This window comes from Cibotium barometz, chromosome 49 (genome assembly GCF_041138505.1).
Source record: "Cibotium barometz isolate CiBa-2024 chromosome 49, ASM4113850v1, whole genome shotgun sequence".
Taxonomy (NCBI): domain Eukaryota; kingdom Viridiplantae; phylum Streptophyta; class Polypodiopsida; order Cyatheales; family Cibotiaceae; genus Cibotium; species Cibotium barometz.
Window position 1 is genome coordinate 1,857,962 of NC_141094.1, and position 72,089 is coordinate 1,930,050.

At 38.8% G+C, this 72,089-nt stretch overlaps 1 protein-coding gene across 3 annotated transcripts; it reads left to right on the plus strand.

The window, feature by feature from the left end:
• The first annotated feature begins 16,134 nt into the window (after positions 1-16,134).
• Positions 16,135-37,721, plus strand: LOC147610193 (polyadenylate-binding protein RBP47B'-like). 3 transcript variants are annotated; one of them, XM_086786017.1, is made up of 7 exons: positions 16,135-16,303; positions 16,390-16,661; positions 34,527-35,004; positions 36,059-36,141; positions 36,244-36,374; positions 37,118-37,214; positions 37,298-37,721. In XM_086786017.1, the coding sequence occupies exons 2-7, from the start codon at positions 16,413-16,415 to the stop codon at positions 37,469-37,471; spliced, it is 1,212 nt and encodes a 403-aa protein (XP_086642143.1). In that variant the 5' UTR covers positions 16,135-16,303; positions 16,390-16,412; the 3' UTR covers positions 37,472-37,721. The 3 variants fall into 3 exon arrangements, with proteins under 3 accessions (XP_086642143.1, XP_086642142.1, XP_086642141.1); XM_086786016.1 differs by having other exon boundaries at positions 16,203-16,299; XM_086786015.1 differs by having other exon boundaries at positions 16,222-16,320.
• The last annotated feature ends 34,368 nt before the right edge of the window (positions 37,722-72,089 follow it).

Here is a 72,089-nt window from a genome sequence, read left to right on the forward strand (position 1 = left end):
TCCAATCACCATAGTTGAGAACCCCCCATCTCCCTAACCCTATCATTCCCCCTCAACCCAAACCTACCAAGTCAGTGATTGTTGGGGATGATATGGTGGTCCCCGCATCAAGGCTTAGAAATAATTCATGTCATTGAAGCCATAGGTGAGGAACCACCTAGAGCAACATGGATTGCACTCCCCACAGTCACACCACAGGAGGTGCATCCGACACATAGGACATCTTTCAAGGCCTGGCTCCTATTCAGAACCTAGGGAACATCGAGGAGACAAGGCAGGAATAACCAGCGCCAGCTCAAGCTATAGGTTGAAGAGAGAAGATGAAAGTGGGCAAACACAAAGTGCCCAGAATATCCAAGGAAGAGCACGAAGCTCACACAGCAAGGAAGAGGGCAAGGAAAGAATGCAAGTGATTAGAAGTAGCAATACACCAAGAAGAGGAAAAAGTAGCCCGCCAAGAAGATATGTGGTGCAAGCAAAAAGAAGAAGCTCGCCAAATGGAGGAAGAGTATAAGTGAAAGGAGGAGAAGGACGCCATGGAAGCCCAGCACACCAAAGAACAATGAAGTTTCAGAATGATCATGTCCCATGGGCCAATTAGCCAAGGCCACCCCCACCACCAATCATTCCACCAAGGTGGAGAAGGCGAAGGCAACCTAGGGTAAAAGCTCTCCAAGAGATATGAAAATATAAAAAAAGCACAGATTTATTGATCCTAAAGGCATCTTTCAATCAAAAGAGTAGTAAAAGAGGTCATATGGACAAGGTAGGCTTGGACGACCATAAAGTCCAAGAAAATGTTGTAATGGCTCTTCAAGAGGCCTCTGAAGAGATTTTGGTAGGGCTATTTGAGGACTCCATCTTGTGCCACATCCATGCCAAAGGATGTACAATTAGCTAAGCGGCTCCGTGCTGATAGGTCTTTGAATCCTAGTACCACCTAGTATATCTTGTCGAATACTATCTTGTACTTTTCATTTTCTCCCCAAAAATAACTCAAGAAAGCAAAAAGTTTATATGGAAAGAATGAATGTCTGTATTACAAATGCAAAAAGTAGCTTTGATGCTAGCAAAAAGAAAAGAATAATAGAATATTCAAACCAACAAAAGAAAAGTATACAAATAAAATGGCACAAAAAATTTCACATGGTAAAAGTAAAAAGTTAACATGGGGAAGTGAGAACCCGCCCTGCTTGAGCTATAAATAGCTATGTTGCATTAATTTGAACATGGAATTAAAAATATTCGATTAAAATAGATTAATCATAGAAATTCTTTAAAAAATTAACTGAATAATTTACAAAAATGTCATAATTTTGGAGGAATTTGTTTCAGAATTATATTTTGGTCGAAACAATTACTTTTTGGCTCAAAAATTTTTAGATCAAAATTTTAAAATTTTATAGAGAAACCATATGTGCCATGCTTTGATCGAGAGTTTTTCATTTTATATATATATATATATATATATATATATATATATATATAATTTATTATTTTTATTTCTTATCTCATTTGACGAAGCTTTCTTTTTCATTAGAAATATGGTTATCTTTATTTATATTGATTTGAAAATAATAATTTATATTATCTATAAAAAAATAGTTATTATGCTTACATTTGATAAAACACACTTTCTTTATTTATAAGATATGATAGAATTATTTAAGTAACTCTTTCATTTGTTGAAGTGTTAGCTTTTTCATGTTGATGAGACAAATAATATTGTTTACATTTGATGAAGTAAAAAACGTTTTTATTTATGAGCTATAAATATTTTTTATTATTTAAATAATAGAATTTAATTGATAAAGTAGAAACTTAATTAAGAAAATTATTTTTGGCTTGTAAATCTTAAATTTTGATGCTCACAGAGAATCATTGTTTGAGTAGTGTAAAGTAAGATTTAATCAAATTCTTAAAAAAATAAATTTTAAATATGATGTATTATTTTGTTACAAAGGTAAATAACTATCTAAAACTAATTTTTTAATACTCTATTCTTAGATTTTACATAATTTTTAAAAAAAATATTTATATAATAAATATAAATATTTATTTATATTTTTATTACTTTTTAAAATGTGAAAATTCAATTTATCTCCTCCACATAAAAGCAAAAGCACAAATGGGAAAGGACCAGAGTGGAAATATGTGGAGGAGATACATAAATTTGTAACAAGTAAAAAAATGCAATGTAGATCTTCTTTACTTAAGAAGCAACTAGAATCAAAGAGCATCTTACTGGCTTAGGGAGCAATGTAGATAAATGTCCTAATCCACCTCATGAGGTACATGAAATATTTTTTAAGTATATGCAACAAGCAAGTTCTTCCAGAAATAGTAAATGAAAACTTTATATGATCTCTAATATGAATAATAATGGAATGGTTGTTGAAGAAACCGTAAGCGGTCATGTATCGCATGCATTAGAGAAAAATATGTAATCGCAATGTGATGTGGGGAGATGAATCATATTAGAATGGTTATTGTGAAGAAACTATAAGTGGTCATGTATCATATGCATCATCAGAGGAAAATATGCAGTCGCAATGTGATGTGCAACAAAACCTGGCATGTCAAAGTAAATTGAAAGAAGGTTTTGAGCAGCATTTGAAATGGACTCAAGCCTTTGTAGCTTATGGTATTCCATTCAATGTCATTTATAATCCTTTTCTTCAAGATACATCGATATCAACAGCAAAAGGTGGTTTTACTTTGCTATATTATAAAAAGATACACACAGAATACTTAGATAAAATAAAAAATTCAATGGAGCAAACTGTGAAAAGAGAAGTTTTAGATTATGTGTCCACATATGGATGTACCATTGCAATAGATGGATGGACAAATAATCAAGCAAAGCCTTTGATAAATGTCATGTGCATTCATCCTAGAGGAACTATTTTTTAAGAAGTAATTGACACATCATTGAGAGGAAAAAATATTGATTATACTGAGAAGGTTTATGAATGCTGTTAGTCATAATCTCTACGGGGATGCCCATTTTTTTATTTCGAGATATTTTATTTTTGATGCACCTTTTATTTATATCGTCTACAAGGATTAATTTATTTAATTATTTCGAGATATTTTATTTTTGATGCACCTTTTATTTATATCGTCTACAAGGATTAATTTATTTAATTATATGTGTGTGCTATTATGATATAATCATGATTAATGTGTTTAATTAGTTGTGCATACTGACTAATATAATTTTGGATGTAGGCGATGATTGAGTGGCAGATTATGTTAATTATGGGTGGAACATGTATTGGACCACTATGAGATATTTTGGAAGACATGTGAACACCTTTTATGGTTTCATGTTTAGGTATTAATAATTTTGTAATGCTAAGGCCTCAAACCTTTGTACATACCAATTAGTATTTTATACTTTTAGGAGACCCAAGACTTTATATTTGTAGCTTGCAATATTTTTGTAGAGCTTTTATGCTGAAAAACTCAAAAGCACTCGTGCTTTGTTTTTGGAGTTATCTTTTTGGAAAGCAAGATTTTTCTAATACATATAAATACAGGTGAGTGGTACAAGGGCCACTCTCATCCACCAGGGGAGATTAAACACAATCTTGTGTCGACAATGGTCTCTTCTCTTTTTTTCAATTTAAGGTTTATGATTTTAATTTGTGCAAGTCTTTATTATTATCTAATTTTTGTGCTTGAGAATTAGAGTTTCTTCTAAGTGTCATAAAGGTCCTAACAGTGGTATTAGAGCTTTGGGGACCACTCAAGGAGAAGAATCTTTGAAGAAAAATTAAAAAGCAAAGTTTACGCAATTATTTGAAGCAAAGAAGACCAAATATTTGATTTTTTGGCAAATACTAAAGCTTCAAATAAAGAAGGAATCCTTGCACGGGAAGGCCGAAGAATTGGGACATTATCAGATATATTGTGAAGTGGAAGGGTACAAGTACTTTGGAGAAAGAAATAAGCTCACATAAAAATCCAAAGGATAAAAAAGGCAAGGGTGTAAAAACCTTTGGGCAAAGGATTGAATGGTTTATGTGATTTTTGTGAACCATTGGATGGGGCCTTAGATCAAGGGCTACGGATTTATGTCACCTTCCTCCGAACACCACTCCTGTGCAAGCAAAAACCACCCCTTTTAAGAAAACCACCTTTTGATTCCTTTACCGTCTCCAAAATCCAACCGTGTGGATGGAATGAGCATGGGATTAAAGGTTCATCTCTTATTCTCGGATTTTCTCAAGCTTTTATATCCCAGAAATCCATATTTTTGGGTGAAGAAAGAGTCCCACTAAGCTTTTATAAAAAATAAAAAAATAATAAACTTCCTTTGTTTTCCAGTTATACTGTGTGCGCGCTATGCCGATTGTTCTTCTCCCTTTTTTCTTTTGAACAAAAACCGCAGCCTTTCTCTCCTCACCGATCGTTTTAATTTCTCTCTCCTCCTTTTTTCTTTATAGTCGTCACCCACTTCTCTCTCTCTCACCCGTTGCGTTTCTCATTGACTCTTTATCTTCGCCTAACTGTGTACCACCTTTACCACAAAAGTTTTAAGGCTTTGCATTAAAGCTTTACACTATAAAGATTATATTACAAAGCTTATACACCTTATACTAAAGATTCTCAAGTGCTTACAAGCTTAAAACCCTTTGCTTTTCCACCTTTCAAAAGCTTAAAAGCTTTATCTCAAAGCTTCACACTTTAAACAAAGACTTATAAAAGCTTTAAAACTCTCATACTTACAAGCTTTAAAAAGCCTCAAAACTTCCGCTCTCACCCTCCAAACCTTACAACGATGAGACATCCAAAGGGCAAAATTTCAAATATATTCAACATCAAGGGCATCGAAGTAAGATAAGAATTTTGAACAGTTTTTTTTAAAAGATTTTGTCAAAGAGGATTAAATCAAGGAGATTTTCAAAAGTAACTTTGGAAGCAAAATCAAAGATTTCAAAGGCACTTAGAATTCTCATACATCGGGCTTCTTTGACCGACAACTCAAAGTTTTACACCACTTATACAGACTTTGTGACACTTGAAGTTGGGATTCTTGCTCCACAAAAATTGGGACAACATACGACTTCAACAAATTTGAAGCAAGGACCATAAGTACTTTTCACATGTTTATTTGCTTATCTTAATTGCTACTCTTCACATATTGTTTATTTGCTTATCTTAATTACTACAAATTTTTACAATTTTATTTTTCTTTCTCAATTCCTTATCATGTCAAACCTGCAACCCCCTTCTATTTCCGAGCAACTTCTATCTATTCAAGCTCAAATGAAGAATAAGCTAAGAGGTTAGAATTGGAAGAACTAATCTCTAACAAAAAACAATCTCGAAGTGTTGAATCTGATTTTGACATTAGACGTACCATCAAATAAACTTTCCGTAAAGCAAGCTCAAATGAAGAATAAGCTAAGAGGTTAGAATTGGAAGAACTAATCTCTAACAAAAAACAATCTCGAAGTGTTGAATCTGATTTTGACATTAGACGTACCATCAAATAAACTTTCCGTAAAGTGTTGAATCTGATTTTGACATTAGACGTACCATCAAATAAACTTTCCGTAAAGCAAGCGCAACAAAAGGGAAAGAAAATCAATAGCAAGGCTTTCACATTTCAAAATTTTGATGGTAAAAAGAATGCAAAAATGGTGTTATCGTGGATAAGTCAACTTGATGATTGTTTTTATGGGGAATAATTTTCCGAGAAAGATAAGGCTAAGTGTGTTGCAAATCAATTTGTTGAAACTACGTCATTATGGTGGAATGTAGTCAAGCAAGGACATGAAAGACCAAAAACTTGGAAAGAATTAAAAAAGCACATTAAAATTAATTTCTTGCCACCTCAATATAAAGCAAGAGCATGTCAACAATGGGATATGCTTCATTAGCTTGACAAAGAGATCGTACAGTTATATGTGGACAAATTTTGGCAAGTTCTTATCGAACTCCCAAGCCATTGAAGTAGTGAAATCAAACGATAAAAAACACAAATTCATTATTCTAACCTCATTCTCTTTCCATGACAATCTCTTTACAATTACGAGCAAAAGAATGGAGTACTAAACGATAACAAACCACCTCAAGACTCTCATATTAATAAATTTTTTAAAAAAAATTCCTTTACATAAGTGTTTGACAGATACACACCAATGATACCAAGATGTTGTTTCCAAGATAATAACAATCATGGTGCTCACAAACAACAACAATAAGAAGAGTGATGACGTAAAGAAGAAACAAGATCTTGTACCTCAAGTTGTGACATGCTACAATTGTCAAAAAGGACATGCTACAGCCAATTTCCTAGAGAAGAAGAAGCAGTCTGTTGTTAATATAGAGGATTTGTGAAAATGTTTGCTTATAAAGAACATTATTTGATTGAATTATTGAAAAAGGCTAAAGTTTTTTAGACTGACATGCATGACAAATCTTTTAGTACACTTACCCATGCACTTGTATTAACATTACTTGATTTCCTTAGACCATTCTTTGTAGTAGTAAAACTGATGCTAGTGGACGTGCTATTGGTGTTGTGCTTATGCAAAATAAACATCTGATTGCTTTTGAAAGTATAAAATTGAAACCATATGAACTTACGCATAGTACTTATGATAAAGAATTGATCATTGTTGTTCATGCATTGAAAAATTCGAAACAATATCTTATGGGTTCTGAGTTTATCAACAATGATGAGTAGAAGCTAGAGCCCCCAGTACACGAGCCATATCGACCGCGGCCAATGCTAGTGTGACTCTCTTTCCTTCATGATGCTCGCACCCACACACACACTCTCTCTCTCTCTCTCACACGCACACACACACACACTTTCTTAATTCTCTCTTCCTCTCTTTTAATTCTGTCTCTCTCTATCTCTCTCTCTCTCTCTATTCTCTAGAGAGGGAGAGAGAGAGAATAGAGAGAGAGAGAGAGTAGAGAGAGAGAATAGAGAGATGATGCTCGCACCCTCTCTCTCTCTCTCTCTCTCTCTCTCTCTCTCTCTCACTCTCTCTCTCTCTATTCTCTAGAGAGAGAGAGAGAGAGAGCTCTCTGGCTCCCGGTCTCGGGTCTTTTTAAAAGAACTTTAGGAGACACTTCTCTTGCTATTGTAAAAATGAGATTTATGCAAACAAATGCCCGAACCAAAATATGTAATTGCTATGGGAGTTTGCACCATTACAAGAGGCATGTTTAGTACAGATTCCTATAGTACTGTTCGTGAGGTAGACAAATTAAGTCCCGAGGTAATTGTGCACTGTTGGATCTGCCCGATCTAACAGCCCTTTCTCGTCTACATGGCCCAAGGCCACTTGGCAAGCACTTTTTGCTCACTTTTTGTGCGCCTAGTTGATTACGTATAATATACACCCTTGATCTTGACTTACGTCGGCGGATGGTGTATACGTATCCTTGGAAGCCAAGTTATTCTGGTCTCGGGAAGAAAAAAATGAGGATAAGGGAAACTGGGATTCGATATGGGTATAACAAACATCTGAAGCATAACTGCATACTCACACATGCAGATTCCAAGCTCCTCGACCAGGTAGGGAACAGGACCTTTCTACATGTCTGGTAGAAAGGCCACGGGTCGACCATGAACCCCCATTTACTTTATTCTCTCTCTCTCTCTCTCTCTCTCTCTCTCTCTCTCTCTCTCTCTCTCTCTCTCTCTCACTAAACCACCACTCTCTCTATACCACCACTCTCTCTTTTAAAAAAGGAGATGAGAGAGAGAGAGAGAGAGAGAGAGAGAGAGAGAGAGAGAGAGAGAGAGAGAGAGAGAGAGACGGTGGCCTTAAGTGAGAGGAGGGCCGTCTTACTAAGGGCGAAGGTGAGGGGGCCACCCTCTCTCTCTCAGGATAGAGAGGGTGAGTAAAGAGAAGGATAGAGAGAGTGAGATAAGGAGGGCAAAGAGAGTTAGTAAAGAGTAGAAGGATAGAGAGAGTGGGATAGGGAGGATAGAGAGTGAGCAAAGAGATGGATAGAGACAGAGAGAAGGATATAAAGAGCGAGAGAGAGAGAGAATAAAGATAAGAGGTAAGACAAGGATTGAGAGAGAGAGAGAGAGAGAGAGAGAGAGAGAGAGAGAGAGAGAGAGAGGGATGGTAGATACAGAGAGTGAGCAAGAGATAGATACAGAGAAAGAAGAGCAACAAAAAGACTTGAATGTCATTTAGAGAGAGGAGAGGAGAGGAAGGGATGACGATATCAGATAGAGAGAGAGAAAGGAAGGAGCAAGGTTAGTGGTGGAGGGGGCTAGGCTAGGTAGGCTGGGCTGGGCTGGGCAATGGTGAGCGGAGATGGTGGTGGCAATAGTTAGAGAGAGATTGTTCAAGTAGAGAGAGAGGGCAGCCAAGAAAAGCTCCCTCCACTAAGCTCCCTTGGTGACCATCCCCCCTCGCTTGCTCCACAAGCTTTCTTTTGCAAAAATAAAATATCTGAAAAATCTCATTCTCGTGACATTTTCTATTGCTCTCTCTCTACAATGAAGGTCGTCATCCTCATCTTCAATCCTCCTTAGCCATGTGATTTCTCAACATGGTATTAGAGCCTACTGGGCTAGCTAGTAAGGCATGAGATAGATTTGCATTAGTAGGTTTGCTTCATCTTGCAAATTAGTGCATTTTCACTAATCTTATCCACTAGTCCCTTTCTCCCTCCTAGATAACTAGAGCTTGGAGTTACTAGTGCTCCTTACACACTCGATCATTTGCCACAAAACTTTGTGGGCATCTAGGGCACATCAAGGTGCTGCTAACCCTCAGAGGAATTGATTCAATTTGCATTGTCCTGCTCAGAAACTGTGCCACCACGTTGACAACAAAATTGGTTCATTCATTGCGTGCAAAATAAATTAGCCTAATTCCTTTGAGAGGTGTTTGGAGCATAGTATGAACATTTTGCACATCAAATATTAGCTTGACACAGTACATGCTGCAATAATAGAAAATACATGTTTCATACATGTGTGGAAACTTGACCCACTGCCTGATTTTGACCCTTTCGACCATCTTTATAAACTAAAGCCATTTCTATAGCTTTGGATAGAGTTTGACACTTGTCACGCACTAATGGTCAAATTTATCATTTAACCCCAATAAAATTTGTGGAATTTTCATAAGCACCTCTTGATACTTGTTAGCATACTCTTGAACTGTAAGATTATTTTGAGAGATAAACAACTAAGTGTCAAGGGCTTTTCTGTACTCATCTGGTGGCATAAAATTCTAAATAAACATATCCTTAAATTCCTCCCAAGTATTCGGGATTGCCTTGTCCTTTTGATTTTTCCTCTACCAATGAGATGAGCCACATCTTGTAAATTATATGCAACGTACTGGATTCTAATGTGCTCTTCTATGATATCACATAAAGTAAAGCATTGTTCCCACTTAGAAAGCCACTAATCTACTGCATTAGCAGTGCGAGAAGGTAAAGTGCTAGTGTACTTTGGTAGTTTCAAATCCTTTAATGCCAGTTTTAGCTTTAATCCCTTTTCCGAAATACCCTCACGATTACCCAAGGGATGGGTATCTGAAGTCGGCAGACTGAGGTACTATAGGTGTTATCATAATATGGATATCATTCATAAATAAATTCATTTGTTCCTGCAAATCATGAATTTATTAGTGATTCTAGTGATTGTGGGGCAAATTGATCGGATTCCATTTTTTACCAATAATATGCAAGAAGCACCAAACGAAAAAAAATAAAAGAAGAAGGGATAAGTGAGCCCCCCTGGTCGTATGGTTGTTAAAGCAGATGAAGACAGAAGCTATGTAGAGCGACTACTTCATAGATCGTGCCAAGTGCTTCAAGAAATGGACCACCAGAAGGAGAAATTTTTGCGAGATACACCGTGCACAAACTCCCTCTAAAAACCTTAGGGCTTTGCTTTTTTATATATATAAGCTTTTTTTGGCAACTTCGTTTCTTTCTCTTTTTTTTTCTCTGTTTTTTACGGTGGCCAATGGCAATGTGACGGCTTGCATTGTGCGCTATAGTAGTGCCGCCATGGCGAAGAAGGCTTGGTAAAGCACCTAACAAAAGTGCTTGTAGCTTAGCTTAGCCACAACACCTGTAGGCAACAACGATGACAGCAGCAGACACATCAATGACAATAACGATAACAATAGGCAACGATAAAAACATACGGCTACAAACAAGAATCTCCATAACCTTGCAAGCTCAAGCTTGCTCAAGCCTTCCCCCATATCCAAGAATGAATCCTTGAGCTCTGATAGAAAACGTTAGGCTTCCATGCAAGAAACTCGTGAGAGAGAATAAGAAGAACTCGAGAGTGGCAAAAATAAACCTAGCTTGGCATTCCTTGTTTAACCACCCAACCATTATATATACCAATGACCCTTGGGCATCTAGTGTGTACCTTACTAGCCACACACCATACTCACGCGCCCCCCTGTGTCCCCATTGGTACCCCCATGCTACACATCACTGGGTCTTTGGCCTACAATCGTCACCCACGAATGTTACCCGTTCACACTTATTATTATAAGCGATGATGTGCAATAGTATGCCGCCATTGATTTTCCCATGCAACGCTCACATGTCTCACACATTACTAGCTTGTAAATTTCGCATATCAGTGTGTACGTCCCATGTGTTGCCACATGTAATGGTCGTACCATTTGCCATGTATCTATCTAATGATTGAAGAAGAGTCTATTCTTTCCTTTATACGAAACAAATTATATAATGTCCTTATCTTTTGTATCATCCTCGATATTCATTTTTCCACTATTGCCATTCATACCATCCTTAATATTCCAATAGTTGTATTTTGTATCATCCTTGATATTCATTCTGCCACCATTTCCATTCGTATTGTCCTTTATATTCTAATGATTGTATTATTCTACAAAATATGGAAGAAAAGGTATTGCAGAACCACATGAAAAACCAAAAAATTAATTATTGTCATTTTTGTTACCAACCATGCTCGGCATAAGCTTAAAGGATAAAAGTTGCTTAAAGGATAAAAGTTGCTTATCCCATAACTAGGTGATGCCTCCAACTCACATTTCACCAACTCAACTAGCAATCTAGGAATCAATATCTCCATTGGCAATCTTACCATCATTACCCCACCATTTTCTTATGTACTTGTACTGTGTTAGTGCATCATCTTAATGCATGATACCATCTTCTACATAGAATCTTATGCTAATCTTGAAAAAGCCTTGACAATGTACTATGTTATGTGTATGTGTAGGCTTTGCTCCTAATGAAAGAGACATGAATGCTCCCTACCCTCCATCCTATTGTCGAGACCATTGTTTTACTGCCCTTCAGTCTCCACCACCTCATTAGGCCATGAAGCTAAACAAATCTGGTGCTAGAAATCCCTTGCTCTCTACCACCTCATTTAGCATTCTCCAAAATAGAACTTATGTAGATGCATTCTCTTCCTTCCTCTCTACCACCTCATTTAGCATTCTCCAAAATAGAACTTATGTAGATGCATTCTCTTCCTTCCTCTCTACCACCTCATTTAGCATTCTCCAAAATAGAACTATGTAGATGCATTCTCTTCCTTCCTCTCTACCACCTCATTTAGCATTCTCCAGAATAGAACTTGTGTACCTATATTCTCCTCCTTTATCTCACATGTTGCTAATGTCATGAGCTCCTACACACACTGCATCTCCAAATAGTATTAGTGTTTTCTTAACATTAACATTGACACCACTGGTAGTAGTAATCTCTTATGCCCCTAACCTAGGATCGTACATATGTGCAGCCATAGTGGTCTAGCCTTGAACTCTTCGCACGTGATCAAAGGAAATCCATGCCCTCTTCAAATCTTTGCCAATTCGCCACATCTAGTTATCTACTCTAGAAGTAAGCTCGGTTGATAACATTGTTCGCGTTCCTCACCTGCTTGCCCTAGAAAATAGCTACTACCATGAAAGAACTCATAGACCTATGCATTGCTTTCTTTAACTCTTTTATACTTGACTTTGGTCCATGTGCATGCCCACCTTGCTTTGACGTCAAACCTGTAAGGTAAATTTTTATTAGTAAATTGCAACTCTAAAGAAAATATATAATCCCCTTAGATACTTTAAGAAAACAATGTGGGCTTAGCAAAGACTATGATAAGTTTTGAACATCTATCCAAACTTGAGAAAACTTCCCAAACTTTTAAGACCTTATAGCCCTTTTGATCAGTGAGAGGAGATAAATGTTGGGAGTAAATCAGCTTTTGAAAATACGCAGGAGCAAGCCTTCTAGGGCATCCCCCACATATAACAACCATCCAACTATACTAGTCTCACTGCTCACCAATGGTTCTATAACACTCTCAAACTAGAAACCACTCTATCAACACTACTATATGATCATGGCTATGCTACTTAGAGCTTCTTTGAACTCTATCATTGGATTTTTTCCCAACAAAAGGCTATCAAGTGAGTCTCAAAGCTTAATCTTGCCTCAAACACTTGATCACGACCAGAACAAGCGTACAAACACTTGATCACTACAGAACAAGCATACAACCAACCAAAAGGGTCAACCTCTGTATATGAGCCTTGGTGTCCCATACCACCAAGACCACAATGACCTTCATGAACACTTGACGTCCCATACCATAAAATGAGCATGAAGCTCATTGTGACACATAAGTAGATTCTTTTCCTCTCCTTAAGAAATAGCTACAAAATCTCCAGCATATGGATGACTATACACCCAAGCCTATGGGTGTTTGCAACTAGACAAACTATGTAACATCGTATATGATGCACAGTTTGTTCGAAAGTTCAACATGGCTATAATTTTAAGAACTAGCTCAAGTTCCACAGCCTCAAATACTCAATCTAGAGTATTTGTGAGGACAATACAATGAGGTCTCAATGGCCCACTACATAAGCTAGTAATCGAGCCAATCTATGAAGATCTTTAAGACTAGCCACACAAGATAGCTTTAGATCAAGACCTCTCCAAGGCACTCCATCCTATCAGACAAAAGGAGCAATGACATACTCCAAAGGTAGGTAGAGCAGCTGCTTCGTACTCTATTATAAGTCACGTCGAACATAACATCATCAACACCTAGGTTCTTCTATGTTCGGTAAACTCCATACTCAAAGATCACTATGGACCTCACTCTAAGATTACTATGAATCTTATAATCAATTGATCTCTATGTACCTCATTCTAACATTAACTATGAATCTTATAATCAATTGATCTCTATGTACCTCATTCTAACATTATCCAAAACACGAAAGAGGATCTTCAAGGAATGAAACTCAAAGATAACTATGGAACTCACTCTAAGATTACAATGAATCTTAGAATCAGTTGATCTCTATTCTATGGACCTTATTCTAAGATTATCCAAACCTTAGAAAGAACATGAAAGAGGATCTTCAAGAAATGAAACTAATTGCTTTCCTCTCTTGTAAAACTTGGAGCAGTCCAATGAAACAAAATCGGACTAATACATCTTGTCGCTATGGACAAGATTGACCCCAGTCTGACCCAGTCAATTAAACAACACTACGTGTTGGTCAATCACAATCTTTATTGGTGATATTGTAGGTCTCTATCTTCTCATCATTCATTCATAGTGAATGATAATCACTCACAATCCTATGCGAGTTGGGCTAGAGTTTAGGTCAAAGTCCTTGCCGAGAGAACCCATCTCACTGGTGACCTTAACTAAGGTACCACAATAGGCACTTTCAATGGCCAACTTGAAAAAGAACGTAAAAGTTTAAAATTCAAAAAATAAGAATTAGAAACCTACGCACTATAAGTCGAACATGACCAATCCACTCTCAAGGAACCATTGTGTGCGCAACTAGGGAGATTTTCATCCCCTGTTGGAGGGAGTACATCTCTAACAAAAAAAAAAGAGAGATAAAAACATAAAAAGACAAGGAACAACCCAGCCTAGTAGCTCCTTGTTCGCTTTCGGAGTATACTTGCCCACCGCCAAGCCACAATAACTTTGTACTACGGTACTCGGCCATGTATCCACGTTACAATGTCATCCATCTCCATGCACACAACATGAGATGACCTTCCAAAGCGCAGCACAAGCACTTTGTCGCATATTACCTTGTCTACCTCTTCCTTTCGTGTCAAGTGGGGTAGTAGATAGCTCATCATATAACCTCTATGAAAGAGGCCCAAATTTTTTTGGAGAGGCTCTTGAAGGTGCCAAAAATCCTGATGGCTAGGACGGTAGATGGAGCTCCTCACGAGCGCCCAGCTCAGCCACCTTTTGCCTATGCAGCATCGCTACTGCCGCCTTTAGTTCAGCCACCTATCGCTTATGCAGCACCGTTGCGACTAGTTGCCGCCAAGTGCTGCCGCTTACTGAAGGTGTCAACTGCTAATTTGGTTACTGCTCAGCTCTAGTCCGCGCCGCGTCCACCTATTGAAGCTGTTGGTTTGTTGCTCAGCCTAAAGCGTCGCTTAATCATCTATTGACGGCTTCCTCATTGCGACGGCCATGTCTGATGATGTATTATCGATGACTCCGGCATGTTAGCGTGCCGCTCTGATATTGTGCACATACATTGCCCATACTATGGTTGACTGTCTTGTAAGCTCTATTGGCCATTGATGATTTGCTACTTGGCCTGCTGCTTGTCGACTAGCTCTTCCAAGGCAGTAGTAGTAGTAGTGGCGGTGGTAGTAGAAGTGGTAGGTGGTGCAAGTTTCCTTTCTCAACCCCCTTCCCCTCCTGTCAAGGCTTATACTCTCACATAGCACCTCCTTTTTTCTCCACTTTATCCTCTTCCACACAAAGGCAGGCAGATAGGTAGAGCACAATGAGAGATAAAAAGAACAATTGACAAACAAAGATAAGATGAGACTTATCTCTTCTGGAGCTCGATCATGCATGAGAAAGAGAAAGGGAGATGCACACATGTGGAGAGAGAGAGAGAGAGAGAGAGAGAGAGAGAGAGAAGACTATGTTGGCTCTAATATCAATGTTAGGTCGCCATAGCCGAGAAGGCCTTGGAGCTCTAGTCACCACCAAGCCATAGATAAGAGTGTGGATAACTCCACACTCTTGGGCACTTATAGGGGCTTGCCTGCCCATAAGCCTGCTCGACCACTCAATTGCTCCGACTTGGGCACCCTAACCCCTAGACCCCAGTTGTACCCGTTGTCTGCACTTCGGCATTTGGGCTCCACATCTGATCAAGCTCCCCATGCACCGTTATAGGCTACGTGACAAGTAGCCTCTAATTATCTCCTTTGGTCTCACGTTGTTTTACAAAGCAATGGAAGTAGGGTTTACAAAGGCATCTTGAGTACCTTACACACTGCCCTTGCCCTTGTAAAGTCCATGCCAATTTTGGTTCTCGAAATTATCTACGAAGTCGCGGGGTAATACCTCCCCTTATGGAGGAGCATCATCAAAAAGTAGCCCCAAGAGTTACACTAAGCTTGTTTTGTTTGCAGACATAATTGTCTGTATAAACATATGCTCAGTTGAACAAGTAACATATTTCTAGGCAAACTGTATTCTTAAGGTTGCCTTGCTTGTACATAGCATAAATCTAGTGGCCTCTAGTTATCTCCTTTGGTCTTGCATTATACTTACAAAGTTGTAGGGTTTATGGAGGTTCTTCATGTAATAACTAACCATACCCTCAAAGGTGTGTATGCAAACATTCCTTAAAGCATGATAACATTACAAGCCCACCACTAGAAGGGCTTGTGAATACCCCACTCTTTTAAGTGTTTTGCCAACTGACACACAAGATATGTGGACATTAGGTACACCATCTAAAAGTGCAGATGGTGCAAACTTCCACCCCGCTTGTGTGAGAGAAGGAACAAAGCATATAAGCATATCTTCCTCATGAGCATGCATACAAGCACGACCAACTATCCGAGACCACGAGAAGGCCTCCATGGGCATAGGAGAAGGAGGTGTGGAAGGAACAAACAATGTGGAGCCATGCGTCCTTCAGGTCGCATGCAATGAAGTTTAATGTAACGAACCATGTATGGCCACACAAGAGACATTGCCAAACTGTCACATGTACACTTCAAAATGTAATTAACAGCCTTTATCAAAACGAATTTAAAAAAAGCACACAACAGGATATTCTATATTAATTATTAGTTTCCTTGAGGAAAAAAAGGAAAAACAACCAGTTCGCACGCCGGCCTAGGCTGTTCAAACTGCTGGGGCAACGGGCGCCGCCCAGAACGAGGGTTGAAGTCGCGCGGATAACAATATATAGGGTTCTCTCTCTGCATGCGCGTTTGCTTTGCCGATAAAACCAGCGTTCGCAACCCTAACCCGTAGGTGAGGTGATTCTGCAGGTAATGTGTTCTGGTGAATTGAATCTGGCCGATTGCAGGTGAGCTCACACGACGTGTGTTTGATTTCAGACAAGACAGGCTCCCCACACGCTATGATGCAGGCAGCGGGAGTCGGAGCCGGGCCGCCCATGGCTCAGGCGATCGAGCAGCAGCAGCAGTGGGCCCCGATGCAGCAGCAGTTCACCCCCCAGCCGGAGCAGCAGCAGCAGTACGTGCCGCCCACCTCCACACGCCCGCACGTGCCGCAGACCCTTGAAGACGTCAAAACACTGTGGGTGGGTGACTTGCAGTTCTGGATGGAGGAGAGCTACCTCTACAACTGCTTCGCGCACACCGGAGAAGTAAGTCTACCCCACCCTAACTGTGCACAGGGATGCTTACAGTCGGAATTTGCTTGATGTTGTTACAGTCTTTGCCCACTCTGCATGCAGTACAAGGTCTTGTACGCCCTTTTTCTTCTTCTTGTTTTCGCTTGAGATGCCTGCCCTTTGTTGCCTAATTATTGCATAAATTCTACATGAAGGCTTTTTATGTTAGTCACACTTCCGCCTTAACAAGATACAGGGCCTAAGTAGCGCTACCACATAGCCATCCTTGTCTCTGTCACCTGCACGAGCACTGCATTTATAAAGCTGTAACATGACCACAAATACCCTCATGAAAAGAAGTGGTAGGTCACTTGTAACCTTTTAAGTCCAAGGCAAAGGTTGGGGCTATTTCTTCACCACCAATGTACCAAAATGCTTAAGAGATTGAAGATTACATGCAATGATGAGAGAACATCAAGACAAAGTATGATTTATGCATTTGATCAATGAAATATCCATGAATGATGTAGAGTTTATGCATTGAGTAAATCTTGATGTAGTTAAGCAAGATTCAGGAGGCTTTTTCTGGAAATGCTTGAAAAGAGAGCAGTAATAAGAAAGAACCTGTGAAATTCTCCAAGAAACTCTAAAGCCATGCTCATTTTTGCCTCTAAAAGACATGTGGAAGTAGAAAATAGCATGGGAGATGAGAAAGAAAGTGTGAGAATTTACACCATATGCAACATTGCAATTAATAGAATATTGAGAGGCTTCTCTATGCATTGTATGAATGAAAATCCCTTTATTAACAATAAACGCAGCGCTAGGAAGAAAATGTGAGCTTATTGCTTACTTCCCTGACATCGTATGCATCTTAAGCTACGAGGGCATTTGGCCCGTACAATTGTGTATAAGACATTTATAACCATGTTACAACTGTCTATAGAATCTAGATATATCATGAATCATGGTAAGAAATGAATCACGAATCATGAATTGAGTCTACTAAGTACTATCTATAGAATCTAGATGAATTATGAATCTAGTCTACTTGGTTGCCCGATTGCTCGAGTAGGTAGAGATTGCAATGGCAACTGTTGCAACTGGGCAGCAGTTGACAACTTGTTCTTCTATGTATGGAAGAGGGCCCAATTGCACTAGGTTCACTTAGAAGGACGCGAACTGCAATCTCGTGAGAGGACTTGAACGGCGAGGCATTTCTGTCATTATATGGCAGAAACTTTGTAAGTACACACTACAATTATCAATACTCAATACTCGGATAAGTTGTGAGTTGTTACTTATCATGATTCATAGAATATGCTAAGTTATAACTTGCACTAAATAGTCTTGAATGTAACTCACCAAGTGAGAGGTATTGATCCCATATTTCTTCCACCAAGAAACGGGTTGAAACCTGGTCTCCCTGGTCTTTCGCATGAGAGTAGTCTTCCTACCAAATGCATGGCTTCTGTCTTTATACACCAGTTGCTCACCCTCCAAATATCTTTGGAGTTCCACATCACCTCTTGTCCATTGTTGAATGTACTCTTTGATAGAAATGCACAGCGGAAGAAGGGAAAGTGGAAACATAGGAGAGAGAGATGGAGAGGAAGCACATGTATAGACATGCTCTCAATATCATCAACCCAACTTTGTTGCAATGAACACACTACTTTTCTTGGCAATCACCGATAGTATGCCCAATTTAGCCACATCCTGCACTTTTTAGCTCCCGACTGTCTTTCTTTCTCTTGGACATTGCAACCATTTGCTCACTCAGACTGCCTATATGCTTCTTCAACATAGTTTGCTTCTCCTCTTCTATACTGCCAGTTGTTTTTGTATCAATTTCCTCCCTTTTCTTGTTGTTCATGTCTTTGCGTCTTCTTCTTCTTCTTTCTTGATCGCTTTTGAAGCTAGAGATGCTCTCACTCCTCCTATGTCTTTTGCTTTTCTTGGTTGTGTTTTCCATTTCTAAGACTCTTGTTGACTCTCAACAAGATCTTCTAACCAGTAGTTACGAAACACGTTTCGTATGGTATGAAACTTACGAAAAATTTCAAAGGCATTGTATACTTGTCCAAGCATCCACATGAAATCGGGCGTTTTTATCTTCTTGCGCTTCATCGGATTCTCAACACTACCAACTTGCACATCCACAAATCGTCGCCAAATCAGCCCCTCCCGCTCTTCTTGAATCGCGTGCCTACTATTTCTCAAGTTGGTTGACTTGATTTTGGCTGATTTTGTTTGATTTTGCCCAAAAACCAGATTGTGGAATTAGGGATTTTTCTTGCTCGGGTGAAAATCTTGCCCTATTTATATATACCTAGATAAATCCAGGAACATGCCCAAATTCACCTTTTAGGAATGTGCATGTTATATACTCATGGTAGTCAACCCACAAGACTATATAACTATCAACTCCATTATGCATAGCATGGACTAGATACTGCGACATCCCCACTAACATCATCAGTGCCCAATAGTGGGTGTAGAACTCTGTATCAAGATATGCTCTCACACACACACTCCGCGCGCGCGCGCACACACACACACACACACACACACACGAGCATATATTCACACACAGGCCTTCGTACTGAGTTTCTATCAAACCTCCAAAGTTTGCCCTATGTTTGTCACATTGCCTCACACCAAGGATGCCATGTGGAACAACGTCACTCCTATGGCAAAATATGGCAGTTCTAGCACTTCAAAGTGGAAATGTTATTTTTGTGAGGTTTGTTCAGGTGGTAGCATAACCTGCGTTAAGGCCCATTTCTCAAGTTTAAAGGGAGAAGACATTGGTCCTTGCCAGTTAGTGCCTGCAGAAATCAAAGTTGCCCAGCAAGGATGGAGAAAACAACATTTGGGTATAGTATTGCAATGTTGATGCTAGTGAGGATATAGGTGATGCATCCAATTGGGCTCAGAGTCAGATGCACACAGCCATGCAGGATTTGTGGATGTTGGTGGTTTTGCTCCGATAGCAAAAAGAAGCTCTTAGCCTATAGGACCTAGAGGCTCACTCAAGAGAGCAAGCATTCAAGTAAGCAAACAAAAGCAAGTAATAAGTGAGGCAACTAGGAAATTGACAAGACTCTTTCATCTAATGCTCTTTGTCTTTTAACATTATGCACACCCTGCGATGGAGAAAGGTCATGAAGACAATCAGCCGCACCGGATGTGAGTAGGAGGGACCCTCTATGCTAGCTTGCGCAACATGAGTTCAAAAAATAGGAACATGTAGTTAAGGTGGAGATGGAGCCACTTAAATCCACTTGGACCAAGTATGGTTGCACACGGATGGACAGATGTACACAAGAGGAATGTGTACAATATTTTGGGGTCCTCTTGCAAGGGAACTATCTTTTTGCGTGCCATTGATGCATCTATGCCTAGGACAATGGTCACTAGAGAGCTTATATGGAGACAACTACGAGTTGCTTTTGCACACACTATGATTGGAGAAAGCTGATGGCATGAGGCTGAGGCTTTGGTGAAAGGCCTTCAACCAATCTATAGTGCTCTTTGCATCACCGTCTTGTACGAGTTCATGGACCAGATTGGAGACTCTTTAACTGATACACACTCGTCAGATGAGAGGTATGCAGCATGCTCTCCCTTGAGACGTATTGTCTTAGCTATTAACATGTCTCCTTGTTGTGAATGATTGTGCATTATATTTGATGGCTGCTTTTCAAGGTCCAAGACATTCAATAAGTTTGGAAGAACCGGTGGGGATTGGTTCCGTAGATCCATCCGCACGGTTGCCCACATATTGCACCCTCTGGCGGAGAGAGAAGCTGTACGACAATCAAGAGTTGGAAGAGGGATGGCAACAGTGTTAGACATCATCTCCTTGCTGTTGGCTCCCTGTTTGGTGTCCTATTTTAGCCTTTAGGGCTGACCATGTTAGCTAGAGGACTGGTCACCCCTCACATATTTTTCCCATATCTTATCCCCATTTTATGGAGTCTTGGATATTTATCCTAGTCGTGGAGACCTAGTCGACTGCCTCTACATGGACATATATATAGTCGGGTCTACCCTCCCTCATATTCATTGCTTAGCATTGTTTGCTGCAGTCCCTCACATACGAGGCTTTCTCCCCTCTTGCTCGGGACATGTATTCTTGGTTGATGATATTGAGAGCAGGTCTATAGCTGTTTTTGCTCTCCATCTCTCTCTCATGTGTTTCCACTTTCCCTTCTTCCGCTGTGCATTCTATCATGGTATCAGAGCGCCGATGAAGAACAATGTTGGATGCTCCTGTAATATGCGGAAACTTCGGAGAAGGATCGGTACTTCAAAACTCAGGAAACAGCACTCTTTTCGAAATGGAATTAACGCACAAACTGAGAGACGATGTGCAGAAAATAGAGAGAGAAGGGGAAGATGGAGAAGGACACAGTATTGGGTCCCAATTACCCTCTGTAGGGCCCCCACCACGGATGGTGTATTTGCTTTATTAGAATGATGTAAATCTGAAACAAATACAAAGTACTTGACCTTTTCTTGGCTGGAAAACCTGCCCTTGACCTTCAGTCCTTCACCCCTTTGCTTTAGCAATGTTCTTGTCTGTCCTGGCCCTTGGTTGCTTGGAGCTCTTGGTGAATTATGAGATGAATAATGGGATTATGGGCTGGGGTATTTATACCCCTCCCTTCATGCAGTCGGCTGGTTTCAGGAAGCACCCACGACTGAGTTTCATCATTAAATTGTGTTCACACTTTAATAAAGTGTTTTCACACTTGTTTAGACCCTGTCCAGCCTGCGCATGACTCTGGGCAGCACCTTGGCTGCTGGACATGCTGCGCAGAGGTGTGGGACTGCCCCCCACACCTGGCCGCCTGCTGTTCTAGGGTTTTACCCTCTGTCGGCTGCCTGTCCAGAGGCTCTGGAGCTGGCCGACTGACCCTCCAGCCCTTGCCTTGGCTGGTGGGCAATATCTTGGGCCCTCCTGGCCCCTTGGGGGTGGTTCTATACCTCCCCCATGCCCATACTAAGTATGCCAATGCAAAACCTTGCCCTGGGGTAGCCCTATGGGCTGGCCCCATCTCTACATGCAAACTACAGGCCTACAGAGGCCTGGCATCCAGTTGCAAACCAGATACTCAGCACATCTGACATCATTCCAGAGGGAGACTCACAGCGCGGACTGGCACTGCTTCATGTGCAGGACAATGCACACCTGACCTCGGACGACTGAGATGGATCCCTGGCTGACTCGTCCCGGACTGGGCTCACATGGGACCAGTTCACCATCCCAGGTCCTGCACCTTCTGTACAGAAATGTCTACGTGGCATCCAAGTGCGGGATGCACGTGACAGCTCCCTCGTGCGTTTTTTTTTCTCAGGGTTGCTGTTGGTCGCCCGCTTCTTCCAAGCGTTTTCTCCATTGCAGCTATTGGTCATCCTTTACAGGTTTTCACCCCTAAGATTCACTTTTCACTTGTCAGCTGCTCTGTTTTCAGGGCAGCAGCACCTTGGAGTGCTGCGTTTTTCTACAGGTGGTTGTCTACAGCAGTTTTGCATCAGTTTTCAGATTCATTTCCCCTGTAGTGCAAGCGGCCTGTTCTGTGCAGGACAGCAGCCACATATGTGCTGCATTTTCTTCTCCTACAGGTTTCTGATGCTGTTTGCTGATCCGAGGCTTGGTGGTACCCATCTCTTCCGCGTTTTCAAAATTTGCCCTATCTACTGCCCGTGTTACCTCTGCGTTTTCAGATTTGCAGCCCTAGTTGCTACGTTTTTCTGAATTGATCTTGTTGGTAGCTCTACCTTCACCTAGGCTCCTTTCGTTGGACCCGAAGGTACCTTCTCTTCAACGTTTTCCTCATATGAGGTGTGGAACCTGGTTGGCCTAGGCCCTGAATTTTCAGGTTTGTAGCCCCTTGTTTGGCTGTGTTTTCTTCTCCAGTGGACACAGATCACTTGCAGAGGGGGTCTTGTGTGGATTGTGGCTTTGGAGATAGTTTGGTATTTGAGGATGACACTGAATTTCTGATTTCAATCAGGGTTTTGTTGATTTTGGAGCATCTATTGTATATACCTGTGTTTTGTGGCCTTCACAGTCACCTGGTTTCATGTTCTTGGCCTTCACAGTCACCCGGTTTCTTCATGTTCCTTGCCTTCTGTTGGCGGTGGAGTGCTGTTTTTTGCTGGACAGCAGTGTTTTGGCTGCGTTTTGCTTCCCAAAGGAGTTTTCTACACGCAGAGGGCGCCCATCTCCAGCTACTTCACTTGAGGATCAGTTTTGGGAGTTGTTTTGTATATGTGGAGACTTTCTTCTATGATAGGAGTTTACAGATTTTGGAGGAGAGTAGTGATCTTTTCACAGTTCCTGAGCAGAGTTTATTTTGTCGGGCCTGTGTTCTTTGCAGTGTTTGCAGAGAAAGGAGGGTGTTTTGCTTGTGAGGTGTGATCCTTTCACATGGATCACTTGTTTGTTGCTGATTCTTGGGATCTGATTCTACTTACGGAGCAGTCTTTTGCTCTTAGTGATGCTTTTGAGGACTTTGTTACCATTGCACTGTATATTCCCGCTTCCCTTCCTCATTGTGAGGAGTCTACCTCTACCTCTCCTTGTGATGCTTCTTAGGATGCCCCTCCCCCTACCAGTTTGATGCGGTGTGCACGTTTGTTGTTTTGGAGGATGGTTTTTTGGACCCAGTGGGATGCTTTGGATCTGTGGTTGCTAACGGTGCCTAGGACACAGTGGTACTTCCAGAGTTTTTTAGATGTGGATCAAAATCAAGTTGTCCTTGTACCAGTCCAACGACTTCTTTTTGCAGAGAGGGATGTGGAGTCCTTTCATCTGGCGATGCCCACCTCAGTGGAGCGTGCTTATGTACAGCATTGGGCAACTCATGGTACGGAGTTTGAGAAGATGGATCCTATCTTTTCTACAGTCTTTACATCTTGCGATGCCGACCTTTCCAAAAGATGCTTCTTTTCAGCATTTGGCAACTCTTGTTACAGAATTTGAGCAGATAGACTCAAATTCTTCCAAGATTGATTATCTAGAGGATGTGATCTTGGTTGGTTTTAAGGTTTTTCATACCTCCTCTAGGTTGGAAACACGACATTCGACTTCGGGGAGTGTTCTTACACTTGGGTTTGGAACCATTATTTGGAGCAGCACGTCGCAACCTACTTGGTTGTTTTCTTCCAGAGGAGTTGTGTACCTGGCAGCTTGTTCTGTTGCTTTTGTAGTTAAGTTGCTGGGGAGATTGCTTGTAGAGCTTTCCTAGTACGGACATGTTTTCTTGACATTTTACTCAAGATTGTTGTACAAGCCTAGGACTCCAGTGGTAAATGCTCTCGCAAGCCCATTAATTTGTCATCTCCTATTCCATCAACAGAGGAGTAGGAAGACCAACCTCGAGAGGGAGAGGATTCCCAAGATGCTTTGCTATCGATGAGGTAGGCCACACAAATCTAGAATGTCCAATATTACTGCGTGGTCGAGTAGGGCTAGTGTCATGTGCACAGAGTGTATCTACCGTGTGCAATACACACACAAGACTAGCTTTGAGGCTTGGGGTAGCCTTGAGCTAGGCAGGCTGATGGCGAGCTGGGCTAGGGATGGATTGACGGGTGGACGCCCAAGTGGGGATGCCCTGATGGGTGGGCACCCAAGTGTGGATGCCTGGTGACCGGCCAAGAGCCTATAAAAGGGTGGCCAAGGTCAGTCAGTTAGTCAGAGTCTTGCGAGTTTTTGCGAGAGCTCTGCAATCAGGATCTTGGATCTAGTGAAGACATGCACATGCTTCATGCAGCCGAGACCGATAGCAGTCTTGAGGCCCGCGAGGGTAGCTCTGTGGCGGTATGGGATGTTGTGGTGGTAGTCAGCTCCGCTCGTGGTTCAGTGGGGACAACCAAGACTTGTGGGTTTTGCCCATGGCTGTCATGGTTGGGTGGTGAGTCAGCTTGCACCCCCTTCACGTTGTTTGGCTTTGTTTTGCAGGTTTCGAGCCGTGTTTTAGGATTGCTCTACGAGGAGACCCTTGGGGATTTGACAGAAATCAAGTTGAAAAGTCAAGATGATAGTAGCCGAAGAAACCTTGGAGAATAGAGCAGACTAACATGGCAAAGAGAAGGCCGGAGCCAACAAGAACCTAACCAAGAAGATAGATAGAAAAACAACTCAGGATTGACACTTGGTGGTAGAGGTGACGCCAGGTTGGGGTCATCTAGGATTTGGTAGGCTGCGGCAATTAGATGTGAGGCTTGGGAGTGGTTTGAGGTACTAAACCAACGGTTGGGTGGTGAGTTGCTAGCCACAATTCATTGCAGTCATGTGATACATATGACACTGCTGTTAGACATCATCATAGTACCCAATTAAGATTACTGTTAGGCAAGTTTTTGAAGTCTAAATGCTCTACCCCCAGCCATTCCTTAGTTTTGAGAAAAGATTTGTTGATTACTATCTTTACCTCTCCTAATCTAGATAAAATAGGATTGAGCTCTATTTTACAATCCCCTGAGGTTATGGACGCTCTTCCCCCTTGTGTTAGAAAAGTTTGGAATCATCCTTTAGCAGCTTTCAAATATGTAAAAACCTTAGGTCAAAAAGCTTTCAATTATAGTGATATTGGGAGAAACTTGAAAGAGCACAATAAATCAGCCATTCTTAGAACTGAATGCCCTTGTAGGAAGGCTATCTTCTCTTCGTTTGTGGAGGAATCTTTAGGACATGTGGTCACTGTAGATTGCTCCATTCTTCCTTCTCATTCGCTCAAAGAGCTCTTTTCTAAAGGCACTAAATTTAGACTTTCTTCTTGAGTTGACTCTTGTCTTCTTAAGGCCATAGAAAAGGGCATATCTAGTTTTGTAGTCAAGCTAGAAGAATCTTTAGGAGTTCAAGGTATTTTTTCTCATTGGAAAGCTACGATTTTGAGAAAGGCCTCGGAGAAACTCACGAAATTTTGTTCAAAGAGTACTCCCTCTGTTAGCAATTCTTTATCTTCTAGTGATTTAGTTGCTGTCAAGAAATTTCATCGAGATTTTGTTATTTCCTACATAGACAAGTGTCAAATCCCCATAGGATCTCCTCGTAGAATGCTCTTGGTTCGAGACTCGAAACCTGCAAACAAACAAATAAACAAGAAGGGGGTGCAAGCCTGACTCATCTCCCAACCACGACAGCCGTGGGCAAGCCCACAGTCTTGGCTGTCCCCACCGAGCCACGAGTTGAGCTAACTAGGTTGACGTACCGACCAATCTCTACCTCGCGACGTCCCATACCGCCACGAAGCTACCCTCGTGGGCCTCGAGATTGCTGCCGGCCTCGGTTGCGTAAAGCAGGTGCACGTCTGCACTAGATCCAGGCTCCTGACCATAGAGCTCTCACAAGTCACACGAGACTCTATATCACTAATGACTAACCTTGGCCACCCTTTTATAGGCTCTTGGCCGGTCATCGCCCGTCCATACTTGGGCGCCCGCCCGTCCATACTTGGGTGCCCGCCCGTTAGTCTTTCCCTAACTCAGCTCGCCAATCAGCGTGCCTTGCTCCAAGCTTCCCCAAACCTCGAAGCTAGTCTTGTGTGCGTGTGCACACGATAAATACACACTGTGCACATGACAATAAGTGTTCTAACAATTTTGTTTTTGCTTGTAAAAAGTTTTACTTAGAATGTTTGTTAAGTGAAGTGAATTCTTCCTCTCAGACTTATTCTAGCTGTTCACTTTCTTCTCAAGACGTTATCTTGAAACACCAAGATTTTTGTAAATCGTTTGGTTTCAAGTGCAACCCTACTTTGCCTTTTTTTAAAATATAGTTTGGAAGTTTCATAAGAATCCTATAAAGCCCATGTTCATAGCTGCTTCTTGCAATACATCTCTGACGGATGTTTCTAAATGGCTTAGACTTTATGTATTTGAACCCTACTTCTCTAGGTGGAGGAATTTATCCCAAAGAGTTTTGTGAACTTAACTGCATTGCAAATAATGACCATTGTTCTTTTTTGGACCTTAAGATTTCTCAATCTTGTGTTGGTTTAGATGTAGATATATATGATAAACGTTTACAATCCGAGTATTCCAACTTAAATATCATAAGAATGCCTCACTTCACTTCTAACATTTCTAAAATAACTAAATATGGTGTTGTCTCTTCTCAGTTATTCAAATTCTCTCGTATTTGTTCAAACAAGTTTGCTTTTATTACTCAAGTTTGCCAACTCATCAATTTGCTTGTGCAAAAGGATTATTGCTTTAAAAAGGTTTTAAACAAAGTTCGTTGCTTTTTGAATCGAAGTAGATATATCTTTGAGTTTCTGCTTTTGGAATGTTTAAGATTATAAGTAATAAGTTTCACAAAAATGGGGAGCTTAAAAGTCCATTTTTTGTTTAGATCAATTTAGCTCTTAATTGTTATTTATCATTGCTTCTAGTCTTTGCTTAATCATGGCTTTAATAGAGAAGTGATTTTTTTTTGCTAGTCTAGTTATTATAAGTGCTAGCCTTCATCATGGTTGAGTTTGCCTTTCAAGTGATAGAAACTCAACTCGTTGGTCTTTGTATAAAAATTGTGCCCTCTTGGTTAGGACAAATTTTTTTATATGTAAACCTGCGCCTACTGTGGGGCGCTGATGACGTGAGTAGGGATGTTGTAGTACCTAGTCCATGCTATGCATGATGAAGTTGATGATCTTATACTTCATGATTGGACAATCTTTGAGGTAAAGTTCGCACTTTTTGGATTCTTATCTTTACTTGTTTTGTTTTAGTGAATTAGTCATTTAAAGTTTTTTTTACTAATTAGTTATTAAAAATTTATTTGGCTTGTTTGTTAGAAATTCTTTTGTTGCAATTCAATAAAGAATTTGATTGTGTGTATGTGGGCGTGTGGGATTTAGTTATGTATTTGTCTATTTTTGCAAATTATTATTACTATTATTATTATTATTTTTTCTAGAGTCTCTATTAAGCTTTTTATTTTTTTTAAAATATAAAATTTTGTTTGTTTTTGGTGATTCTCTTCTTTCTTTTAAAATTATTCGTAAGTTTAGATTCATCTGGTCTTATGACGGTATATATATATATATATATATATATATATATATATATATATATATATATATATATATAAACTCGCCTCATTTAAGGGCGGGAATCAAATGATCATAAGGGGCTGGCCGCTTTGTGAGGAGAAGGCTATTTCATACAAGGGGGGAACAACCACACAAGTGGTTTGTAATGCCAAATGGGGTCACCACCTCTATCAGTGAGGAAAGAGCCAGGCCTCCAAAGCCTCAAGAAAGCTTCCTGCCGCTTTCGCATGCAGTCAGAACCTCCCTACTGTTGGCTTCCTTTGTGGTGTCCTATTTTAGCCTTTAGGGTTGACCATGTTAGCTAGAGGGGCTGGTCACCCCTCACATATTGGGCATATATATAGCCGGGCCTTCCCTCCCTCACATTCATGCCTTAGTGCCTCTGCATATTGGCTTGCTATAGTCCCTCACATACGAGGTCATCTTCCCCTCCTGCTCGGGACTTGCACCAGCACGTGTTTCTTGTTTGGTGATATTGAGAGTGTTTCTCTCTCAATTGGCCACACACTAGTTTCCCTCCCATGAAAGGAGGAGGCTTTGTTTACAGCTTTGGTACTTACTTCGTGGGGGTCCCATGGGCCGTTTTTCGGCCTCCCGAGGACGATAATATATTCTTCTTCTTCTTCTTCTTCTTCTTCTTCTTCTTGTGTTTTGACTTTCCCATCTTCCGCTGCGCATTCCTTCAACTGGGTCTACGAAACCCCTGTTAGGGTTTCTTAGGTATGTGGGTCTAACCCTAGCCCTCTTATGGTTCTATGTTAGATAATCCTTGATTACATCATGTGTGGACCTTACACCTTTTGAGTCTTAAGGGTCATAGCAAGACGAACTGTGCTTGAGAGATTTTGGGACTGATGTGCATAAACAATGTGCATGCAAGGATTGTTTCAAACCGTCCACAAATGCTCAGCCTGCTCCAATTGCCAAACATTCTTTGAAAGCATGAGTAGAAGTTTCCAAAAATGGGCTAGATTGTGGGGTTCTGATTAGCCATCCCAACTGGCTTCCACTATGAGAGTGGCATTAGCCAAAAGATTTTCAAACGAGATGGAGGACAATGATATGAGAATAGTCTGCCGCAAGGAGAGGCAACAAAGTCACGAGTCCAATTGGTGAAAACTTCACCTTCCAATTTCTTGTTAAACTGCTTCAAGAGATGGGTCCCTCAAGAACCTGGGGATCTGTAGCTTTCTTTCAGACAATGTCTAGAGAATGCGGTGGAGAGAGACTCCTGAAAGAGACCGTCATTGTCGGGAATAGTGACTATTATGTTGACACGCAGAACGCGTGGGTTGGTGGCTATTGGATGGGGAATGATGCTCGTCTGGTCCTCCATGAGGGAGCTGGTTGCTCTGCTCCAATGGGAGTGGATGCTCCACCTTGTGCTTGGAGTTGACAACCTCCTGCTGCAAATGTCTGGCACGTATAGATGACATATCCTGAGTGGTGGGAGGTACGTGTGGTTGTGGTCCCACGCGCAAAGCTTGGGAGCGGTGTCAATGGAGACCAGCTGATAGCATTATTGAGGCAGGTTCCAAGCAAGTAAGAGCCTTCAAGTGGTGGAACAATTTCCCCAAACCCGACCTTTTGTGCAATCCTGTTTTCTAAGGGGCTCTAGCCTAAACAAGCAGTCAACACACACACTAGAGCAAAGAGATTTTTTGTTGGTTTCCTAGGCTCTTACCCCGGCGGCTTGAGGTCTGTGAGGGCAATTCCCCATTCTATTCATGCAAGCTCATATTCCCAACAAAGCTATCAGAACTTGGTTTACTCTTTTGCTCCCCAGTCACTTAGTGTTGAGAAATGCAATGTGTGAGGGTGCAACATGAATAGAGCAAGGGGAGGAGCATGCGGATTAAAAAGAGGAATAGACTTTTGACTAAGGGTACATTGGCGCTAGTGGGGATGTCGTAGTATCTAGTCTATACTATACATAATGGAGTTGGTAGTTATATATAATCTAGTCTATACTATACATAATGGAGTTGGTAGTTATATATAATATAGTCTTGGGTTGACTACCATGGGTATATATAACATGCACGTTCCTAAAAGGTGAATTTGGGCATGTTCTTGGATTCATCTAGGTATATACATTGGCAAAGGTTGATTTGTATGGTTATGGTCATTTGTAAAATGACAACCACCAAATACTCAAGTACAAAATGTTAATCAAAAGATCTCTTCCTGATCTGAGCCCACTGTTGTTGAAAGGAACACAACGTTGCTGCTGTACATTAGAACCAGCTTTCAACTCCTGAGAATCGCCTTGTTGATGAAGAATTTCATTGATGGTCTTCAATGAGCCCAAAGGCCTTTTATATTACTGGTGGAGGGTGGCCGGGTGCTCCATGCCTTTGCCCTGCCCACAATCATATTTACGAAGATGGAATATTCAATAATGGACCTTTTTACAATATGCTCAAGTTATGACTCGTATCTTGTAGCTGGCATATGGGCTGCACTCATGCAGGCACCCAGGGCGTGCCCCCCATGACTTGAAGGTGTCTCACATAGAGCACAAGATATGAAGTTGTCTTTTAAATTAAAAAGGACTGGACCAGCTGGTTCAGCTCTTGTTCCTAATGACCAGTTCCTTCCGTGTGCATGAGTTTTTGTTTATCCAGGTCCTGCGGAATTCCTAGAGGCAATCATGCGATGAGATAGAAGACTCTCATGATATCAATTGTGTCTCAAAGCTCTCTGCCAACAGTTCTGGCTCTGATCCAATGTATGGAACTGTCAGAATATGCAGCGGAGATGATGACCAAATCTGGGAACACAAGAGCAAAAACGCAGGCAGAAAAACAGCACAAGAGAGAGACAGATGTAGGCGTGTAACTCTGCTCTATATACACAAGAAGATCCCGAGATATGATACAAATGAGGTATGGGGGCTGAGGACCAATATATACCTCCCTGGAAGGGCAGTCGGCCAGCATAAAGAAAGCCCACGACTGAGAAAAATGTCCACGACTGCTGAAAATAGCAGTCGGCCAGCTACAGATGCCTACGCCTAGTCATAACAAGTCGGCCAGCACTCTGACAGCCCACGACTGATGTAGATCCAGTCGGCCAGCTTCAGAGTGCTCCTGGCATCATCTGGCAGGCCTCCCAAGCCTCAGAAAAATGGGAAAAAATGGGAGAAAAAATACGGAGAGTGGGGAAAAATGGGAAAACACCTCATAAGGGCGGGCACACCCACAACAAAGGCCCTGGTGTATAAAACTGGACAGGAGATGACTTCTAACACCCCCTCTCAGCTCCAGGTTGTGTGACCAACCACTGGGAGCTGGGGTGCCGCCTGAGCAAATCCTGAGAGCGACTTCGTGAAGAGGTCCACCGTACTGTCCTCCGTCGAACAGAACTCTAGCAAGATGTCATCAGCAACGATCTGTTCACGAACAAAGTGCCTCTGGATGACCATGGGTTCCTCCAGTGGAAGCCCAAACCTGCCATGTAACCTCCTCCTGCTCCGTAAAACTGCTCCTGGGCCATAAGTAGATCCCCTCGTGTCCGAATCTCCTCCCCAAACCGAGTCACTCCAACCGCGGAGTCGGACTCCATCCAACAATCCCCCTCCTGTGTACAAGAGTCCATGATCCTTCGCATGCCGCAGAAACCACAGGAAACGCAATCCTGCCTCACAAAGAGACATCTGCAACCAAGAGCTCAACTGCCTCATCAGGAAGCTCCCGTCCAATCCGGTGTCCATCAACCAGATCAATGAACCATACAGCTTCTGAGTCTCAGAGACATCACACTGCTCACAAGGATCAACACCTGTTACGGTGCACAAGAAAGTCCTGGAAACCTGATGAAACCTGTCAACCACCCCCTCTGAATCCGGAACCACAAAGCCTGGAGAAATCACCTCCTTCTGCAAGTAATCACCTGCTACTTGCCTGGCTTTCCGAAAGGTCCCCGTGGAAAGAACATCCTCAACTACTGGAAGTTCTATGTCCCGAACACGACGAGACATCAGAGCATAAGTGACCTGTTCAGCTTCCTCTGACTCACGAACACAAGAACTACCAACCTCAGTACTGGAAAGTTCCTGCCAACTGCTGCCATCTACTGGAAAGCTATCCACCATCTGGTCCCGGAAAGCCCGCACCTGCAGCGTATCCACACCTGAGTAGCTATCACCACATTGCCACTCATCACAATCTTGAGGACCTGGAAGAGAGAGTGCTGAAAGCCTGTAGACTCCATTCTCCACTCCACCTTCCCAAACCACTTGGCCTGTTGCTTTGTCCCGGAGAGCAACAAAATGCTCATCAAACTCCACCCGTACGCCAGTCTTGCAAACCTGATGCACTGACAACAGATGAAAACCAAGTGCCGGAACATACAACACCTGGGAGGAATGCTTCCCCCCTCTGCCATCGGGAACTATCTCCATCCTGCCCTCACTGTGAACTGGGATAGTGGACGTATCCCCAGTAAGAATCTGACCAGAACACCTGCAGAGATCCTGTAAACCGGAACGGGAAGGAGTCATGTGCCTGGAAGCACCACTATCGAGAATCCACTCCCGAGTATCCGTTGCGGAGAGTCCTCCAATCTCCTCCTTGCCTGAAGAAAATGAAGCATCGGTGTCCATCACCTCTAGGTGCACAAAAGCCGGAGTCTTCATGATTGCTGCTGAGGAGTCTTCACCCTTCTCGGTCTTCCGCTTGGGACACTGCCTCCAGTAGTGGCCTTTCTCGCCACAATCATTACAAGTCCTCTCTGCCTTCAGTTTCTCGCGGTCAACGTCGGACTTCTTCTCAGAAGACTTCTCCGATGAAGCCTTCCCTTTGCCCGAGTTACGGCCTTTCGACCGTTGGCCAGTTAAGGCCGAACCTCCACCCTGAGGAGGGTTCGTGAATCGTTCCTCCTGGTCCAAGACCATGGGCACAAGCTCCTCCCACGTGATGGTGCTGAGCCTGCCCCACTGGTAATCAAAGACGAGTAAAATGCTGAGTACGAAGAGGGCAAATGTGACAGCAACGTGATGGCCATGTCCTCTGATGATATCTCCTTCCCAGCCTGAAGAACCTCCTGCTGAAGAGCCTGCAGCTTGTTAATATGCTCCCGCATCGTCGACGACTTTGCAGGGCTCATAACCCGCATCTGTACTTCCAAAGAAATCCTCTTCATGGGCGATACCCTGTTGTACAGAGAAGCCAAATGCTGCCATATACCTCTGGCCAGCGTCATGTGCTTTACATGATTGATTACCTGTGGTGTGCAGTTGAGGAAAATAAACGAACGGACCTTGGCGTTGACGCGATCCCACATCTGCATCTGGGCCTCCCGGTCCTTTCGGGTTGACGGTAACTCCCCTTCCTCTACTTCCGGCCGTGGAACACCAACAACGACGAAATCAGCGAGGTCGTAAGACTCCAGAACGGATTCCATCATCACCTTCCATATGCCGTAGTTGCTCCCGTCCAACTGACGGTCCACCGGAAACGTGGGGAGTGTCGGGATCTTCACATGTCTCTCGGCCATCTCAAACAGATCTGCCATAGCGGGGATGTACTCTGAAAAGGGTGGGTGGGTGGGAACAAAGAAGAACTGATACCTGCAAGTGGCTGTCCAGCAAATCAGCCCGCCTTCCTCTTGCTTCTCCTCTTCCCGAACAGTCCAAAACAGTCCACCAATCAGCCACAAAACAGCCCCCTCTTGCTCACACAAATCCCAAGACCTATCTAGAGCCTAGGGCTCTGATACCATGTCAGAATATGTAGCGGAGATGATGACCAAATCTGGGAACACAAGAGCAAAAACGTAGGCAGAAAAACAGCACAAGAGAGAGACAGATGTAGGCGTGTAACTCTGCTCTATATACACAAGAAGATCCCGAGATATGATACAAATGAGGTATGGGGGCTGAGGACCAATATATACCTCCGTGGAAGGGCAGTCGGCCAGCATAAAGAAAGCCCACGACTGAGAAAAATGTCCACGACTGCTGAAAATAGCAGTCGGCCAGCTACAGATGCCTACGCCTAGTCAGAACAAGTCGGCCAGCACTCTGACAGCCCACGACTGATGTAGATCCAGTCGGCCAGCTTCAGAGTGCTCCTGGCATCATCTGGCAGCCCTCCCAAGCCTCAGAAAAATGGGAAAAAATGGGAGAAAAAATACGGAGAGTGGGGAAAAATGGGAAAACACCTCATAAGGGCGGGCACACCCACAACAAAGGCCCTGGTGTATAAAACTGGACAGGAGATGACTTCTAACAAGAACATGGCCGACAAGACGGCCTGAGGCTAGCTTCAAACCGAGGAACACGAGGAATCCGGCATCTATCTCACTGACCAACCGTAGAGTCCTTGAGGCTCACCCTTGAGGTCTAGAGGTGTCTAGAGACATAGATCACATGTGGAGTAAGCCTTGGCTGCCCATACCACCAGGTCACACCCCTCAGGTTTTGTTTGCACAGAATGGTCCTTGCTTGGCCAGGAGTATTAAGACTGGAATGTAGGTGCTCCTTTAAATCAGGAGCTGTTATTAGCCTACCTCTTTTCACATCTAGACCTCCCTTGAAGGTGCTGTGTCCCAGGCCAAGGTAAACCTAACCCGAAGAACTTGTCTCTGGCCTTGGGACATAACATAGTTGGACAAAGTAATAGACCATTCAAATAACAATTTAATAGTATGAATGCCTTTTAAGTTTAGGGTAGTGGAATGTGAATACCTATGGGATGTGAGCACAAAATAACTTAAGTGTCTTTGGGGTAGTGGAGTGTGAGTACCTCTGAAGGAAGTAATGGAATGTGAGCACAAAAAAACTCTCCCCTGAATTTATCATTTTGTTGGTTGTTGTGTGCAGGTAGTGTCTGTCAAGGTCATCCGAAACAAACTGACTTCAGCTTCCGAGGGCTATGGATTTGTTGAGTTTTATTCACATGCTGCTGCTGAGAGGGCACTGCAGATGTACAATGGCACACTTATGCCACAGACAGAGCAGAGTTTTAGGTTGAACTGGGCTGCTTTTGGTATGGGAGAGAGGCGAACAGAGGGTTCAGACCTTTCTATCTTTGTCGGAGATCTTGCCCCCGACGTTACTGACTATTTGCTGCAAGAGACATTCAGGACGCGTTATCCCTCCGTGAAGGGTGCAAAGGTTGTGGTGGATATTCTTACTGGCCGGTCGAAAGGCTATGGTTTCGTGCGATTTGGGGAGGAGAGTGAAAGGACACATGCAATGACAGAAATGAATGGCATCTACTGCTCCAGCCGGCCAATGAGGATAAGTGTGGCAACATCTAAGAAGTCTTTGGGTGCAGCTCAACAGTACAATACTAAAGGTATGGTGACTTTATTTGGAACCTACTCAAATAAGAATTTTTGAATCTTATTTGTTCTAGCAAGTTTTGGGGGTCTATATGATATGTTGAGTCATTGAGAGTTTCTTAGTACTTATGGTTGAAATATGTAATCTTGGGTTTGTCTCTAGTTAAGATGAGACAAAAAGGTCTTTAACAGGTTTTTAGTCTTTGCTTACTGTCAATCATGTTTTGATTTTGTCTGTACTGAACCTTTTGTCAGTACATTAGGCTCGTTTGTGTCGTTGAGTTGCTGGGTGCCCTGGCTTTCAACTTGATCCGAATTTATTGTATTCAAATCTTCAATTCAGTCCTTCATATGCCTTCAGTTTTCCATGTCCTCTTTATCAGAGCAGCTTTTGTTGCTGTAAAAGCCATATCTGAAGCTTATGAATGTGGAAAAAAGCAGGAAGTCAAGAACACTTAGAGGCCCTGGAACAGAAACATACAACAGGGAAGCATTCTGCTATGTAGTGGGTGGCCTCTTACATGTAGGTCAGTTACTCCATGGTTTGTTATTACCGTTGCACTCGGTTGGTGCCTTGATGTTTTGGTATGTACCATGCATAAGCTGTTTTTCCTACTGAGATAAAGCTCGTGTGGTTCGGTTATTGATATTTTTTTATCAATAAAAAACAATTTTTTTCGTGTATTTCCTTTTACAATTGGTAGTTGGCATGGGAGGGGTTGTAACTTCCTTTTCAAAAGGTGTTGGAAGAAGGCAATTGAAGTAAACCAAGCTAGATCACATTACTCCATTTGGGTTACATATCTATTTTGAACGTTACCAGTGAAAGTGCTGGAGTCACAAGGAGAGGATATATCAGCTCGAAAGTCGTGCAAGCATGCTAATGTGTGTGCGCATAGGGTGTGTGCACGTATGTGTGTACATCTGGGTGTCCTCATGAGCTTGTCTTTTGTCCTCAGTAGCTTTGGTATCAGTCTTGCTTCGAGTGATCATCAACAAAATGCTCATTCTTTTGTGTTTCCCTTCACAAGCTTCTTATTCCTGTTCTTGCTTGAACATCCTTTCCAGCTTCTGTTCCATATCAAAATATGGCCTATGGCTCTGTGCCTGCACAAGGATTTTCTTCAGATAATGATGCAACCAACACGACTGTATGTTGTTTTTTTTCTCCTATTAATAATTTGGATTTTCTTTTTTTAAAGTTGCAGTAGATGCATCTTGATGGGTGAATGGGCTTGCAATATTTTTTTCAGGTGTTTGTTGGTGGCTTGGACCCAAATGTTAAGGATCAAGATCTTAGGCAAGTTTTCGGGCAATATGGAGACCTGATTTCTGTAAAGATCCCCGCCGGGAAAGGGTGTGGATTTGTTCAGTTTGCTCACAGGTAATGCATGCGAGCTTTATTTTTTGCAACCTCTTACAGTTTGTAAGACATGTGGTTTTTTCCACCTTTATGCAGTATTCAGTACTAAATGTAAGGCTGGCTACGCATAGCCTAGGCTCCTTTCCCTGCCTGCCCATAGTGTAAGTGCTGTAAGGCTGGCTACACATAGCCTAGGCTCCTTTCCCTGCCTGCCCATAGTGTAAGTGCAAGCAGTGGCACAATAGACGCCCAGGTGGGGGCTTTCCCTTTACATACAGCTGGACTCCAGGACCCACATCAACCAGAACATATTCAACAAATTTGGTAGATATACAGGAGCTGCCCGACATTTTCACAGATGTGACAGTATGTGCAGAATAATAATTGCAGGTTAGGGCCCATATCCGTAGGTAAGCAGGCTGTCCAACTTCCTCACAGATGGGGGCACTATGTGGACATGTACTCTTATAGGCAGGTCAGTGTGTTAAGTGGGGAACCCCATGTAACGAAACACCACCTCCTGATTGCTGCGTCGTTGAAGAGGGGTGATGGGAGTGATATGCAGCACATCTCCAGATTTATAAATATCTATAAATTGTGAAAACATTAATTTCTTAAAACCCTTTTTTGTGAGAGATTGAAATGTGAACCCCAAAGACCTCAAAACACAAAACCTTGAAACATTTCTTGTGACTATGCTTAGAGACCAGCAGAAAAGAGACACTGTCAGCTTGGGAGATAATGCTGTGCGTGTTAACTTGCAGGGCTTCTGCAGAGGATGCCATACAAAAGCTTCACGGGGCCGTTATTGGGCAGCAATCCGTTCGCTTGTCATGGGGAAGAAGCCCCGTGAACAAGCAGGTGAATTTCCACAGATGGCCTTAAGTTCAGTTAGTCCTACTTAATTTAATCCGTTTTTTTCTTAAACAGTCTTCTATGTGCAGATTCAACCTGTGGGCTGGAGTCAGGTGCAGCCTGATCCAAACCAATGGAACCTGGGGTATAACTCGTATGGACAAGGCTATGATGGCTATGGATATCCCCCTGCACCACAGGATGCAAGTGCTTATGCTTACAGTTATCCTGGATATGGAAACTATTCTCAGCAGGCTAGTTAGGTATCACAAAGTGATATGACTGGATGGTGTGGAGAGGGCTCATCATACTTAATGGGAATGTGTGATTTGGCATGATGTGGTTATTGGCTACATCTTTTGAGCTGTTGGTTTTCCTTTGAAGTTTCAGTAGGGTAATATGGTCTTTGTGCTGTACGCTTTTATGTTTGGCATGCACGGCATATATGTTCCATATCTATTATGGCTGTTTCTGGGCTTGGGATTGCCCAAATAAAACTTACGTTTGTATGAAGTTGGTTCCCCACGGAAGTATGATTCAAAGGCTTGCCTTTTGGTTGAATTAATGTGATGCATAAGCATTCATTCTGTGGGGAGCTCATACATTTGGAGCGAGAGTGTGCGTTATGTGAGCTAGCTTACAAATAGACTGCTGAGCATTTTGATGTCACTCTTGAAGTACTGCCCTCTTGCCTGTTGATGTTTCTTTAAAACCATGCGTAGTGATGGTCCTGGGTCTAATAATCATTTTTGTGACCTCAACTTTGATGCCCCAGACATGCATGAAGAGGCCTTGATCAGAGCTCGAGTTCGGCTTGTGCCTCTCTTGTTTGAACACCATGGATATTGACCAGGAATCATCAATCTAGAGCAGTTTATCCAGACCAGCTAACAAGTCTCATATTTTAACGAGACTTCGCAAAAGCAAAGTCAAACTTTGAACTTGAAAGCAGATGAGGTTGAAGATCTTTGATGTTATTGCATCAAGCGAGTGATAATTTAGGTTTGATTTTTTTTTAACACATCGCTTTGCAGCCGAAGAACCATAATTTACCCTTTATTAAATGAGTTTTACATTCCTTCGTGTTAAAATGAGTTCAATATTCACACGATCAGACAATTATACATAAGATATAATAACATGGGGGCTTGTTTAAAACTATATGCAACGTAAGAATACAAATGTGGACGTCCATTGTCATTTCATCTGAAGAATTTATTTGTAGACTCTCATCAACATGAGAACAAGTTCATGACAGTAATGTAGATACATGTCTCGTTATATATAACGAGTTTCCACCCACTTTTGTAACTCAGCTACTTTTGTGGATGAAGTTGCTTTTGTAGTTGAGGTACTTTTGTGGCTGAAGCCACTTTTGTAGCTCAACTTTTCTTTCTCTCTCACTCTCTCTCAAGGTAAGGGGTTGTCCCTTTTTTCGTATTATTAAGGGGCCCGCTCAAGTACGCTATGCTTTATGGCTTTAGGGCTTACCCCATGTCACAAGGAGAGCCACTAAGACAATCGAGTTACTGGAATTCTAGTTAGTTGTGAAGAGAATAGGGTAGAAACTCAACTATTTTTTGGGAGGAGGCTAAGGGAAGATTTTGGAATATTAGGAGATTTTTAATTTGCCGAATCATACCCACTTAAGATCATAGTTTTGAAGGAAAAAATAATTTTATTCACAAGTTTTGGGGGTGAAAATATATAATTTTTTTTTGTAGGATTTTTGTGATTTGAGGGTATTGATAAGTTTGGTTCATTTATTTTGAAGATGTTCGAAATTTACAAATTGGGATATAAGTGCAGCTTTAATTTTTTGGGAATTTGTTAGGATATTTATAGAATGGTCTCTTCTTGACTTATGGTTGGGCATAGTTTAGGACCTAGGTTCTTTGGGGTGATAGATTTTGGGAATTGTAAGAGCTATGATGATTCAAAGAGAGGAAAGATGTGTAGGATATAGTGCCACTCACGATGTCTGCAAATGTGAGTGCATCATCATTCACCAAAATTTAAGGGATAAGAATCCAAACCAACCCATGCCTTCGACGTCGACAAATAAATGGATCAAAGAAATGTGAGTTTAAAGTCTTTCAATGGAATAAGTCTTCTAGAGCATCCTTAATGCCTAGAGAATCACAGAAGGCTTGTAGAGAACCTCTCCAATTACTTGGAGTTAAAGAAGAGGAAGCTAAGTAAGAAGAATTCAAAGAAAGGAGCTTCAAAGTGTGCCACGGTTGCCCCAAGCTTTGGGCATGGTGATCTAGTAGTGGGATATACAAACCCCTCTTGCATCTCAAAAATAGGGTGTGTGTCTTTTCTTAGAAAGGGATGCATTTCTTAGAGCATGAATGTTGTAATAAGACAATGAAACAGTGTATGGCCTTCTTTCGATGTATGCTGCATAATAAGAGGTTTTATGGAAGTGGACCCCCTTGTGGTGGTAGCTTTTGGAATGTCAATGTAGTGAGTGTTGATTTCTAAGGAAGTCCTACTTGCATCTCTATGCGGGGATGGTATAATCTACTGGAGCTCAAGGGTGGTCGGGAGTTTATGAGCTCCTATGAGAGAATGTTGTTTGGACATTAATAATTATGTTTTTGAGAGTCCTTTTCTTGCTTATGTGTATTGAGATTGTGGTGCATATGTTTTGTGTTTTATGTTCTTTTAAATTGTGGATATTCCATGTACTATTTAAAGTGAAGCAACAAGGCTTAAGTGGTGATAAAAGTTAACAAAATATTATTTATATTTTCTAGTTCAAGAATGATATCCGCTTTTTCCCCCACTAACTAGGACACACATTACAATACTAATGGTATAGAAAAAGGATCCTCCTTTGCAGGTATGCTGAAGAGAAGGAGTACATTACCAATGGTATAATTCATTCTGGTATATAATATTAGATTATAATATATCCTATTACAGAGAAAGCCTGCAGGCCTTGTCTATGATCTTGCAGGCTAAGATCATGGATAAGTACAATTGAGTTAACTTACCAAGATGTAGAAAGTGCACCTAGGACAACAAGACAACTGGGCTTACTATATTTATAAGGAGAGTGTAAGTTGACCCTCTAGCTCCTTGGGTAGAGTCGCAAGCATTCCAAGAGCTAGTTGCTCTTATTTCTAGAACACTAGAAATTCTTACACAACTAGGAAAAGAGAAGGTGCCAATGTGCTTGCAATTGACCAACAAATTTGCTTAGAACAAACTACCTTGTCGTCATTAAACAACTCGTGCACAAAAGACAGCAATGCAAGGGCATAGAAATAGTGTCAAGTGCCAGGCTACAAATAGATATGCTTGAAGTCACAAGTGCTAAAATGCCTATGCCTATAAGTTTGCCCATGGCTTTCCCACAATAAAAAAGTATGCCAACTATAGTAGCCACAGAAGTATTTTCTAGTTTGCTAATGGGTGAAAGCCTATACCATTGCCAAGCTTCTGCTCCATCTAAAGCCACCTTGACCTGTGGGTCTATGTGTTACGGTTTGTCCATCCGTCCCTTTGTGGTTAATTGGGGATGCCTAATTACCACTATGTTCGTAGCATGGTACTTGGGTCATTCCGAATATTCCATGTATAGGACATACAAACTTAGGGATGGCTGGAACTAAGTGTTGGATTTAATGCTTATGTGCTGTTGTGTAACTTTCATGTTGCTAATGTGTAATATGTTTGAATGGGCAACTTGTAGGTTGGTGAGATTGAGGAGCTTTGTGCTCGTAAACTGGTATGGCTGGGACATAATGGTGGTGATATGGTGTGGGCAATTACAGGGAAGGTTCTAATTTTTGGTATTTTGGCCGTAGTATTTTCTACGAGATATTATTGTTGGCTGCTCATCTTTGTTATACTTGGGTATGGACCTATTATTTTTGTTGCACGTCAATTAGCCATTGGGGTTCTTTATGTATTTTTCCTTTAGAGGTTTAGATAGGAAATAATTTATCTAAGCTTTTGGTAAAAACAACTTCTATTTTTGTAAAGGGCAAGCCCATGCATAATCGTGCAACTATTTTTGACATGTGGACTATTTTTAGGAATAAAGACATAAATACCCAAGAAGTGGGAGGATGCTGACACTTCTTGGGTAGGGAGATTGCACCCAATATGTTGTTCAAGGTGATGTCTACTCTATCTCTTGTTTTTATGTTATTTTATGCTCATATTGTCAATTTAAATTCAATTCTATGGTTTAGTCTTTGTTGTATATGTGAGTTTTGTAGTATTCTTCTCAAAAAAGTATTTTAAGGTCCAGTGTCAGATCAATTTATATTTTTATGATGTCAAGTTTCTCATGAATTGTGTTGAAGAACTTTATATTTCGTATGCATAGAAAACTATAAAGATTTACATGTTTTTGGAGTGTTAAATTGTTTCTTACCAGATAATTTCAACTACACTATCAACGATGGAGGTATGTGTTGACTTAAATGGTTCACATTTGTTTTTGCATTTATTTATCATTTCTACTATCTAAAGACATAAACAGTAAACACTAGCAAACCATGCATTCAACATTTAGATTAGATCAAATTGAAAAAATGAAAGATATATTTAAAAACCATCTTTACTTTTACAATAAGATTTCGAAGATAAATTCATTAGATTATCATTTATTTCTCAAGTAAGAATAAATTTTAGCATGCATACTTCAAATATTTTTCACATTTTAGGTATTAATTAAATAATTTATTAGATTATCATTTATTTCTTAAGTAAGAATAAATTTTAGCATGCATACTTCAAATATTTTTCACATTTTAGGTATTAATTAAATAATTTAAGATAAATAACAATTGTGTCAAAATTTAAGTTTCAAGGGAATTGTCCCCTCCATCTCAAACTTCTATTATGAAGGAGTGACATATGGAGCTAATTTGGCGGTATGAGACAACATATTCATTTCATTGTGACCATTTATTGTTGTCTGGTGTAAGTTTGTTCCTAGGAATGTTTGGGGTTCTTTAAATGTGATCATTTTTTGTTTTGACTACATTTGCTCGCCCATTGACCTTGATTTAGATTATTAACCCATTTCATAAATAGATACAATTATTGGGTCCTTGTGATTGGGTCTTCTTTGTTGTGAGTTTTACTTGCTATGGGAACATTAATGTTTTGATTGGCATACTGGCATCCAACTCTACTATGATAAGGTTGACACTAGTTGTGCTTTCTCCATGATTTGCAATCCTCATGGTTATTGGATCTTCTCTAGCATAGTATCTCTTTAGTACGCTTCCATTAATGAAGGAAGTTGGCAATTACATTTAGAGAATTGGTTAGTCCCAAAAGCCTACAAGTTGGAACCTTGTGATGAATGTAGTATGCCATCTTTGTGGTGGCTTTAAGTAGATCCACGTACTGGTCACTTGCATCACCTATGCTAATTACATTCCTTTCTACTACGCTAAGAACTTTAGTGAACCCTTGGACTAACACTGAGCAAGTGGTATGCAAAGGTACTCTAGAGCATCACTATAACCTACATATGCTTGTTGGTGGTGGTCAAGGGTTTTAGTGTATTCCTCTCCATTTGGAACCTCCTCCTCTCAAATAGATTCTAATTATGAGTTCAAGAGTGGATTATCTCTAAGAATTATGTTGCTTAGAATATATTCTTGCAACCAGCTTAGTGGCTCACATGCTCTTCTACCCCTGTTGAGTTGTGACTCTCACAATTGTGAGTTTATTTTGATATTACCTGTGGAGCTGATTATAAGACCCTAGATCTCAACTTCATGCATGTTGTATTTAAAAATAAGTTATTCGCTACAATTTTCTTGATTTTTTACTTTTGGGTGGTTGCAAGATCAGGGTGCCCAGTTTTGTCCACTCAGGCACCCTGTAAATAGTAAAAAAACAGGCATTTGTTTACTTTTAGTGGCTAATCTCTCCTAGTAAATCAAGGAATTTCGTTTCAAGTTCTTTTGTTGGAACATCATATTCAAAGTTGGAAATATAGTTACATAATTTGATTAAGATAGTCAAAAGTCCTCATTTTCTTAGGTACAAAGTCTATGTATACACCCTGTCCCAAATTTGAACTAATTCCATAAAATGCTAATATCTTTTGCATATAAACTCATATGAGATTCCCACTTTGTACCTTAGATCTTCACAAAATATAGAGCTTAACTTGATTTTTTGAGAAAATTTTAAGATATTTGTCTATTTTCTTTAAATATTTCAAGGTCTTTAAAGTGTTATAATATACGCCACTTTTTGTACCCACAATAGCTACCACTTAAAATCCTCAATCTTGTAGATCAAAAGTGTGGGTAGATACTGAGACATTAGTAGAATGTGGTGGTTAGTAAAAATTACAAATCCAATGGTTGGATTTTCAATTATCTCTTTTTTAAAATTCTTTCAGATTATCAGAAGGCCTGCAAATATTAATAATCTAATTAGTAAAATTACATTTTTGATGTGAATCATCTAAAACCTATAGGGACTAGTGTACTTGTAATGGTGCATCTATGGAAAAATAAATTGGATCACTCTAAGTATGGAAAGATCATTTGTTTATCATTTCATCATATGTAATGGTGCATCTATGGAAAATAAATTGGATCACTCTAAGTATGGAAAGATCATTTGTTTATCATTTCATCATAGTCCACACAATGAATCATAGTCCACACAATGAATCATTGTCCTATCACAACATTGCCTAATTTTTGTTTACCTAGTCTCTATGAGCACATAAGTGTCTTTCCTGAGGTTCACGATCGCAACTTTGTGAGCATACAAGTGTCTTTCCCGAGGTTCATGATCACTACCCATGCAAGGGGCTACAGTTTTCTCTATGCGCACACAAATGGCTGGACAATTGATATGATCTCGGTATAGGAGAAATATCTGCCACATACTTATATATATCAAACTAGAATTGAACCTTCTTATTACAAATAAATCAAAACTTAGCATAGCATATGTAAATCAAGAAAGCATAAGAAAATCATTAACACTAGCCCGTCAGTATTTAATATGGCATCACTCATGATACTAACTACCAACATTATGCAATGATATTTTAGGAATCCCCAATCTACCATTGAAGGATTATGTAGTTTACATACCTCTTGAGTTTACAATATTGACCTCAATTGCATAGCATATGTAAATCATGAAAGCACAAGAAAATAAATAACACTAGCCCGTTGGTATTTAATATGGATACTAACTACCAACATTATGTAATGTTATTTTAGGCATCCCCAATCTACCATTGAAGGATTATGTAGCTTACATACCTCTTGAGTTTACAATATTGACCTCAATTGCATGTTTACTTATATGAGCGGATGACTTCTGGGGACAAATGAAAAAAAATTGCTCACGGATCCATCGAGAATCTTCTATACGGGGGGGGGGGGGGGGGGGGGGGGGCGGTCCTTGAAAGTTAAAAGATACTTCATGCAAACATTTCTTGTGCATGTGGTGGTATGTTGGTGAATCAATGACTTTGTTAGGTTCAAGTGCCTCTTCTTGGTCAATAATTAGAGGTGGCTCTCTATAAGTAGGATGTGATGGAAGTGGTCTCAACAATAAGCTAATTAGAACTTTGAATATTCCAGTGTGATGGTTTAATCTATATGAAAGGTCATTAATCTTTTTGGTGACCCTAAATGATCCATAGAACCTTGGTGCCAATTTCACCAAGGGTTTTTCTCAACACTAGTTGTCTCTTTTCAAATAGTCACCTTCTTTAAAAGTCCTCTCTCTTTATGCTTTTTGTTTGCTTAGTTAGTGTAGGTATCTTGAGATTTTTGTATTTCTTGGCGTACTTTTTGAAATATGCTCCCAAAGTCTCTAGTAAACTTATTAGCAGCCTCTATTCTATGGGAAAGGCATGCGTGGTTGGAATATGCAAGGCCTTTCCATAGATAATCTCAAATGGTGCTCTACTAGTAGGCACATGTGGTAGGAATAGGCAAGGCCTATCCATAGATAATCTCAAATGGTTCTCTACTAGTAGGCTAAGTGAGTATTATTATATGCAAACCAGAGAAGGTTAATGTATTTATCTTAGAGTTTCTAAGTCTGTCTAGAATCATATTATTAGTAACTTTTGTTTATCCATTAGACTTTGGATAGAATGCGATTGTGTTGTCCAACTTAGTGCGCTGAAGTTCTCTCAGAGTAACTGCAAAACTTTGAATCTTGATTAGAAACAATAACTTGAGGTAAACCATAATGCACAAAGACGTGCTTGATGAATACATGTATGGGTTGTTATGATGCTAATATCTTTTTGTATGGAATAAAGTAAGCTTATTTACTAAAGCGATCCACTATATAATCCAAATTATGTCATTATGAATCGTGTAGTAGCAGGAAAGCCAGTAATAAAGTCCATTGATATATGTTCCCATGGTTCATTTAGTATGGGTATTGGCATCAATAGGCCTTGATTTTTATCTTTGTAGCTTTTAACTTTTTGACATCTATTCCCACAAGGCTCATTTGGTATGGGTAATGGCATCAATAGGCCTTGCTTCTTTCCTTTGTAGCATTTAATTTTTTTGTTAAGTCACGCACTTCGCAATAAATCTAACTACATTATTTTTCATCTTAGGCCAATAGATTTCTCTAGCCATAGCATGTAATGTAAAGGATACCTCTCTATGCTCCATATAAGGAGATTGATGTATCTCATCTATTGCAATCTATCTAAATGATCGTGTGATGCATTATATTTTTTGGAAGAAAGGGTGCCCTTTATTATATGAGTAGTCAGGAATCTAGCCATTTTTTTCATTGTGGCCCAAATATCCAAAAATTATCAATATTTTTCATAAGATTCCTTTCTAGACTTAAATTGTGAATTCTCTATGGATGAGGTATGGTTGATGCTTGATCTTCTACGTAGAGCATCAACCATTATGTTTTCTTTGCCAAGCTGGTATTTTATCTTTGATTGAAAACTCTATATAAAAGAAGCCCATTTTATATGTCTTTCTGAAATCAAAAGTATGTTGATCTGTCTTAATAAGGAATCTGAATCTGTAAGATTCCTCCCCCAACCCCTTTTTGATGTCTAGTATCTTCCCCTGTAATCAATCCCTCTTCAGAAATATAAAAGACTTGTTTCTAACTGTTTTAACTTAGAGAGAGAAAATATTCTAGAGAGAGAATATTCAGATTTTGAATATTTTTGGATAGAAAAATATCTCTTCTAATTCAGATGAGTTCCCCTGAAACAGAAATTCAAAAAGAATTTTCAATGTGCAATTGGAATTAATTGAAAATAGCTATAAAGAACCTTAGCCTAAGGGTCTAGATTTTCAGAAATCTTTAGACTATGGTCCAATTAAGGTTCCTATGGACCAATAGCATCAATCCATGTGTAGGGAGGAGATAAATCCAACTTGTAAAAAGAAAATACCCAAAAATGAGTAAATGCTCACATGAGGTGAAGAGTTGAAAATGTACAAGGTTTATTAGTAAAAAAAAAACTATGTGCAATATTAAAAATATGAGATATTTTGGGTATAATGATTTTATTATGACACATATGTAAGGAAGGGGAGTCCCTTAAATGCTCACATAAGATGAAGAGTTGAAAATGTACAAGGTTTATTAGTAAAAAACTATGAGCAATATTAAAAATATGACATATGTAAGGAAGGGGAATTCTTTAAAGGAGGTGCATATTTCACATAAGATGAAGAGTTGAAAATGTACAAGGTTTATTAGTAAAAAACTATGAGCAATATTAAAAATATGACATATGTAAGGAAGGGGAATTCTTTAAAGGAGGTGCATATTTCACATAAGATGAAGAGTTGAAAATGTACAAGGATTATTAGTAAAAAAAACTATGAGCAATATTAAAATGATTCCATTATGACACATATGTAAGGAAGAGGAGTTCTTTAAAGGAGGTGCATATTTCACATGCTTGAATGAGTTTTAAACTCATAAAAATTGAGATATTTCATCTCTCCTCTCTCCTCATTCAAGTCTAGTTCCAAAAAGTTAGCTTAACTGACCTAAAAATGGTCAAATATTGACCAAACTGATTTAGAAAATTCTAGAATCAGTTTGTTTGGTTAGGAGCTCAATTTTTCCTATAAATAGAAGCCTCCCCCTTGTTGAAAAATATATAGTGTTTATGCATCGTTACTCTACTCCACCTAAGCCAAGAACTGTGAATTCATTTAATAATTCACTAGTTTTTGGAGCTTCCCTCTTTCTTCAATCCCAATTAGTGGCTCCATCAACATACTTAACCAATTGATTGGTTGGGGGCCTCTACCGTGAACAAAGAATCAAGCAAGTTGTAAGGTAATTAGTGAATATTGATCTTTCTATAATTTCTCAATGTTTCTCTCTTCTCAACCCCTCTCAAGCTTGAGAAGTTTAATTGGTATGGTTTTTTTTTAATGCTATTGAAGTTTGAATAGTAGTGAAGAGTTACATAATGCTATTGAAGTTAATTTTCATTTATGTTTAAATTCTAATGATTTTTATGTAAATTCTCTCTCTCACTCAAGAAATGGTCATACTCATGAACCGTTCTCAATCCAAATCAAGCTTTTCATAAAGCTTTTCCTTAACCCAAGATTAAGCTATGCTTGAGGCCAAACTAATAGCTTTTTTCTATGCTTTTAGTTTATGTATATTAATGATTCAATCCATTATGGATTGATAATCCAATTAGAGATTATTTTAATTATTTTCTTAATGATAAGCATTATCCCTTAGAAAAATTGAGATTTATCAGTCATAGCAGCGGAGCTATGGCAAAATTTTTATAAAAATTATGCATAAAATAATTTCATTCAAAGCATAAAAAGAGGACTTCCTACCATATTCTAGGAATTATCATCCTAGATTAATTGAAAGAATTTCATTATAATCATGGAGAAATTAAATTTTAATATCATGCATAAAGGATAAGTTTTTATATCAAAAGTGTTATTTTTACCATTTTTATTTCATGCATAGAAGTATGCATAATGGATAAATTTTTATATCAAAAGTATTATTTTTACCATTTTTAATTTCATGCATAGAAGTATGCATAATGGTTAAATTTTTATATCAAAAGTGTTACTTTTACCATTTTTATTTTCATGCATAGAAGTATGCATAATGGGTAAATTTTTATATCAAAAGTGTTATTTTTATCCATTTTATTTTCATGCATAGAAGTATGCATAAAGGATAAATTTTTTATATCAAAAGTGTTACTTTTATCATTTTTAATTTTCATGCATAGAAGTGTGCATAAAGGATAATTTTTTTATATTAAAAGTGTTACTTTTATCATTTTTAATTTTCATGCATAGAAGTATGCATAAAGGATAATTTTTTTATATCAAAAGTGTTACTTTTATCATATTGGATTTCATGCATAGAGGTATGCATAAAAGTCGATTATTTTATTATAAAAGTGTGACTTTTATCATAATTGAATTTCATGCATAGAGGTATGCATAAAAGTTGATTATTTTATTGTAAGAGTGTTACTCTTATCATATTGGATTTCATGCATATAGGTATGCATAAAAGATATTCTTTTTATACTAAAAGTGTGATTTTCCTCATAAATGGATTTTATGCATAAATTACATGCATAAGAGAAATTCTTTTATTCTAAAAGTGTAATTCCTACCAAATTGAATTTATGCATAGGAAGATGCATAAAAGATTGATTCAAAAGTGTCATTCTCATCTAAATTGAATTTATGCATAGGAAGATGCATAAAAGATTGAATTTTAATTCAAAAGTATCATTTTCATTTAAAATGAATTTATGCATAGGAAGATGCAAAAAAAAAAGATTGATTTTTACTTCGAAAGTATTAATCTCCTTAAATGGAATTTATGCATAAATAAATGTGTAAAGAAATCTTATATCAAATATAAGAGTTCTCTTGTATTCTATAAATAGATATGAGATGTGATAGGATGTGATAAGAGGTGTATAAGATGTGATAAGAGGTAATAAGATGAATTAAGATGTGATAAGATGTGTATGAGATGAGGTAAGAAGTGTATGTGATAGGATAAGATGTATATGGGTTGTGATGATAGGGCAAGAATGGATGTGATGTAAAAGATTAGATGTGAAGGCATATGGGGTTATATGAATGGGAATGTGGAAATGGATGTATGTATGTGGATGTGTGGATGTGGAGATGGGAGTGTGGATGTATGAATGTGAAAATGGATGTATGCATGAAGATGTATATGCATAGATGTGAATGTGGATGTAGATGTGGTTGTATAGATGTGAATGTGGAATGTGGATATGGATGTATGTATGTATGTGGATGTAGAGGTGGATGTATAGATGTGAATGAAAATGTGGATGTGGATGTATGTGAATGTGGATGTAGATGTGGATGTATAGATATGAATGTGGAATATGGATGTGGATGTATGTGAATGTGAATGTAGATGTGGATGTATGTGAATGTGAATGTAGATGTGGATGTATAGATGTGAATGTGGAATGTGGATGTATAGATGTGGATGTATGGGAATGTGGATGTGGATGTATGTGAATGGAAATGTGGAAATGGATGTATGTATGTGGATGTGTGGATGTGGAGATGGGAGTGTGGATGTATGAACGTGAAAATGGATATATGCATGAAGATATATATGCATAGATGTGAATGTGGATGTAGATGTGGATGTATAGATGTGAATGGATGTGGATGTATAGATGTGAATGGGAATGTGGATGTGGATGTATGTGAATGTGGATGTAGATGCGGATGTATAGATATGAATGTGGAATGTGGATGTGGATGTATGTGAATGTAGATGTGGATGTGGATGTATGTGAATGTGGATGTAGATGTGGATGTATAGATGTGAATGTGGAATGTGGATGTGGATGTATGTATGTATGTGGATGTAGATGTGGATGTATAGATGTGAATGAGAATGTGGATGTGGATGTATGTATGTATATGGATGTGGATGTGGATGTGGATGTATGAATGAGGACGTGATAGTGGATGTATGCATGTGGATGTGGATTTATGGATGTGGATATGGATGTGTATGTATGAATGTGGATATGGGATGTGGATGTATAAATGAGGATGTGAAAATGGAGGTAAGCATGTAGATGTGAATGTGGATGTGGATGTGGATGTAAGGATGTGGATATGGATGTGAATATATGATATGTGATGTGAAGGAATCTGAAGTGAAGAGATGAAAAATGATGTGATTGGATGAGTACACATATAAATGGAATGTGGAATAAGTAATGTGGATTAATGAGGGATAATGTGGAAAAATGAGAGTTAATATAGAAATTGTATTTGTAAACTGTTTGTAAATGCTGTTTGTAAATGGCTGTTTTATGTCAAGAATGCTGGGGAAGCATTTTGACCGTCTTGTGTTTAAGGTCGTGGAGACCTAACTGATAAAGTTGCAACTGCTGACGGAGAGTCAATGGAGGACGTCTCGCGTAGCAAGGTCGACCGAGGTCTTGACCAGCCTCGGTTCGATTTAAATGGTGAGCTTCCGGTACGGTGGATGAGGGACCAAGGAAGCGGCCTATGAGTGAAGCGCTAGGTCACCTGCGAAGGATCCTAGAGGGTGCTGACCATACGGTGCTCGGGCTCTGGGTCGCCGAAGATACCCACACGTGCGTCGTGGAAGATATTGGAACAAGGAGTAAGAGTTGTTTTGTGAAACCGGGCATGGATCTGGTTGATTGACCTTGCTGGTCTTCAATGGATGAGTCCATGGCTCTTTATATGGATCTGTTGGTTGATCTTGCTGATCTTCAACGAGAGTCCATCTTGATTTTTATAAGTGATTATATTGCCGAGTATTATGGGCTAGGAACTATTGAAAAGGCCCCTGTGTGGACAGGTGGTGAGCGTTCTAGTTGCCAATGATGCCATAGATACTCTGATGAAGGAATGATGGGAAATTATGAATCAACTGGATAAATTGGAAGATTGTGATCAGTGGTACTATGGTTTCCTTAAAGGATTGTTTTAAAGTTAGCTGATGCTAAGAAAAAGGCAATTTCATATTGGGTGTGTAAGTGGTGTGGCTAGTTTTATGTTTGCATGAACTTCCGGCTAGGGGGCCTTGGAACTCTTTTCCTTGGTACCCGGGACAAAACCTAACCAAATTCCAAATTGGATCCCATCACTACAGTGGTTGGGCGGTTGGCTAACCCATGGGATCGGATGGGGTTAGGCTGGACTGATGGATCCGTAAATCGAGATTTAAATTCTATTATTACGATAGATGAAGTGAATCCCGGATAGAAATTGTTCTATGGATAGGAATCAACGGCTGTGCCTCTTGATGGGGAAAAAAGCGTTGATCCCAATGATCCAAGTGCAAGTTCTTCCTTGATTTGACCAAGTACCGTTAAAGGTGCAGTCAGATCAGTTTGATCAGTAATGATCTTGACTACGTTAGAGTAAAGAGTTATCCTGGTGGAATCGCCCGTGCTTTCTGGGTAAAGGAAGTTTTTCCGGTTTCGGTTTTGGACAAACCGACGGATTAGTCTCTTGTCCGGATATCCGTGGGCGAGGCCCCGAGTGTGGGACCCCTGTCCCGCGCGAGAAGTGCTACTTCCGCTGCTAGTATCCCGAATCCGTTGCTCGGTGGGAACAGGGATCTCACAGTTGGTATCAGAGCATTTGGCTAATAAAGATCAACTGAGAAACCAAATATGTCAAAAATTTATCAAGAAGCACAAAAAAAGGTTGTAATTGTGTGATATAATTCATACAATTTGATATTCAAACTGAAATTCATAAATTGGTAATTGGGTCTTCAGATGGAAGTACCGCAATTATATAGAATCCCTGACTTGCTTGAGGCCTAGACATGATGGTATTTACCTTATAATTCCAAGGGCCGTGACTACCGTATATACCGAGAGTATAACTGCAGCTCTTTACTGACAGTATATACGAGTAAATCTAAGACTTGAAATTATAAGCGTTAATGCTATCCAGATGATGATTTCGAATGTGGTTGATATGATTTTTAGTTCTGTTTGGAAACCGATGAATTGATTTGGATTCTGATTGAAAAATGATGATCCCTGAAAATGGATTGAAATGTAATAAGCTGAGCGAAACCACAAGGTGGATGATTGGGACGAGTCCCTGTAATGATAAATGATGAAAATGATTCAGCAAATCACTATGAGATTAGTGGATTGTGCTGTCAAATTGCTACTGTTAACACTTGACCGTTAGATCAAGTTAAGGGATGACAAATTGAGAACTTACTTGACTGAAATTCCTGTGGAAGAATGCTCAGAAGGAAATTTTTCGGTCTAATGGACTTTTATCATGTTAAAGATATGAATGATATGATCTGAATGAATTGTTATTTAATGATGAGTTCTACGGGATATTTATCCCAGTATTCTGTTGGGTTGACCAGAATATAAGGAACCCCAGAATAAAATTGGATCTTAAGAAAAAGAGTTGTCCTCTACTTTATGAGATGAGGACATCTCGCACTTTTTAAGTGGGGTAGAATGTAAGATTCTCCCCCAGCCTTCGAGGTATACAGGAGTAAGAATCTCCCTTTTTGATCTTATAATTATTCCCTCTCTAAAATAAAAGAAAGATTCTGTTTAAAAAAGGAAGAACCTTTTTCCTGAATACTTCTCAAGAGTCCCACCTGTTTTAAGGATTCAGAACAACGAGTTCAGAAGTGAGAATCGATGTTTTGGATATCAAGGTTTTGGTCTCGAGTAGTACGACCCAAAAGAAGTTCTTTATCTCTTGGGAAGTATAAGAAGTTATCTCCCAGATATTGGACCAAAGAAAGTAGGTGATTTAACTTACGAACTTCTTTTATCTCCTCATCTCAAAGTTCTTAATGCCTTCTATAGAAAATTGTGCCAAACCCAAATCATGGAAAGACGGTAAAACTTCAGTGGCAAGTTACCGTTGGCTTCTAAGTTACGCTAGCTCCTTCCTTTATATAAGTCGTAACTTTTACTTGTCGCTCACAGTAATCTTACTTCCATCGATCTCCTTTCTTTCTTAATCTCCTTCATGGCTTGGCAACAAGAACTAGTTTTATCCATAATGATTCCTCACCTTCAAGACGCAAGTGAATCTGTAAAGAAGGATTTTATAGAGCAGTATGAGCGCTCACTTTTCCCTCACTTGGGAACTTCTGTAGCGCAAACCAAATGGCGGACCTATCAAAACATAACTAGGGTAACACCCTGGGGTCAGCAGCACTTTCGTAACAATGTCCGCTTGGCCATGGTTATTGAAGCTTTGGGTTTGGGTCCCCGATACTACTGCGTCATGAGATCAAGGCATCCTGGGTTTTCTGAGCGGGTCTTCTTACTGGCGTGTTTTCTTCCTCATGAGAAGATATGCCTTTACCCCGTTTTTGGCTTGCCTCTCAGAGGTCCTTTTGTTAGAACACCTCATACCACTGAGATAGGCGTAGCAATAACCCACAGAATCATTCCCATAGATGAGTTACCTTATACTTGTGCAGCTTGTGAGGACTGCTTTTGTGACCATATGATGGACGAGCTTATGGAAGTGTAAAGAGTTCCTCTATCTTTACTGTATAAGTTCCGAGAATAAATAAAGTTTAAATCTTGTTCGTATTTTGAATCTTGCTCTCTTTAAGACTTATCTTGGTGGTTAATCTTGATTAAATTTTTTTTTCTAAGTCTCATATTCGTGAATCTTGCGAAATTATCACAAGTTGCGAGATGAGGACATCTCGCGTTTTTTAAGTGGGGTAGAATGTAAGATTCCTCCCCCAACCCCTTTTTGATGTCTAGTATCTTCCCCTGTAATCAATCCCTCTTCAGAAATATAAAAGACTTGTTTCTAACTGTTTTAACCTAGAGAGAGAAAATATTCTAGAGAGAGAATATTCAGATTTTGAATATTTTTGGATAGAAAAATATCTCTTCTAATTCAGATGAGTTCCCCTGAAACAGAAATTCAAAAAGAATTTTCAATGTGCAATTGGAATTAATTGAAAATAGCTATAAAGAACCTTAGCCTAAGGGTCTAGATTTTCAGAAATCTTTAGACTATGGTCCAATTAAGGTTCCTATGGACCAATAGCATCAATCCATGTGTAGGGAGGAGATAAATCCAACTTGTAAAAAGAAAATACCCAAAAATGAGTAAATGCTCACATGAGGTGAAGAGTTGAAAATGTACAAGGTTTATTAGTAAAAAAAAAACTATGTGCAATATTAAAAATATGAGATATTTTGGGTATAATGATTTTATTATGACACATATGTAAGGAAGGGGAGTCCCTTAAATGCTCACATAAGATGAAGAGTTGAAAATGTACAAGGTTTATTAGTAAAAAACTATGAGCAATATTAAAACTATGACATATGTAAGGAAGGGGAATTCTTTAAAGGAGGTGCATATTTCACATAAGATGAAGAGTTGAAAATGTACAAGGTTTATTAGTAAAAAACTATGAGTAATATTAAAAATATGACATATGTAAGGAAGGGGAATTCTTTAAAGGAGGTGCATATTTCACATAAGATGAAGAGTTGAAAATGTACAAGGATTATTAGTAAAAAAAACTATGAGCAATATTAAAATGATTCCATTATGACACATATGTAAGGAAGAGGAGTTCTTTAAAGGAGGTGCATATTTCACATGCTTGAATGAGTTTTAAACTCATAAAAATTGAGATATTTCATCTCTCCTCTCTCCTCATTCAAGTCTAGTTCCAAAAAGTTAGCTTAACTGACCTAAAAATGGTCAAATATTGACCAAACTGATTTAGAAAATTCTAGAATCAGTTTGTTTGGTTAGGAGCTCAATTTTTCCTATAAATAGAAGCCTCCCCCTTGTTGAAAAATATATAGTGTTTATGCATCGTTACTCTACTCCACCTAAGCCAAGAACTGTGAATTCATTTAATAATTCACTAGTTTTTGGAGCTTCCCTCTTTCTTCAATCCCAATTAGTGGCTCCATCAACATACTTAACCAATTGATTGGTTGGGGGCCTCTACCGTGAACAAAGAATCAAGCAAGTTGTAAGGTAATTAGTGAATATTGATCTTTCTATAATTTCTCAATGTTTCTCTCTTCTCAACCCCTCTCAAGCTTGAGAAGTTTAATTGGTATGGTTTTTTTTTAATGCTATTGAAGTTTGAATAGTAGTGAAGAGTTACATAATGCTATTGAAGTTAATTTTCATTTATGTTTAAATTCTAATGATTTTTATGTAAATTCTCTCTCTCACTCAAGAAATGGTCATACTCATGAACCGTTCTCAATCCAAATCAAGCTTTTCATAAAGCTTTTCCTTAACCCAAGATTAAGCTATGCTTGAGGCCAAACTAATAGCTTTTTTCTATGCTTTTAGTTTATGTATATTAATGATTCAATCCATTATGGATTGATAATCCAATTAGAGATTATTTTAATTATTTTCTTAATGATAAGCATTATCCCTTAGAAAAATTGAGATTTATCAGTCATAGCAGCGGAGCTATGGCAAAATTTTTATAAAAATTATGCATAAAATAATTTCATTCAAAGCATAAAAAGAGGACTTCCTACCATATTCTAGGAATTATCATCCTAGATTAATTGAAAGAATTTCATTATAATCATGGAGAAATTAAATTTTAATATCATGCATAAAGGATAAGTTTTTATATCAAAAGTGTTATTTTTACCATTTTTATTTCATGCATAGAAGTATGCATAATGGATAAATTTTTATATCAAAAGTATTATTTTTACCATTTTTAATTTCATGCATAGAAGTATGCATAATGGTTAAATTTTTATATCAAAAGTGTTACTTTTACCATTTTTATTTTCATGCATAGAAGTATGCATAATGGGTAAATTTTTATATCAAAAGTGTTATTTTTATCCATTTTATTTTCATGCATAGAAGTATGCATAAAGGATAAATTTTTTATATCAAAAGTGTTACTTTTATCATTTTTAATTTTCATGCATAGAAGTGTGCATAAAGGATAATTTTTTTATATTAAAAGTGTTACTTTTATCATTTTTAATTTTCATGCATAGAAGTATGCATAAAGGATAATTTTTTTATATCAAAAGTGTTACTTTTATCATATTGGATTTCATGCATAGAGGTATGCATAAAAGTCGATTATTTTATTATAAAAGTGTGACTTTTATCATAATTGAATTTCATGCATAGAGGTATGCATAAAAGTTGATTATTTTATTGTAAGAGTGTTACTCTTATCATATTGGATTTCATGCATATAGGTATGCATAAAAGATATTCTTTTTATACTAAAAGTGTGATTTTCCTCATAAATGGATTTTATGCATAAATTACATGCATAAGAGAAATTCTTTTATTCTAAAAGTGTAATTCCTACCAAATTGAATTTATGCATAGGAAGATGCATAAAAGATTGATTCAAAAGTGTCATTCTCATCTAAATTGAATTTATGCATAGGAAGATGCATAAAAGATTGAATTTTAATTCAAAAGTATCATTTTCATTTAAAATGAATTTATGCATAGGAAGATGCAAAAAAAAAAGATTGATTTTTACTTCGAAAGTATTAATCTCCTTAAATGGAATTTATGCATAAATAAATGTGTAAAGAAATCTTATATCAAATATAAGAGTTCTCTTGTATTCTATAAATAGATATGAGATGTGATAGGATGTGATAAGAGGTGTATAAGATGTGATAAGAGGTAATAAGATGAATTAAGATGTGATAAGATGTGTATGAGATGAGGTAAGAAGTGTATGTGATAGGATAAGATGTATATGGGTTGTGATGATAGGGCAAGAATGGATGTGATGTAAAAGATTAGATGTGAAGGCATATGGGGTTATATGAATGGGAATGTGGAAATGGATGTATGTATGTGGATGTGTGGATGTGGAGATGGGAGTGTGGATGTATGAATGTGAAAATGGATGTATGCATGAAGATGTATATGCATAGATGTGAATGTGGATGTAGATGTGGTTGTATAGATGTGAATGTGGAATGTGGATATGGATGTATGTATGTATGTGGATGTAGAGGTGGATGTATAGATGTGAATGAAAATGTGGATGTGGATGTATGTGAATGTGGATGTAGATGTGGATGTATAGATATGAATGTGGAATATGGATGTGGATGTATGTGAATGTGAATGTAGATGTGGATGTATGTGAATGTGAATGTAGATGTGGATGTATAGATGTGAATGTGGAATGTGGATGTATAGATGTGGATGTATGGGAATGTGGATGTGGATGTATGTGAATGGAAATGTGAAAATGGATGTATGTATGTGGATGTGTGGATGTGGAGATGGGAGTGTGGATGTATGAACGTGAAAATGGATATATGCATGAAGATATATATGCATAGATGTGAATGTGGATGTAGATGTGGATGTATAGATGTGAATGGATGTGGATGTATAGATGTGAATGGGAATGTGGATGTGGATGTATGTGAATGTGGATGTAGATGCGGATGTATAGATATGAATGTGGAATGTGGATGTGGATGTATGTGAATGTAGATGTGGATGTGGATGTATGTGAATGTGGATGTAGATGTGGATGTATAGATGTGAATGTGGAATGTGGATGTGGATGTATGTATGTATGTGGATGTAGATGTGGATGTATAGATGTGAATGAGAATGTGGATGTGGATGTATGTATGTATATGGATGTGGATGTGGATGTGGATGTATGAATGAGGACGTGATAGTGGATGTATGCATGTGGATGTGGATTTATGGATGTGGATATGGATGTGTATGTATGAATGTGGATATGGGATGTGGATGTATAAATGAGGATGTGAAAATGGAGGTAAGCATGTAGATGTGAATGTGGATGTGGATGTGGATGTAAGGATGTGGATATGGATGTGAATATATGATATGTGATGTGAAGGAATCTGAAGTGAAGAGATGAAAAATGATGTGATTGGATGAGTACACATATAAATGGAATGTGGAATAAGTAATGTGGATTAATGAGGGATAATGTGGAAAAATGAGAGTTAATATAGAAATTGTATTTGTAAACTGTTTGTAAATGCTGTTTGTAAATGGCTGTTTTATGTCAAGAATGCTGGGGAAGCATTTTGACCGTCTTGTGTTTAAGGTCGTGGAGACCTAACTGATAAAGTTGCAACTGCTGACGGAGAGTCAATGGAGGACGTCTCGCGTAGCAAGGTCGACCGAGGTCTTGACCAGCCTCGGTTCGATTTAAATGGTGAGCTTCCGGTACGGTGGATGAGGGACCAAGGAAGCGGCCTATGAGTGAAGCGCTAGGTCACCTGCGAAGGATCCTAGAGGGTGCTGACCATACGGTGCTCGGGCTCTGGGTCGCCGAAGATACCCACACGTGCGTCGTGGAAGATATTGGAACAAGGAGTAAGAGTTGTTTTGTGAAACCGGGCATGGATCTGGTTGATTGACCTTGCTGGTCTTCAATGGATGAGTCCATGGCTCTTTATATGGATCTGTTGGTTGATCTTGCTGATCTTCAACGAGAGTCCATCTTGATTTTTATAAGTGATTATATTGCCGAGTATTATGGGCTAGGAACTATTGAAAAGGCCCCTGTGTGGACAGGTGGTGAGCGTTCTAGTTGCCAATGATGCCATAGATACTCTGATGAAGGAATGATGGGAAATTATGAATCAACTGGATAAATTGGAAGATTGTGATCAGTGGTACTATGGTTTCCTTAAAGGATTGTTTTAAAGTTAGCTGATGCTAAGAAAAAGGCAATTTCATATTGGGTGTGTAAGTGGTGTGGCTAGTTTTATGTTTGCATGAACTTCCGGCTAGGGGGCCTTGGAACTCTTTTCCTTGGTACCCGGGACAAAACCTAACCAAATTCCAAATTGGATCCCATCACTACAGTGGTTGGGCGGTTGGCTAACCCATGGGATCGGATGGGGTTAGGCTGGACTGATGGATCCGTAAATCGAGATTTAAATTCTATTATTACGATAGATGAAGTGAATCCCGGATAGAAATTGTTCTATGGATAGGAATCAACGGCTGTGCCTCTTGATGGGGAAAAAAGCGTTGATCCCAATGATCCAAGTGCAAGTTCTTCCTTGATTTGACCAAGTACCGTTAAAGGTGCAGTCAGATCAGTTTGATCAGTAATGATCTTGACTACGTTAGAGTAAAGAGTTATCCTGGTGGAATCGCCCGTGCTTTCCGGGTAAAGGAAGTTTTTCCGGTTTCGGTTTTGGACAAACCGACGGATTAGTCTCTTGTCCGGATATCCGTGGGCGAGGCCCCGAGTGTGGGACCCCTGTCCCGCGCGAGAAGTGCTACTTCCGCTGCTAGTATCCCGAATCCGTTGCTCGGTGGGAACAGGGATCTCACAGTTGGTATCAGAGCATTTGGCTAATAAAGATCAACTGAGAAACCAAATATGTCAAAAATTTATCAAGAAGCACAAAAAAAGGTTGTAATTGTGTGATATAATTCATACAATTTGATATTCAAACTGAAATTCATAAATTGGTAATTGGGTCTTCAGATGGAAGTACCGCAATTATATAGAATCCCTGACTTGCTTGAGGCCTAGACATGATGGTATTTACCTTATAATTCCAAGGGCCGTGACTACCGTATATACCGAGAGTATAACTGCAGCTCTTTACTGACAGTATATACGAGTAAATCTAAGACTTGAAATTATAAGCGTTAATGCTATCCAGATGATGATTTCGAATGTGGTTGATATGATTTTTAGTTCTGTTTGGAAACCGATGAATTGATTTGGATTCTGATTGAAAAATGATGATCCCTGAAAATGGATTGAAATGTAATAAGCTGAGCGAAACCACAAGGTGGATGATTGGGACGAGTCCCTGTAATGATAAATGATGAAAATGATTCAGCAAATCACTATGAGATTAGTGGATTGTGCTGTCAAATTGCTACTGTTAACACTTGACCGTTAGATCAAGTTAAGGGATGACAAATTGAGAACTTACTTGACTGAAATTCCCGTGGAAGAATGCTCAGAAGGAAATTTTTCGGTCTAATGGACTTTTATCATGTTAAAGATATGAATGATATGATCTGAATGAATTGTTATTTAATGATGAGTTCTACGGGATATTTATCCCAGTATTCTGTTGGGTTGACCAGAATATAAGGAACCCCAGAATAAAATTGGATCTTAAGAAAAAGAGTTGTCCTCTACTTTATGAGATGAGGACATCTCGCACTTTTTAAGTGGGGTAGAATGTAAGATTCTCCCCCAGCCTTCGAGGTATACAGGAGTAAGAATCTCCCTTTTTGATCTTATAATTATTCCCTCTCTAAAATAAAAGAAAGATTCTGTTTAAAAAAGGAAGAACCTTTTTCCTGAATACTTCTCAAGAGTCCCACCTGTTTTAAGGATTCAGAACAACGAGTTCAGAAGTGAGAATCGATGTTTTGGATATCAAGGTTTTGGTCTCGAGTAGTACGACCCAAAAGAAGTTCTTTATCTCTTGGGAAGTATAAGAAGTTATCTCCCAGATATTGGACCAAAGAAAGTAGGTGATTTAACTTACGAACTTCTTTTATCTCCTCATCTCAAAGTTCTTAATGCCTTCTATAGAAAATTGTGCCAAACCCAAATCATGGAAAGACGGTAAAACTTCAGTGGCAAGTTACCGTTGGCTTCTAAGTTACGCTAGCTCCTTCCTTTATATAAGTCGTAACTTTTACTTGTCGCTCACAGTAATCTTACTTCCATCGATCTCCTTTCTTTCTTAATCTCCTTCATGGCTTGGCAACAAGAACTAGTTTTATCCATAATGATTCCTCACCTTCAAGACGCAAGTGAATCTGTAAAGAAGGATTTTATAGAGCAGTATGAGCGCTCACTTTTCCCTCACTTGGGAACTTCTGTAGCGCAAACCAAATGGCGGACCTATCAAAACATAACTAGGGTAACACCCTGGGGTCAGCAGCACTTTCGTAACAATGTCCGCTTGGCCATGGTTATTGAAGCTTTGGGTTTGGGTCCCCGATACTACTGCGTCATGAGATCAAGGCATCCTGGGTTTTCTGAGCGGGTCTTCTTACTGGCGTGTTTTCTTCCTCATGAGAAGATATGCCTTTACCCCGTTTTTGGCTTGCCTCTCAGAGGTCCTTTTGTTAGAACACCTCATACCACTGAGATAGGCGTAGCAATAACCCACAGAATCATTCCCATAGATGAGTTACCTTATACTTGTGCAGCTTGTGAGGACTGCTTTTGTGACCATATGATGGACGAGCTTATGGAAGTGTAAAGAGTTCCTCTATCTTTACTGTATAAGTTCCGAGAATAAATAAAGTTTAAATCTTGTTCGTATTTTGAATCTTGCTCTCTTTAAGACTTATCTTGGTGGTTAATCTTGATTAAATTTTTTTTTCTAAGTCTCATATTCGTGAATCTTGCGAAATTATCACAAGTTGCGAGATGAGGACATCTCGCGTTTTTTAAGTGGGGTAGAATGTAAGATTCCTCCCCCAACCCCTTTTTGATGTCTAGTATCTTCCCCTGTAATCAATCCCTCTTCAGAAATATAAAAGACTTGTTTCTAACTGTTTTAACCTAGAGAGAGAAAATATTCTAGAGAGAGAATATTCAGATTTTGAATATTTTTGGATAGAAAAATATCTCTTCTAATTCAGATGAGTTCCCCTGAAACAGAAATTCAAAAAGAATTTTCAATGTGCAATTGGAATTAATTGAAAATAGCTATAAAGAACCTTAGCCTAAGGGTCTAGATTTTCAGAAATCTTTAGACTATGGTCCAATTAAGGTTCCTATGGACCAATAGCATCAATCCATGTGTAGGGAGGAGATAAATCCAACTTGTAAAAAGAAAATACCCAAAAATGAGTAAATGCTCACATGAGGTGAAGAGTTGAAAATGTACAAGGTTTATTAGTAAAAAAAAAACTATGTGCAATATTAAAAATATGAGATATTTTGGGTATAATGATTTTATTATGACACATATGTAAGGAAGGGGAGTCCCTTAAATGCTCACATAAGATGAAGAGTTGAAAATGTACAAGGTTTATTAGTAAAAAACTATGAGCAATATTAAAACTATGACATATGTAAGGAAGGGGAATTCTTTAAAGGAGGTGCATATTTCACATAAGATGAAGAGTTGAAAATGTACAAGGTTTATTAGTAAAAAACTATGAGCAATATTAAAAATATGACATATGTAAGGAAGGGGAATTCTTTAAAGGAGGTGCATATTTCACATAAGATGAAGAGTTGAAAATGTACAAGGATTATTAGTAAAAAAAACTATGAGCAATATTAAAATGATTCCATTATGACACATATGTAAGGAAGAGGAGTTCTTTAAAGGAGGTGCATATTTCACATGCTTGAATGAGTTTTAAACTCATAAAAATTGAGATATTTCATCTCTCCTCTCTCCTCATTCAAGTCTAGTTCCAAAAAGTTAGCTTAACTGACCTAAAAATGGTCAAATATTGACCAAACTGATTTAGAAAATTCTAGAATCAGTTTGTTTGGTTAGGAGCTCAATTTTTCCTATAAATAGAAGCCTCCCCCTTGTTGAAAAATATATAGTGTTTATGCATCGTTACTCTACTCCACCTAAGCCAAGAACTGTGAATTCATTTAATAATTCACTAGTTTTTGGAGCTTCCCTCTTTCTTCAATCCCAATTAGTGGCTCCATCAACATACTTAACCAATTGATTGGTTGGGGGCCTCTACCGTGAACAAAGAATCAAGCAAGTTGTAAGGTAATTAGTGAATATTGATCTTTCTATAATTTCTCAATGTTTCTCTCTTCTCAACCCCTCTCAAGCTTGAGAAGTTTAATTGGTATGGTTTTTTTTTAATGCTATTGAAGTTTGAATAGTAGTGAAGAGTTACATAATGCTATTGAAGTTAATTTTCATTTATGTTTAAATTCTAATGATTTTTATGTAAATTCTCTCTCTCACTCAAGAAATGGTCATACTCATGAACCGTTCTCAATCCAAATCAAGCTTTTCATAAAGCTTTTCCTTAACCCAAGATTAAGCTATGCTTGAGGCCAAACTAATAGCTTTTTTCTATGCTTTTAGTTTATGTATATTAATGATTCAATCCATTATGGATTGATAATCCAATTAGAGATTATTTTAATTATTTTCTTAATGATAAGCATTATCCCTTAGAAAAATTGAGATTTATCAGTCATAGCAGCGGAGCTATGGCAAAATTTTTATAAAAATTATGCATAAAATAATTTCATTCAAAGCATAAAAAGAGGACTTCCTACCATATTCTAGGAATTATCATCCTAGATTAATTGAAAGAATTTCATTATAATCATGGAGAAATTAAATTTTAATATCATGCATAAAGGATAAGTTTTTATATCAAAAGTGTTATTTTTACCATTTTTATTTCATGCATAGAAGTATGCATAATGGATAAATTTTTATATCAAAAGTATTATTTTTACCATTTTTAATTTCATGCATAGAAGTATGCATAATGGTTAAATTTTTATATCAAAAGTGTTACTTTTACCATTTTTATTTTCATGCATAGAAGTATGCATAATAGGTAAATTTTTATATCAAAAGTGTTATTTTTATCCATTTTATTTTCATGCATAGAAGTATGCATAAAGGATAAATTTTTTATATCAAAAGTGTTACTTTTATCATTTTTAATTTTCATGCATAGAAGTGTGCATAAAGGATAATTTTTTTATATTAAAAGTGTTACTTTTATCATTTTTAATTTTCATGCATAGAAGTATGCATAAAGGATAATTTTTTTATATCAAAAGTGTTACTTTTATCATATTGGATTTCATGCATAGAGGTATGCATAAAAGTCGATTATTTTATTATAAAAGTGTGACTTTTATCATAATTGAATTTCATGCATAGAGGTATGCATAAAAGTTGATTATTTTATTGTAAGAGTGTTACTCTTATCATATTGGATTTCATGCATATAGGTATGCATAAAAGATATTCTTTTTATACTAAAAGTGTGATTTTCCTCATAAATGGATTTTATGCATAAATTACATGCATAAGAGAAATTCTTTTATTCTAAAAGTGTAATTCCTACCAAATTGAATTTATGCATAGGAAGATGCATAAAAGATTGATTCAAAAGTGTCATTCTCATCTAAATTGAATTTATGCATAGGAAGATGCATAAAAGATTGAATTTTAATTCAAAAGTATCATTTTCATTTAAAATTAATTTATGCATAGGAAGATGCAAAAAAAAAAGATTGATTTTTACTTCGAAAGTATTAATCTCCTTAAATGGAATTTATGCATAAATAAATGTGTAAAGAAATCTTATATCAAATATAAGAGTTCTCTTGTATTCTATAAATAGATATGAGATGTGATAGGATGTGATAAGAGGTGTATAAGATGTGATAAGAGGTAATAAGATGAATTAAGATGTGATAAGATGTGTATGAGATGAGGTAAGAAGTGTATGTGATAGGATAAGATGTATATGGGTTGTGATGATAGGGCAAGAATGGATGTGATGTAAAAGATTAGATGTGAAGGCATATGGGGTTATATGAATGGGAATGTGGAAATGGATGTATGTATGTGGATGTGTGGATGTGGAGATGGGAGTGTGGATGTATGAATGTGAAAATGGATGTATGCATGAAGATGTATATGCATAGATGTGAATGTGGATGTAGATGTGGTTGTATAGATGTGAATGTGGAATGTGGATATGGATGTATGTATGTATGTGGATGTAGAGGTGGATGTATAGATGTGAATGAAAATGTGGATGTGGATGTATGTGAATGTGGATGTAGATGTGGATGTATAGATATGAATGTGGAATATGGATGTGGATGTATGTGAATGTGAATGTAGATGTGGATGTATGTGAATGTGAATGTAGATGTGGATGTATAGATGTGAATGTGGAATGTGGATGTATAGATGTGGATGTATGGGAATGTGGATGTGGATGTATGTGAATGGAAATGTGGAAATGGATGTATGTATGTGGATGTGTGGATGTGGAGATGGGAGTGTGGATGTATGAACGTGAAAATGGATATATGCATGAAGATATATATGCATAGATGTGAATGTGGATGTAGATGTGGATGTATAGATGTGAATGGATGTGGATGTATAGATGTGAATGGGAATGTGGATGTGGATGTATGTGAATGTGGATGTAGATGCGGATGTATAGATATGAATGTGGAATGTGGATGTGGATGTATGTGAATGTAGATGTGGATGTGGATGTATGTGAATGTGGATGTAGATGTGGATGTATAGATGTGAATGTGGAATGTGGATGTGGATGTATGTATGTATGTGGATGTAGATGTGGATGTATAGATGTGAATGAGAATGTGGATGTGGATGTATGTATGTATATGGATGTGGATGTGGATGTGGATGTATGAATGAGGACGTGATAGTGGATGTATGCATGTGGATGTGGATTTATGGATGTGGATATGGATGTGTATGTATGAATGTGGATATGGGATGTGGATGTATAAATGAGGATGTGAAAATGGAGGTAAGCATGTAGATGTGAATGTGGATGTGGATGTGGATGTAAGGATGTGGATATGGATGTGAATATATGATATGTGATGTGAAGGAATCTGAAGTGAAGAGATGAAAAATGATGTGATTGGATGAGTACACATATAAATGGAATGTGGAATAAGTAATGTGGATTAATGAGGGATAATGTGGAAAAATGAGAGTTAATATAGAAATTGTATTTGTAAACTGTTTGTAAATGCTGTTTGTAAATGGCTGTTTTATGTCAAGAATGCTGGGGAAGCATTTTGACCGTCTTGTGTTTAAGGTCGTGGAGACCTAACTGATAAAGTTGCAACTGCTGACGGAGAGTCAATGGAGGACGTCTCGCGTAGCAAGGTCGACCGAGGTCTTGACCAGCCTCGGTTCGATTTAAATGGTGAGCTTCCGGTACGGTGGATGAGGGACCAAGGAAGCGGCCTATGAGTGAAGCGCTAGGTCACCTGCGAAGGATCCTAGAGGGTGCTGACCATACGGTGCTCGGGCTCTGGGTCGCCGAAGATACCCACACGTGCGTCGTGGAAGATATTGGAACAAGGAGTAAGAGTTGTTTTGTGAAACCGGGCATGGATCTGGTTGATTGACCTTGCTGGTCTTCAATGGATGAGTCCATGGCTCTTTATATGGATCTGTTGGTTGATCTTGCTGATCTTCAACGAGAGTCCATCTTGATTTTTATAAGTGATTATATTGCCGAGTATTATGGGCTAGGAACTATTGAAAAGGCCCCTGTGTGGACAGGTGGTGAGCGTTCTAGTTGCCAATGATGCCATAGATACTCTGATGAAGGAATGATGGGAAATTATGAATCAACTGGATAAATTGGAAGATTGTGATCAGTGGTACTATGGTTTCCTTAAAGGATTGTTTTAAAGTTAGCTGATGCTAAGAAAAAGGCAATTTCATATTGGGTGTGTAAGTGGTGTGGCTAGTTTTATGTTTGCATGAACTTCCGGCTAGGGGGCCTTGGAACTCTTTTCCTTGGTACCCGGGACAAAACCTAACCAAATTCCAAATTGGATCCCATCACTACAGTGGTTGGGCGGTTGGCTAACCCATGGGATCGGATGGGGTTAGGCTGGACTGATGGATTCGTAAATCGAGATTTAAATTCTATTATTACGATAGATGAAGTGAATCCCGGATAGAAATTGTTCTATGGATAGGAATCAACGGCTGTGCCTCTTGATGGGGAAAAAAGCGTTGATCCCAATGATCCAAGTGCAAGTTCTTCCTTGATTTGACCAAGTACCGTTAAAGGTGCAGTCAGATCAGTTTGATCAGTAATGATCTTGACTACGTTAGAGTAAAGAGTTATCCTGGTGGAATCGCCCGTGCTTTCCGGGTAAAGGAAGTTTTTCCGGTTTCGGTTTTGGACAAACCGACGGATTAGTCTCTTGTCCGGATATCCGTGGGCGAGGCCCCGAGTGTGGGACCCCTGTCCCGCGCGAGAAGTGCTACTTCCGCTGCTAGTATCCCGAATCCGTTGCTCGGTGGGAACAGGGATCTCACAGAATCCCATAAGATAGTGTTTCCAAATTCTAAGAGTATGTACCAAAATAATCAAATCCTTGGAGTGCACATTTTATTCACTTGGTGGGATCCTCCTACTAAAATTTTATAGGAGTTATGATAGTTATTCATAGGTTTATCTCCCTATGTCAAGGTAGCTAGCCATAGACTAGTGCCTCTCCCCCCCTTACTTTTTAAACATTCTTTTCTTCCTAGTTCTTTATAGCTGTTCTCCTCCTCTTTCTACTCTCCATCGACAACCTATTTCCACTTTTTAGCACTTACCATAATATCAGGACCAAAAACTGACCCTAGTTTTCTTTTTAAAAAATATCCATTCCCAAATAGGTGTTTTTTAAATTCCAAAGCTTCACCTATGCTAATATATTATCAAAAAGGTATTTCTCACACTTTCTTCTCTCCACAACACTATCATTCTCTACATTTGTAAGCTCTCAAATATATTTTTACGTTTCATATCCTCTATATATCTTCAAAAGTCTGTCTCATATTCCATTTTCTTTGCATTAACATACATATTTAATCTCTTACATAGTAAAGTTATTAGCATGGCCTCAAAGAAGAGAGAAAAAGACTCCATTAAAAAGCTTAGATTGTACAACACCAAAAGGATAACAATGGTGAGTGGATTGGATAGTTTCAATAAGAATGCTTGGGTGTTTGTGTAGAGGTCCTCATAGAGTTCGTGAAAGAGGTAATTTAGACCTCCATTGGAAAGGTAAGGTGTTTGGTTTTAAGTAAACCAAAGATCATGGTGTAATGGTAAGAGTTAAGAACAGTTAGAGTACTGTGACATGTGCCTTCATCCATAAACTAAAAGAAACAAGTTTCTTGTAAATTGTAATTTTTCACTCCCTTGATTTTGATAACTAATGCACTAAATTTTAATTTTATACTAAGGTTTGAAAGATTACATATTTTTTAATGCAATTATTTTTTCATCAAACTTAGTACATTTGAAATCAACCAATTAGGGTCATCATCTCTAAAATGACATCGCTACAAAGAATCTTATATGAATCGCTAGGCAATAGTAGAGACTCCACCATGGGTGGATATGGTAGTATGCAAATCCACACCGCCCTCAAGAGTCCTCTCAGCCTTTGCATCTCGTGTTACCTGCAATCTCACATGTCTCTAGCCAAAGAGTGAATTTAACATGAACATGTGTCTCCCACTCAACACATTTACACATGTCTCTAGCTACTACAAAGTGAATTCACCACAAACATGTGTCTCCCACTCAACAAATTTAATCTCCTCAATAGTCAAGACTCTCTCTCTATAAGGATGTGCTGCTAGGACTTGCATCGCCAACATGCTCAAGTGTTATGCACCTATCCTCCACTAGAATAGCTTGTACTACTGGAACTATGGCTCACACTTTTGGATCCTCAAAGCCCTTCCAACCAATGAGCAATAGCCATCACATCATGTGAGAAACCGACCTCTCAACCGATGCAATAGCTCACATCGTGTGTGAGAGATTGGCCTCCCTCTCTATGGATCAATCTCTACTATCCTAGGGAAGAGATCATCAATCTCTACTATGCTAGGGATTATTCAAAGAGAGGAGGATGTGTACAATATAGTGTGACTATCACCATGTCAGCAAATGTGAGTGCATCATCCTTCCCCAAAATTTAAGGGATAAGAATCCAAACCAATCCATGCCTCCAACCATCGACAAATAAATGGATCAAAGAAATGTGAATTTAAAGTCTCGCTATGGAAATAAGTCTTCTATGAACTGGTCGAGCAACCATGGCATACTGTGAAGTCCCTTTCTTTGAACTCTTCTTGATTAGATTTCTCTTCTTTAACTCCAAGTTTTTGGAAAGGTTCTCTACAAGCCTTGTGTGATTTTCTAAGGAATGCATTTCTTAGAGCATGAATGTAGAGAATGAAATATTGTATGGTCTTCTTTTGGTGTATGCATAATAAGAGGATTTATGGAAGCGAGACCCCACTGTGGTGGTAGTTTTGGCATGTCACTGTAGTGCGTGTTGATTTCTAAGGAAGTCCTACTTGCATCTCTATGCAGGGATGGTGTAACCTACTAGAGCTTAACAATGGGTAATGATCTTTTATCGTGCTACATTTACTTTTTTTAACATTGGTTTTTTTGATTAACAAGGTGATTAATGATTTCCAAGAACAAAAAAAGTAAAAATGGGTTTTTCATATCCAATTTGATCATTTGTGCAATCAAAATTGATGTTTTGAGTGTGTTTAGATGCATCAAATCATCCAATTTCACCAATTACCCCATCAATTTGGAGATTTTTACTCTCTTTTTCTTATTACATGAGAAATAAATCAAACTATAATTAATCAATTAGTGAATTCATTACACCTTAAACAATTTAGTTGGCTTAGAAATCACATAAGCAATCTAATGATGTGTTTCCAGTTATGTTAAATAATTAATTATTTAAGATTAATTTGAGCCCAAGGATTAGCCACAAAAGAGAAAAAATAGCAAGGGAGTTAATCTTTGATTAATTCTTAAGAATAATTTTCCCTCATTCCATAACTCATTTAAGATTAATTTGAGCCCAAGGATTAGCCACAAAAGAGAAAAAATAGCAAGGGAGTTAATCTTTGATTAATTCTTAAGAATAATTTTCCATAACTCATTAGAGTTAATTAGAATGGGATTAGTTGGTTTGAATCTTTTCTCTTTTGGAATGCATTCAAGGCATGTGCAAGAGGGTGTAAGAGGCCTTGAATGCATGTGTAAAGGGTAAAGGCCACAAAATGGGAGAATGTGTCATAATCTTTAAAGAGGGTGTAAGTGACGTGTTTACTTTTCTCACCCACACCTTTTTGAAATCCACCCTTAGAAAAACTTCCTATTCAGCTTATTGAAATATTTGACTATCTATGAGACATGTGGGCCGATAGATGACCACAAATGAAAATTCATTTGTTTTCCCTAACGTTATCTATGGCAAGGCCCACCAATGGTATAGAACCTTGAAGTCTAAGGATAAAGATACTTCACTAGGCTTAAGAACGTGTTCATGCTAACAAAATGGTGATAAATAGAGCCCTTTTGATTTTTAATCTAGAAGTTATTATTTATTGTAATGGTTGTAAAGTTATTGCATCATCTAATGGAACTCTAGGAAATCTAAAATGACATTTACCTTTATTTTGCTTTTTGTAACATTTGTTTGTGTGTTTATGTGTTTGTATATCTTGTATATTGGAGGGTAATAAAGATAAGTCACATGTAAAGTAGTCAAAGGTTCTTTGTATATAATAGGTAGGCCTATTGTTTACCCAAAGCAAGCCATGATCATACTAACTCCCTCTACCTTGAAATCCAGTAATAAAGAAATAATCATTTATTTCTCCTAATATTGTATTGTATTTTTTAATTATTCAAAGAAGATTCCAATCTATGATTATACTATAATGCACAAATTGAGGAATCATCATGTTAAATAATATACAAGTTCACTTTCAGTGCTGAAACTTTTTAATTTTGGCAAGTCTTTGGTTAAGATTTTTAAAACAATCAACTAGCAAAACCCAAAAAGGTGACCTAGGAGGCAAATGGTGTTGGAACCATTATCTCATAATGGTCCACACATGGACCAGGTAGACTTTCCTCTTGGACACCCTATCTTGACATTGTGGGGAAGCCCAAGCAAGACATAAATTGCATAGTAGTACCTTCAGGGGGTGCACTCTTAAGAATACCTACATATAACGTGTGTTCAAAGGGTATTAAAAAATACCCTTTTCTAGAAATACGACTTAATAAAGTGACCCCCTTTTCCTTTACAACAAACTTACGTTTTTTTTTCAAAGTGCTATTTAAAACCCCCTTATGTATATAGATATCTATAATTTTTTTCCAAAATCTTGACTTAAAAATCCCTTATTTTGAACCCACATAGTAGACTTACATATTTTTAGGTGAACCCCTTGAGGCAGTACCTAGTTCATCTTTATATAGACCAATTCTTTATGGTGGTTTGGATGCTCAATTGAATTGGTTTGTGACAGGGGCACACATTTTGTTAACAAGGTGATCAAAGAGTTAGTTTGTTGAGTTGTAAAATTTTGACCAAGATTGGAGAAGCTTGGAGAAAATCTTGGTTTAACCTAAAAGGATCTTAAGAAAGGTCTAGCACTATTGTACAGTTCAAAGGAAGCATAAGGGAAGCTAAAGTACAGAGAGGATTTGAGCCGTATAAGGTCAAACAAATTACACCATTGAGGACTATGAAACTGCGAACTCTTAATGGTGAAGAGTTGCCAACTTCCTTCATTAATGGAAGCATACTAAAGAGATACTATGCTAGAGAAGATTCAATAACTATGGGGATTGCAAATCACAACTATTGTCAATCTTATCATAGTAGAGTTGGATGCCAGTATGCCAATCAAAACATTAATGTTCCCATGGCAAGTAAAACTCACAAGACATAGAAGACCCAATACAAAAGGACCTGATAATTATATCTATTTATGAGGTAGGTTAATCTACATCAAGGTCAATGGACGAGAAAATGGGTAAGTCAAAATAAGCAACGTTCACATTCAAAGTACCCCCAAACATTCCTAGCAAAACAAACAACGCATGCCCATATACCCACAAATCAATGCTCACATTGGAGTACCCCCATACATTCCTAGGAACAAACAAGGCATACCTATAGCCCCACAGGTCAAGGTAGATTTGGATCGAGAGTAGGAGCTTGGCAATGACATGGGCTCTCACCCATAAGCAAACTAGCAAATAC

Coding starts and splice junctions, on each gene's coding strand:
- LOC147610193 (XM_086786017.1), top strand. CDS start 16,413: ATGATGCAGGCAGCGGGAGTCGGAGCCGGGCCGCCCATGGCTCAGGCG. Junction 36,375..37,117: donor TTTGTTCAGTTTGCTCACAG/GTAATGCATGCG, acceptor GTTAACTTGCAG/GGCTTCTGCAGAGGATGCCA. Junction 37,215..37,297: donor GAAGCCCCGTGAACAAGCAG/GTGAATTTCCAC, acceptor TTCTATGTGCAG/ATTCAACCTGTGGGCTGGAG.